This window comes from Rhinoderma darwinii, chromosome 1, assembly GCF_050947455.1.
Source record: "Rhinoderma darwinii isolate aRhiDar2 chromosome 1, aRhiDar2.hap1, whole genome shotgun sequence".
In the NCBI taxonomy this organism is placed as follows: Eukaryota; Metazoa; Chordata; class Amphibia; order Anura; family Rhinodermatidae; genus Rhinoderma; species Rhinoderma darwinii.
Window position 1 is genome coordinate 310,654,706 of NC_134687.1, and position 72,089 is coordinate 310,726,794.

At 42.0% G+C, this 72,089-nt stretch overlaps 1 protein-coding gene across 1 annotated transcript; it reads right to left on the reverse strand.

The window, feature by feature from the left end:
• Positions 1-19,778: 19,778 nt before the first annotated feature.
• On the reverse strand, positions 19,779-52,363 carry SRP72 (signal recognition particle 72). The gene is made up of 19 exons (XM_075825527.1): positions 52,134-52,363; positions 46,477-46,597; positions 41,453-41,576; positions 39,482-39,625; positions 39,215-39,326; positions 32,943-32,974; positions 32,685-32,809; positions 32,546-32,603; positions 32,287-32,418; positions 32,027-32,155; positions 29,476-29,548; positions 29,310-29,374; positions 28,084-28,179; positions 26,675-26,778; positions 26,515-26,592; positions 26,235-26,369; positions 22,115-22,152; positions 21,228-21,387; positions 19,779-20,309 (listed from the first exon to the last, which is right to left on the reverse strand). The coding sequence occupies exons 1-19, from the start codon at positions 52,246-52,248 to the stop codon at positions 20,129-20,131; spliced, it is 2,022 nt and encodes a 673-aa protein (XP_075681642.1). The 5' UTR covers positions 52,249-52,363; the 3' UTR covers positions 19,779-20,128.
• Between the last annotated feature and the right edge of the window lie 19,726 nt (positions 52,364-72,089).

Below are 72,089 nucleotides of genomic sequence, written 5' to 3' on the forward strand. Positions count from 1 at the left end.
TGACACGTGTCCCGAATAATCAGAGCTCTGTATGAAAGAGTGTTTTAGAATTTATCATACATCCCTTGGTTTATAATTTACCCCAATTTTACTTACCCTGATATACTCCACACAGCTTATCCCCCCTCGTCTTTCCCCTCTGGGCCCTGCTGTGTGCCCAGGCAGCTGATAACAGCCACACGTAGGGTATTGCCATACCCGGGAGAACCCACATTACAGTTTATGGGGTGTAGGTCTCTGGTCAAAAAGCTCACTACACCTCTAGATGAATGCCTTAAAGGAACAGTGTCATCACAATTTTTTTTTTAATATGTTAAAGATGTTAGTGCTTTATTAAAAACGTTTATATTTATTTGTGTGTTTGTGTTTTACTATTTCTTATTTTTACACTTTTTCTTCCCTATGGGGGCTGCCATTTTTTGTTCCATTTCTGTATGTGTCGATTAACGACACATACAGACATGGAATACGGCAGCCACAGTCCCATAGGGACTGCGAACGGGTCCCGTCCCATCCACTTCTGTGTACGCCGTCTGTGTGGGAACTGCGCATGCGCCGCTCCCACACAGTCCAATTTGAAATTGGCGCCGTCCGGCGCCATTTTCCTGTGGACCGGAAGTCGCGCCCGGACAGTAAGATTACTGCTTCCGGTCGCGGCTTCCGGACTTGTGCACTTGGACCAGCGGCAGCAGACGGAGCGGACGGGCCGGAGGGAGCCGCGGCGGCAGGAGCAGGTAAGAGATTTCAATGTATGTTCGTGTTTGTGTACGTTTACTACTGTATGTAAACCTACTACACTGTGTGTTAGCTCAAAAAATGGCGACACACAGTGTAGGAGGTTAGACCGTTCAAACCCCTCGTTTATCCCGGCACTAGCCAGGATAAAGGAGGGGGGGATGCTGAGAGCTCACTAGAGCGAGGGCTTTTTACCCAATTTTGCAATGCTGCAATTTTGGGAATAGCTCCATCTAGTGACCAGCAATGGGAAATATTATAAATTTGAATCTAATTTATAATATTTCCTGACTCGTGAAAAAAATAAAAAAAATTTGAACAATGTTTAATCACCTACACACTAAATGTTTAATTAAAAAAAAACAAACATGTTTTTCTGGCAACACATTCCCTTTAAGGGTGTAGTTTTTAAAACGGGGTCACTTCTTGCGGGTTTCAACTGTACTGGTACCTCAGGGGCTTCTGCACACATCCCCAGTAGGCCAAATGGTGGTCCTTTCCTTCTGAGCCCTCCCATGGGCCCAAACGGCAGTTTATCACCACAAATGGGGTATTGCGGCACTCAGAACAAATTGCGCAACAGAATGGGGTATTTTGTTTCTTGTGAAAATAAGACATTTTCAGCCAAAACTACATATTATTTGAAAAAAATAATTTTGTTTTAATTCCCAGCCCAATTCAAATAAGTTCTGTGAAAAAACTATGGGAGCAAAATGGTCACAACACCCATAAATGAATTCCTTGAGGGGTGTAGTTTCCAAAATGGGCTCATTTGTGGTTGGTTTCTATTGCTTTGATACCTCTGGGGCTCTGCAAATGCGACATGGCACCCGAAAACCAATCCAGCAAAATCTGGACTCCAAAGAAGAAATAGCGCTCCTTTCCTTCTGAGCCCTCCCATGGGCCCAAACGGCAGTTTATCACCACAAATGGGGTATTGCTCAGGACAAATTGGGCAACAAAATGGAGTATTTTATTTCTTGTGAAAATAAGAATTTTTGAGCTAAAACGACATATTATTGGAAAAAATATTTTTTTTGTTCTGTGAAGAAACTATGGGGTCTAAATGGTCACATTACCCATAAATGAATTCCTTGAGGGGTGTAGTTTCCAAAATGGGGTCACTTCTGGTGGGTTTCCATTGCTTTGATACCTCTGGGGCTCGGCACCTGAAAACCAAACCAGCAAAATCTGCACGCCAAAGAACACACAGCGCTCCTTCCCTTCTGAGGCCTCCCATGGGCCCAAACTGCAGTTTATTGCCACAAATGGGGTATTGCTGCACTCAGGAGAAATTGGGCAACAAAATGGGGTATTTCGTTCCCTGTGAAAATAAGAAATTTTGATCACAAATGACATTTTATTGGAAAAAATTTAATTTTTTTTCATTTCACAGCCCAATTCAAATACGTCCTGTGAAAAAACTGTGCGGTCAAAATGGTAACAACAACCATAAATGAATTCCTTGAGGGGTGTAGTTTACAAAATTGGGTCACTATTGGGGGATTCCTAATGTTTTGGCACCTCAACACCTTTTCAAACCTGGCATGCTGCCTAAAATATATTCTAATAAAAAAGAGGCCTCTAAATGCACTAGGTGCTTCTTTGCTTCTAGGGCTTGTGTTTTATTCCACGAGCACACTAGAGCCACATGTGGGACATTTCTAAAAACTGCAGAATCTGGACAATACATATTTAGTAGTGTTTCTCTGGTAAAACCTTCTGTGTTACAGAAAAAAATTGAATAAAATTGAAATTCAGCAAGAAAAATAAAATTTGCAAATTTCACCTCCACTTTGCTTTAATTCCTGTGAAATGCCTGAAGGGTTAAAAAACTTTCTAAATGCTGTTTTGAATACTTTGAGGGGTTTAGTTTTTAAAATGGGGTGTTTATCAGGGTTTCTAATACATAGGCCCCTCAAAGCCACTTCAGAACTCAAGAGGTACCTTAAAAAAAAGGCTTTTGAAATTTTCTTAAAAATATGAGAAATTGCTGTTTATGTTCTAAGCCTTGTAACGTCCAAGAAAAATAAAAGAATGTTCAAAAAATGATGCCAATCTAAAGTAGACATATGGGAAATGTGAACTAGTAACTATTTTGGGTGGTATAACCATCTGTTTTACAAGCAGATGCATGTAAATTCAGAAAAATGCTATTTTTTCAAAATTTTCTCAAAATTTTGCAATTTTTCACCAATAAACACTGAATATATCGACCAAATTTTACCACGAACATGAAGCCCAATGTGTCACGAGAAAACAATCTCAGAATCGCTTGGATAGGTTTAAGCATTCCGACGTTATTATCACATAAAGTGAAATATGTCAGATTTGAAAAACGGGCTATGAGCCTTAAGGCCAAAACTAGGCTGCGTCCTGAAAGGACCAGTGTCACGAAAAAAAAAATTTCTATCAATTTGCTTTTAGTGTTTTATTAAAAAATGTTGTATTTATTTGTGTGTTTGTGTTTTACTTTTTTTTATTTTTTCACTTTTTCTTGTCCATGGGGGCTGCCATTTTTTTTTCCATCTCTGTATGTGTCGATTTACGACACATACAGTCCCATAGTGAATGCGAACGGGGCCCGTTCCATCCACTATGCTGTACGCCGTCTGTGTGTAAACGGCGCATGCGCCGCTCCCACACAGTCCAAATTGAACTGTGCGACGTCTGGCGCCATTTTCTTGTGGACCGGAAGTCGCGTCCGGACAGTAAGACTACTACTTCCGGTCGCGGCTTCCAGACTTGTGCACTTGGAGCGGAGGTAGCAGACGGAGCGGACGGACCGGAGGGAGCGGCGGCGGCAGGAGCAGGTAAGTTAGGTCTGTGTATGTACGTGTTTTACTGTGTGTTTACTACTGTATGTTAACCTACTACACTGTGTGTTAGCACAAAAAATGGCGACACACAGTGTAGGAGGTTTGACCGTTCAATCCCCTCGTTTCTCCCGGCACTAGCCAGGATAAAGGAGGGGGGATTCTGAGAGCTCACTAGAGCGAGTGAGTTTTCTCAAATTTTGCAGCATAAAACAATCTGGTTGCTTTACCACATGCAATGCTGCAATTTTGGGAATTGCTCCATCTAGTGACCAGCGCTGGGAAATGTTATAAATTAGAATCTAATTTATAATATTTCATGACTCGTGAAAAAATGAAACAAATTAGAACAATGTTTAATCACCTATACACTAAGTGTTTAACAAAAAAAAATATATATATTTTTTTCTAGCGACACATTCCCTTTAAGGAGTTAATGTTGATGATTATGGTAACAGTTAATGAAAATCCAAAATTTAGTGTCTCAGAAAATGTGAATATTAAATAAGCCCAATTTCAAAAATGATTTTTAATACAGAAATGTTGGCCTACTGAGAAGTATGTACAGTATATGCACTCAATACTTGGTCGGGGCTCCTTTTGCATGAATTACTGCATCAATGTGGCGTGGCATGGAGGCGATAAGCCTGTGGCACTGCTGAGGTGTTATAAATGCGGCGTGGCATGGAGGCGATCAGCCCGTGGCACTGCTGAGGTGTTTTGGAAGCCCCGGTTGCTTTGATAGCGGCCTTCAGCTCGTCTGCAGTGTTGGGTCTGGTGTCTCTCATTTTCCTCTATGTGGTTTAGGTCTGGCGAGCTTGATTTCCAATCAAGCACAGTGATACTGTGGTTATTAACCCGTTAGTGACCACCAGTACGTCCTTTTCATGGTAGCCACTAATGGGCTTTATTCCGATGCAATAGCGTTTTTACGGCGCTGCATCAGAATAAGTAAACAGAGCAGGGAGCCGTTACACCTCCCTGTTCTCAGCTACCAGAGGTAGCTGAGGGCTGGGAGCAGCCCTGCTCGAACGGGTGAGATCGATATCAGTATCGATCTTACCAGTTTAACCCCTCAGATGCGGCGCTCAATAGCGATCACCGCATCTTAGTGGTTTTGGATAGTGGGAAGGAGCTCCCTCTCTTACCCCACCGGCAACCTGAGTAAGATCGCAGGGTGTCGGTGGTTTCTATGGCAGCCGGGGGGCCTAATAAAGGCTCCCATGTCTGCCACTAGTTATGCCTGCCAGAGGCATGGCCAAGTAGATGCCTATCCGTTTTACACAGACAGGCACTAATACACTGCAATACAAAATTATTGCAGTGTATTATAAAAGCAATCAGACGATCGCATATTGAAGTCTCCTAGGGGGACTAGTAAAAAAACGTAAACATTTTTTTAAATAAAGTAAACATTTTTTATTAAAAAAACAATAAGTGAATTTAAAAAAAAAACAAAAAAAAACACCTTTTCCCCTTATAAAACCAACACTGTTGCTCAATGGTCCAAAGTCCTGTTTCCAGATGAAAGTAAATTTTGCATTTTATTTGAAAATCAAGGTCCCAGAGACTGGAGGAAGAGTGGAGAGGCATCATCCAAGTTGCTTGCGGTCCAGCGTGGAGTTTACAGTCAGTGATGGTTTTGTGGCCATGTCATCTGCTGGTGTTGGTCCACTGTGATATATCAAGTCCAGAGTCAACGCAGCGTCTAGCAGGAAATTTTAGAGCACTTCGTGCTTCCCTCTAGCTTTATGGAGATGCTGATTTCATTTTCCAGCAGGACTTGGCACCTGCCCACACTGCCAAAAGTACCAATACCTGGTTTATTAACCACAGTATCACTGTGCTTGATTGGCAAGCAAACTCGCCTGACCTAAACCCCATAGAGAATCTATGGGGTATTGTCAAGAGGAAGATGAGACACCAGACCCAACAATGCAGACGAGCTGAAGGCCGCTATCAAAGCAACCTAGGCTTCCATAACACCTCAGCAGTGCCACAGGGAGATCGCCTCCATGCTACACCGCATTGATGCAGTAATTCATGCAAAAGGAGCACCGACCAAGTATTGAGGGCATATACTGTACATACTTTTCAGTACGCCAATATTTCGGTATTAAAAATAATTTTTTAAATTGTTCTTATATAATATTCACATTTTCTGGGACACCAAATTTTGGGTTTTCATTAACCGTTATCCATAATCACCAACATTGAAAGAAAAATGCTGGAAATAGATCACTCTGTGTGTAATTAATCTATATAATATAGGAGTTTCACTTTTTGAATTGAATTACTGAGATAAATTAACTTTTTGATGATATTCTAATTCATTGAGAAGGACTTATATATATATATATATACACTACCATTCAAAAGTTTGGGGTCACCCAGACAATTTTGTGTTTTCCATGAAAACTCACACTTAAATTTATCAAATGAGTTGCGAAATGACTAGAAAATATAGTCAAGACATTGACAAGGTTAGAAATAATGATTTTTATTTGAAATAATAATTTTCTCCTTCAAACTTTGCTTTTGTCAAAGAATGCTCCATTTGCAGTAATTACAGCATTGCAGACCTTTGGCATTCTAGCTGTTAATTTGCTGAGGTAATCGGGAGAAATTTCCCCCCATGCTTTCAGAAGGCCCTCCCACAAGTTGGATTGGCTTGATGGGCACTTCTTGCGTACCATACGGTCAAGATGCTCCCACAACAGCTCTATGGGGTTGAGATCTGGTGACTGCGCTGGCCACTCCATTACAGATAGAATACCAGCTGCCTGCTTCTTCCCTAAATAGTTCTTGCATAATTTGGAGGTGTGCTTTGGGTCATTGTCCTGTTGTAGGATGAAATTGGCTCCAATCAAGCACTGTCCACAGGGTATGGCATGGCGTTGCAAAATGGAGTGATAGCCTTCCTTATTCAAAATCCCTTTTACATTGTACAAATCTCCCACTTTACCAGCACCAAAGCAACCCCAGACCATCACATTACCTCCGCCATGCTTGACAGATGGCGTCAGGCACTCTTCCAGCATCTTTTCAGTTGTTCTGCGTCTCACAAATGTTCTTCTGTGTGATCCTGTCAGGGATCATTACTATGTATATTGTTTGAAAAATATTATCCTCACACATATGTATATACATTTCAGTTCTTTGTGTAATATACTGATATATATAATAAGTTCTTTGTTCATGTCGGACACACCTATGGAAGACACCGCCCCCTGGAATGCAAGAAGAGTGAGTCTGAGAACTTACAGCTGTGAAACCGGTGGGGGCTTGGGCACTCCCACATCTCTGGGGAGGAGGCATGTGTCTCTTCCTGTGTTTCTTTGTTGTGAATAAAAAGTTTTCAGTCTTCCTCCTGGCTGAGGGAGGGGATGTCTACCAACATTACTCTGTGTGGTGTACTTCTTTCCAGGCATGCCTTCAGCTTTCAATTTACAGAGGTGGTTATTTGGTGTGAAATACGGACCTGACATTTTTGGCGCCCGACGGGGACCTCACTCGAGGAAATATCGAAATCCAGATAATCGACAATCACAGGGTGAAACAGAGGACCCGAGATTGCCCACTGATAAGGAATTTGATCACCTCCGCAATAACACGGTAAGCGAATTGATTTTATAAATCTTCGACTTATCTGTGTTAGTGGACAGTCTTGTGGCGATCTGTAGAACCCTTTTGTTGATTTCCTGGATTATCTCAGGCAACAGAGGTGATATTTTCCGCTGTGAGGCCGCAAACCTGTGAGACCTTAGTCGCGCCCGACTAACCATCCTCTGGGTAATTAGGGACTAGATAGAAAATATAACAGACCGGAGAGCTATAGACTGTGAGATTTTAATATTTCCAGCAAGGCCGGAGAATCTAAATAAACATTATATAACAGACCGGAGAGCTACAGACTGTGAGATTTTAATATTTCCAGCGAGGCCGGAGAGTCTAGATAAAAATTGTTATATCCTAGCGACATGTAATAATAAATACATTGCAGACTAGGAATTTTAATATTTCGGCGGACCGGAGGCTGTAGACTGAGGAATTTTAATATTTCCGGCGAGGCCTGGGAGTCGTTGACCGAAAATTGTTATATAAATTACGTGTATAATATAGACTGTTAGGCATATTATTTAGTGAAGCGAAGAGAAGGGAAGCAGTATGTGAGTAAAATGAAGAAATTGATGGAAGTGTGTGGAATCCATAGAGGAGGGCGGCTGCAAGCCGGAGATTGGGCAAAAGGTATTCTGGAGAAGAAAGGGAAGTTGGAAGGTAGTAAGTTGATGGAAAGTGCTTTAGAGGGATTTGCAGAAGAGGAAGTTAGCAATAAGAAAGGTATTGTATGTATTAGAAAACACAGGACCAGCCGACGCCCGGTAATGGCGTCCGTACCTCATGTTGAGTGTGTCCTCATTGTGGGTGGGAAACCCCCCCCCCTCACAGCTGCGCACTGTGTTTCATATGGGAGAGGCTGCCCCTGATGTGGCCACGCCCGGCCCAACCAAATTAGCATGAAATAATCGCCTTGTTAATTTTGGCATTTGTAGTGTCTTTTCTATTTTTAGATTCAATTCTAGTGTGCAGGACGCTGTTCACTGATGAAGCAACACGTCATCATAATATAGAGATGGTGGCCGACAGATTGGACTGTTCCAGATTATGTGTTTGATGTTTTGAACGTAGATAATTCCTATACAATGGTGTGATGAATGATTGCAGATACGTATGTTGTTTTGCCGGCATTGAAAGTGTTAAGATTGTGAGACTAGACGCTGTGAGAAGTGTGTGACCTCCCCCCTCCCCCCTGTAGTATGCTGTGTTTGGGAGGAGGAGGGGGGGCTGACTGGTTGCAGTCTGCAGGGCTGATGGGACAAAGGGATTTCAATATGCACTGCTTTTAGAGATATATATATATCTATCAGTGATGTCTACAAACCTAAGTAAATTTCTTCTCTTTGCGCATGCGCTGTTGTTTATAAAAGTTACGATATTTATGTGTTATGATGTGATCAGATTTAATGTGTTTTGATGTTAATTCAGATGTATTAAACTACAGATACTGTGAGACACAGGGTTTTGAAAATGTATGTGCCCCCCACCGTTCCCTATTTTTATATACAGTTTATTGGTTTGCAGTAATTAATGTTATCAGATATAATATTTTCGGTTTTATTGAATAACTAACTACAATTGTTTTGTTTTTTATTTCACACATGTATTTTCGTCAGGAAAAAGTCATTTTTGTTCCAGGCTGTTGTGTATTACAGGGGGTTAAACTAGTGCCCGACTTTGTTATGTTGAGATTTAGTTTTTAACTCTGCTACATTACTTTCACAGAGTCCACAAAGGGGGGAATGGTGAAGGGACTGATCAGGTACAATTTTGGTTTGTTTGGAATTAATTAATTTGGTTTCAGGAGATCTACAAAATGTGCATGAGACCCCAATGACTAATCCAGATTAAATGTGTATGAGAGTAACCTAAATGTTGAGGTTTTTCTGTGTAGATGGTTCCAGATCTTTCCAGAACAGTAAATATGGCACTGGGTAAGCTGTGCTGTAGTCTCCACCCAATATGAGGTATTGTGTAAAAGACCATCCCCCTCCAGCAAAGTTACACAGGAGGTGATGTCACTCACAGATGGGTCTTTACAGATTTAGATGGGGGAGAAGGCAAAAAAAATAAAAAAAAAATTGGCTGGACATTGTTAATTTGATGTAAAGTTTTTAGGAATTTCTTTTATTTTTTATTTGTTTTTGTATTAATCAAGTATTTGCAGAACCTGATAAAAGTGAGATTCTCAAAGTGTTCTGGATTATCAGATGAGTGTGGAGAAGTGTATAACATTTAGTTTTATTTTAGAGGATGAAGACGCAACCCCTTTGAAATGTTCTATCTATATGTGACATGGGTTTTTAATGTAAATTTGTAATGTAGAAATACTTCATACAGTATGTACAAGACAGGATACGAGGCACCAGGTAAATTACCCAGAAACCACTCTCACCTTCTTGTTCGTCTCAAGGAGCGGAGCTGAAGGTGCTCGCTGAGACTTGTAACCTGGCAAAAGGTAAGACTGCCGACATTTACACTGACTCCAGGTACGCTTTTGGCATCGCCCACAATTATGGGCCTATTGGTAGTAGGAACTTTATTGGATCATCGGGTAAGCCAATTGAGAGAGAGAGCGAGAGAAGACAGACCTGACAACAAGGGAATGTGCAGCCAGGTGTCAGTAAATTGGCTTGTCCCTGGATACAATAATGCCACCGCTAGGTTTGTAGCAGCCGGCATGATGTGCGCACTGCATGACATAGGTAAAACAGCAAAGGTACCTGTGAAAAGTGCAGCCCGGCCAGATTACCCGTCCCAGCGACTGCAGAACATACAACTACCCGAGGTAGAAGTGTATGACAAAGTGCTCGTGTGTGTAGACCTGTTCTCAGGGGGGGCTGAAGCCCGGCCGGTATCTTCCCCACTGCAGACCTTGTGTGTAAGTGACAGGGGAACAGTGTTATCCCAAGTATTGACCTGGTGTTTGTACAATGATAAGATGTCAGCCGTTCTCTAGACGTTGTCCCAAGGTTAGTTTGTTTAATAACTGTATTTAAGAAGGGTTGTGGGAATATTAAAAACTGAGGTTAAGTTTTATGTAAAGTTCTGGATGAGCCTCAGTATTGGACTGTTGGATGTGTCAGATAAAAGGTACAGAAGCGGAATATTCCCATTCGAAAACATTTCTATTTGTTTATTTTTGTTGTTATTGTGAAAGGGAAATTTAGAGCAGAGAATTCTGTGCAGTGTATATATATATATATATATATATATATATAAAGAAGAAGAATCAGTTTGTAGGTATCAGCTTTAGTTACTGACCAGTGTGAACGTTTAACATAAATCTCTCATTGTTAATGTTTTTCTTCAAGTTAATTATCTGATTAAGATCAATTACTGATTAGGCTATGAAAAGCTTGTTCTTCACAGGAAGAGTCCAACTGGGAGCGGAAGGCGTGAGAACCAGATTCTAACAGAATGTGGACGGATAAAGGAAGGTAAACCGGTAGCGACCAAGGCATTCTTGATAGCACTTGTATTGATGGTGTATGACCTCACATATGCCCCAAGACTGCAAGGATCGACGTGGTAAGATCTAATTGGTATGCCCCAGGTTTTACAGCTATTGCTGCTAAATTCTGTTAGAGCTGTTTGATTTGCCTACAGAACAGTCCTGGCAGACCGGTGCCAACCTTATCATACCCGCCTCCCACGGAGAGAACCGACCTTGAGAGGCCTTCCCAGGTAGAACGAACCAGATTAGAGTAAGAAAATTTTTTTTGAGACACTTGTCAGATAAACATGTGGAATCTGTGTATATTTCTGTGAGGTGGAGATGTTCTAGGCAATCAGCGGAGATCAAGGTACAAATCCTCCTGAAAGAGTATCACCAAGTGCAAATGAAATGTACCCAGTAATCACACATATTCTAGGTGCCCTGTCCATTGGTTCCAGTTCTGGGTGTATGTGCAGCGTAGGTTCCCACCTTACAGAGGTCGCCTTGTCGTGGCAGGTGGGCTAACACTTTTTGATCTAAATGTGCACTAAGAACCTCCCTATTTGTAAGTAGATTTAGCTTTAGTGCATATTTATTTATATTTAGTGGTTTAGGTGGCATTAGTGTTGCAGGGTGCTGTCGCCATTTTTTGTCTGCTGTATTTCTGCAGTCACAGGTGTTCTTGCACCTGCATACATTTTCTATCATTTAGTTGGAATGTGCTGTTCAACTTTTTGTTGTGTTTATGTGATCCATATATGTGGGGTTAGTGACTGCCTCCACTTGTTGTTCTTGCACTCCTCCCATTCTGCCCTGGGTGATTTTAATCAGTTCAATGCTGGATCCTACCATCCCCAGGTATATATGTAGGCTTAGTCCCAGTTCTGGGTGTATGTGCAGCGTAGGTTCCCACCTTACAGAGGTCGCCTTGTCGTGGCAGGTGGGCTAACACTTTTTGATCTAAATGTGCACTTAGAGCCTCCCTATTTGTAAGTAGATTTAGCTTTAGTGCATATTTATTTATATTTAGTGGTTTAGGTGGCATTAGTGTTGCAGGGTGCTGTCGCCATTTTTTGTCTGCTGTATTTCTGCAGTCACAGGTGTTCTTGCACCTGCATACATTTTGTATCATTTAGTTGGAATGTGCTGTTCAACTTTTTGTTGTGTTTATGTGATCCATATATGTGGGGTTAGTGACTGCCTCCACTTGTTGTTCTTGCACTCCTCCCATTCTGCCCTGGGTGATTTTAATCAGTTCAATGCTGGATCCTACCATCCCCAGGTATATATGTAGGCTTAGTCCCAGTTCTGGGTGTATGTGCAGCGTAGGTTCCCACCTTACAGAGGTCGCCTTGTCGTGGCAGGTGGGCTAACACTTTTTGATCAAAATGTGCACTAAGAACCTCCCTATTTGTAAGTAGATTTAGCTTTAGTGCATATTTATTTATATTTAGTGGTTTAGGTGGCATTAGTGTTGCAGGGTGCTGTCGCCATTTTTTGTCTGCTATATATATATATATATATATATATATATATATATATATATATATATATATATATATATATATATATATATATATATATATATATAAAGAAGAAGAATCAGTTTGTAGGTATCAGCTTTAGTTACTGACCAGTGTGAACGTTTAACATAAATCTGTCATTGTTAATGTTTTTCTTCAAGTTAATTATCTGATAAGATCAATTACTGATTAGGCTATGAAAAGCTTGTTCTTCACAGGAAGAGTCCAACTGGGAGCGGAAGGCGTGAGAACCAGATTCTAACAGAATGTGGACGGATAAAGGAAGGTAAACCGGTAGCGCCCAATGCATTCTTGATAGCACTTGTATTGATGGTGTATGACCTCACATATGCACCAAGACTGCAAGGATCGACGTGGTAAGATCTAATTGGTATGCCCCAGGTTTTACAGCTATTGCTGCTAAATTCTGTTAGAGCTGTTTGATTTGCCTACAGAACAGTCCTGGCAGACCGGTGCCAACCTTATCATACCCGCCTCCCACGGAGAGAACTGACCTTGAGAGGCCTTCCCAGGTAGAACGAACCAGATTAGAGTAAGAAAAATTGGTTTGAGACACTTGTCAGATAAACATGTGGAATCTGTGTATATTTCTGTGAGGTGGAGATGTTCTAGGCAATCAGCGGAGATCAAGGTACAAATCCTCCTGAAAGAGTATCACCAAGTGCAAATGAAATGTAGCCAGTAATCACACATATTCTAGGTGCCCTGTCCATTGGAACAGAGAAGTTTTTTCCTTATATATATATATATATATATATATATATATATATATATATATATATAAAAAGGTGTTTGATGTCATTTAAGGGCCTGACATTATTGTATGTACTTAGAACAACGTTTATAATGTATGCGGATGATGTTATCACCAGATTAGTATTTATTTTAACAATTGACAAGGGTTGGGGGTCCCCAGCAAGTGCCAGTAAACATGAACTAAAAGACTTTTAACACGATGAACTCCATCACTGAGATGCGGCAGGCACAGCCTGAGGCTGGGTTCACACGACCACATTAACGTCCGTAATTGACGGACGTATTTCGGCCGCAAGTCCCGGACGAACTCAGTGCAGGGAGCTGGGCTCCTAGCATCATAGTTATGTACGACGCTAGGAGTCCCTGCCTCTCCGTGGAACTACTGTCCCGTACTGAAAACATGATTACAGTACGGGACAGTTGTCCTGCAGAGAGGCAGGGACTCCTAGCATCGTACATCACTATGATGCTAGGAGCCCGGCTCCCTGCAGTGTGTGCGGTCCGGTACTTGCGGCCGAAATACGTCCGATTTTTTCACAGCATTAAAGGACCTACATTTGTTTTCCCGCAAATTGATTCTTAAAAAATTACACAGCAAGGGTGAAACAAATCTGGGATTGAACAGCGATGTGGAACGTGAAACTTTGTTAGCCCTTGAGGACCTGTTACGGGAACAGACCTTAGATCAAGGCACGTTCCCACGATCAGTGTTACCCCGGTCGACGAGGTTTCCCCCCTTGTCTATCTGCCCACAAGTGGAGATTTTTACAAAATTGGTGATAAATGACTTCAAACTCATCTCAACCAATAGATATCACGACAATTTAACAGCCTCCCAACGGACTGCCCTAAAAGAACTACAGTCATACGATGATGTCGTGTATAAGGCAGCAGACAAGGGGGGAAATATTGTAATCTGGCCTGTCATACTATATGAGAAAGAGGTATTCAGACAACTTAGAGATAAACACACATACTCTAAATTGACATTTAACCCAGTGGGGTCCTTTTCTGCGGAACTGAAACATATTTTGAGTTTAGCGTTTGAAAAAGGGATAATCTCTAAAAAGATTCTGGAAGGTCTGACCGTGATCTACCCAAAAATCCCGACTTTTTATTTACTGCCCAAGGTTCATAAAAATTTGAAAAATCCCCCTGGAATCCCTGTGTCGGGAATTGGAGGACTATGCGAACCCATCTGTAAATTTGTCGACTACTACCTGAAACCCCTGGTAGAATGTCTTCCCTGAAACCCCTGGTAGAATGTCTTCCCTCATACGTGAGAGATACGACAGATGTGCTTACTCATTTGGATGAGATCACTTTAGAATCTGACATGATTTTGGTGACGGCCGACGTCGAATCCCTCTATACCTCTATTAGACACGAGGATGGAATTGAGGCGGTCCGCCTCTTCCTGGGAATGAGCAACTGGGACAGCCAAACATGTGACCTTATAGTGGAACTACTGGAGTACATCCTAACACATAATCTATTTGTGTTTAGGGATGTATTCTACTTACAGAAACAGGGCACTGCCATGGGGGCGGCGTGCGCGCCGTCATATGCCAACCTGTTTCTCGGTGCTTGGGAGAGGCGGGTTCTGCATGGTGACGGCGCCCACGCCGTGGACCATGTGCAGTGCTGGTTGCGGTACATTGACGACATACTATTCATCTGGCAAGGGACAGAGACATCACTTCTCCAGTTCATGCAGGAATTGAATGTCAATGACCGCAACATAAAACTGACGTATGTGGCCGATACAAAAAAAGTCAATTTTCTGGACATATCCATCGAGGCGGATACCCAGGGGGTGCTGCGGACGGATGTGTTCAGAAAAGAGACGTCTACCAACTCATTATTACACGCTACATCGGCACACATACATTCCACGGTTAAGGCTGTCCCGGTTGGTCAATTTCTCAGGATGAGGCGGATCTGCTCATCAGAGGTCAGTTTTGAGAATCAGGCCAAAGACTTAAAATCACGATTCCAGGAAAGAGGATACAGTAACAGATGTATCAAAAATGGTTATAGACGGGCAAAAAATACCGACAGACGGACGTTATTACATCCTGCTAAGGTCAGGATGAAGGATAATTATGTGGTCAGGTTTATCTCAACCTTCAACAACCAATGGGAACTGATGCGGTCAATTCTAAAGAAACACTGGCCTGTACTGCAAACTGAACAGGCCTTTGTGTCCTCTCTACCAAAAAATCCCCAGATGACGGCAAGGAGGTCTAAGAACCTCAAGGATATCCTTATTAAAAGCCACTACGTGCCCAAACAATTACAGCCCTTTTCGACCAGAGGCCCTATTCAGGGGTGCTACCCATGTGGTGATTGTGTGGCTTGTGTGAATGTGGTACGATCAACCACATTTACATCCACAAGTGGTGAACGTACCTTCAAAATTCTTGAGTACATATCCTGCAACACTAATCATGTGGTTTATTATGCCACGTGTGGTTGTCCCAAAATCTATGTGGGCCTCACCACTAGACAACTTAAAATCCGAGTTAGAGAGCATGTTAGGGACATAGTGGCGGCAAAAGAAATTGAAGATTTAACCATACTTAAAACCATCCCTAAACATTTTAAGCTCTGTCATGGAGGAGACCCCAAAAGCTTTAAGGTTAGGGGGATCGACCGGGTACACTGTGGTGTCAGAGGTGGAGATGCGAAGACCTTGTTGGCCCAAAAAGAATGCAGATGGATTGCAGTCCTTGATACCATGACCCCTTTGGGTTTAAATGAAAGTTTGAGTTTTGCAGCCTTTCTGTGATATCTCTACCTAGGCTTTTAATCTTTTTGATGTTTTAAAATGATATTAAAGTGCTTTTTTGTTGTTTCTTCGATAGTGCTCAGATTCGTACTTCTATTTAAATCTGATATTTTCATCTCTGCGACCAATACGGATTCCAAGATTTGCCGTGGAAAAGAAAAAAGAATGCTCGATTAAAATTTCTCTCTTTTTTATTCTCTTTTTTATTCTCTTTTTTATTCTCTATCACTGTTTTTACATTTATATGGGATTTTCTGTCCTTTTGTGATTACATGTGATTTGTATTTTATATACTGGATTATCTATTTCCTTATTACTTATTATATATATACTTTTTTGTGATTTAATATGCACCTCAACATTTGTTTACATTGTTGTGTTGTTTGTTTCTTACTTTCTGCCCTAATCACTTTTGTTTCATTAATTATATCACGTGTATTCCTCTGATTACAGTGTTTTATGTATATATTAATTTATCTGAGGATTATAACCTTTTATACTCACTGTTACATATATATGTAATGTATTTGTATTTCGTAACGATTTACATTTATTTATATTTGCACTTAATTTTTCTGTCCACATTGACACTATGTTCACAACATACCACACATTTATATTTCATTCATTAATTCTTTTTTACATAAACTGCCCATTTGTAAATATAACCACTAGATGGTGCTAACATACAGGGATTTAACCTATTAACAAATTTGATACTTTACAAAGAGATTAAATGGCTATGCTCAGCGAGCGTAGGTCGAGCATCCCACAGAATTAAAATCTTGGTAATATATACTCACACTTCTTGGCCCCTTAGATGGGACCTATAAGAAATGGGTAGGACTTGGTGTTCGTCTGCCGGTCTTTCAATATGGCTCTCTGCGCCTGCGCTGTTTCCCTGGTGACGCGTCCCGGGATTCGCGCATGCGCAGTGGGTCACTGATGTCCGGCGGCGATATCCAAGTTCCGTCACAGTCAGGCGCCGCTTAGATCGGCTCCTGATTGGCAGAGGGGAGATCAGATGACTATCGATCCACATATAAACAGGGCACCAATATAACATCTGCACCCCTTGAGAAAGCTACGGGCGAAACGCGCGTCGGGGCGCTATCCTATACTGCTGGGTCACACTCCACCTCCCATACATGGGTAAGTGCATACTCTGGATCTACATCTGGCTTTTTTTGCCATTCTTTTAGGCAATAATTACTTACTTTCTAGTCACCACAGACCTTTTCAGAGTTAGGCATATTGCCTTTTTTCATACAATTCATACTTTGATACCATCCCTATGGTAATGCACCCCATGTGGGAGTCACATTGAGTCATAGTAACTGTGTATACCATCAGTGTTTTCTAATATATATATATATATATATATAGACTCAATGTACACATCTGTGATCCATTTAAGGACTATTTTTGGATTCTCTGTCTATGTCATTTTATGTATTTTATTCCTGTTTTTCAATAAAGATATTTAGTTGTTTCATACATTGATATATATGGACTCTGTTTCTCCGGTTTATCATATATTGTTAGAGTCCTTATCTCTAATTTTCCATATGGGTGGATGAGTGTTTTTCCCACCTTTATATGCATTTGTCCTGTGAGACATCTTGTCTAATCACTATGATGCTAGGAGCCCGGCTCCCTGCAGTGTGTGCGGTCCGGTACTTGCGGCCGAAATACGTCCGTCAATTACGGACGTAATTAGTGTGTGTGCACATACCCTGAGCCAGTACAACGCGTTTATCATGAACTGACGGCAGTGTCACAATTCTAAGCGCCCGCCCAGACAAGTAACTTGCCAGAGGAAGAGTACAGATGCGGAGGGTTCGTGATAGTCACAATACAACTCCACTAATCCACCTACGTGGGATCTCACCCCAGGCTCACAGCATGAGGTGCTATGTACAGCCCGGTGACATAAACTAAAGGAGACGGTGTCGGACAGATGAGAAGGACCAAACCAAGTCCTAATGACATCAGCAAAGATCAAAGTAAAGACCAAAGACCTGAGTGAATCCGTCAGCAGGATCAAGTGTTTTGATAAGTGGCTAGGAGGGGGTAATAATAACTCCCCCACTGGACAGCAACGTAGTCTGACTCCACAATTGTGTGGGTTACCCTGAGGGTGACAGTCAGTGAAGAGCAGAAGACAGGAGAAGAAGGGGACGATGGTGTACAGGACTGGCAATGAACTGATGGGACCCGAAACCTGAGGGTGATAGCATGAGATTGGTGATAGCATTATGATTATTAGTTGAGGCCCTATTGTTTATAATGTCTGAGGTTTATAATAATGTGTGTAAATATGCCACGGTGCTGCAAATTACAATATGAGTTTTATGTGAAGGTGTGAGGTGAAAGTCAATGTGCTGCCCATGACCTGTCATATCTGCAGGGGTAAAGTCCCATTAGGACAGTAAGTGACAGTGCGACAATTATTACCGTTAATAAAATGTAGACCGGATTAATTATATATATTACAACCAGCAGCGGTTTGTAGATTATATCAAGACAACCATCCTGTATCCAGAGGAGAATAGGGAAAGTTAGGACCACTCCGACACCTTGGAAGTCCAGGTACAAAGGGGGATTACTCATCAGGAGTTGCTCGTCTCAAGCTGGTGAAGAAATCCAAAACCCCTACCCGCCTGGTTCAAGTGGTCAGTGGTAGGTTGCTAGGCAAGACTCAGAGATAGAGTAATAATATTTTTAGGGGGGACTGTCAGGGATCATTACTATGTATATTGTTTGAAAAATATTATCCTCACACATATGTATATACATTTCAGTTCTTTGTGTAATATACTGATATATATAATAAGTTCTTTGTTCATGTCGGACACACCTATGGAAGACACCGCCCCCTGGAATGCAAGAAGAGTGAGGGTATGTGCGCACACACTAATTACGTCCGTAATTGACGGACGTATTTCGGCCGCAAGTACCGGACCGAACACAGTGCAGGGAGCCGGGCTCCTAGCATCATACTTATGTACGATGCTAGGAGTCCCTGCCTCGCTGCAGGACAACTGTCCCGTACTGTAATCATGTTTTCAGTACGGGACAGTTGTCTTGCAGCGAGGCAGGGACTCCTAGCATCGTACATAAGTATGATGCTAGGAGCCCGGCTCCCTGCACTGTGTTCGGTCCGGTACTTACGGCCGAAATACGTCCGTCATTTACGGACGTAATTAGTGTGTGTGAACATACCCAAAGTCTGAGAACTTACAGCTGTGAAACCGGTGGGGGCTTGGGCACTCCCACATCTCTGGGGAGGAGGCATGTGTCTCTTTCTGTGTTTCTTTGTTCTGAATAAAAAGTTTTCAGTCTTCCTCCTGGCTGAGAGAGGGGATGTCTACCAACATTACTCTGTGTGGTGTACTTCTTTCCAGGCATGCCTTCAGCCTTCAATTTACAGAGGTGGTTATTTGGTGTGAAATACGGACCTGACAATCCAAACACCCCAAACTTCGATTCGTCTGTACATAACACTTTTTTCCAATCTTCCTCTGTCCAATGTCTGTGTGCTTTTGCACATATTAATCTTTTCCTTTTATTAGCCAGTCTCAGATATGGCTTTTTCTTTGCCACTCTGCCCTGAAAGCCAGCATCCTGGAGTCGCCTCTTCACTGTAGACGTTGACACTGGTGTTTTATGGGTACTATTTAATGAAGCTGCCAGTTGAGGACCTGTGAGGCGTCTATTTCTCAAACTAGAGACGCTAATGTACTTGTCTTGTTGCTTAGTTTTGCAGACTAATTGACACTAGTGTGTATATGTATGCAGCCTAAATGAATGTGATCTCTAAAGGTAGGTACTCTGCAAAGTAGACTTAGAACACGTCTCCAATTATAACTGGTTTCAAGCTAAACTCAGAACGTATAAATACAACTAAGCATAAAAGAAAGATTGAAACGTTTCTCGGTTGTATCCACTCCTGTGTTTGGCTAAAAAAACTGCATGTGTGTGCTTTCAGCCTTAGAGATAATGATTGGTGTGGCCTAAATGTGAAAAATTTGAGGGAAGTGATGTAAACGATGGGTTGAAATAAATAAGCTACAGGATTAAATGTTGCAGGTATTGGTTTAATGCACAATTAAATTAAAGACCATAGTTTTATACTACTAAAAAGACTTCCGGATGGAAGGTGGTCCTAAAAAAAACGTCATGATGTGAGGAATAATACAGAGGTAAAACAAAAAAAAACAAAAAAAACATTGTGGTTGTATTTAGGAAAATAAAAAGGGAGCAGGAATTGCAATTGTTAGCCACAAACGCAAAATTAAATTAAACAAAAAAATAAACCTTTTAAATTTCCTAAAAAATGCAAGTGCATCAAACAGCACGTGGTAACATATGGACTACAGTTGGTTGATCAAACTTGCTGTAGAGACCACACTCCGAAGGGCTGTCATCACCAACTGCTCTTTCCTCCTTTCTTTTTCTTTTGTTGCTGTTTTTTCTTTGTGCCAGCGGCACCCACTGGTTTTTGATGTCTTGGCGGTACAACATTGCTGTTTGCTGATGGAGCATTTATTGCTGCCACTCCAGGCCTTGGAGATGTCGGCGGACTGCTGGCTGTTTTGCTTGCATCCCTATTAAACAGATAAAGGACACCAAAAAAAAAATTTACATTTTCTCACTGTGCCCGCTAATTAGAAAATGTGCACATATTTTATACTTCTGACTTGGTGGTAATGACGGATCTGGTAATTCTATGTATAAAACAATAAATCACAGAAAAGAAAAAAATTGTGTTGTCTATACCAACCAGTCAAATCTTAGCTTGTGTTTTTTATTGCAGCTGCTTATGCACAGCCCATGTTTTGAACATAACTATATATGTGCACTGTTGCATGAAGCAAACCTCTCATCATCATGTGACTCACTGAGGATGTATGCAAGATCGTTCTAAATAACAAAAAAAAAGGTGAAGAGCAACCTGTACAGCTGTAGAATATATAGCTATACGAAATTGCGGACTATCAATTTTTCAGCACAGAACATCTATGCAGGTCCTCTTAGGCTGTGTTCACATCAGCGTTGGGCTTCCTGTTAGACCTTTCCGTCAGAAAGCCAAACAAAAATGGAATTCAACTGAAACATTACCATTGAAACCAATGGTAATGCAAACAGAAGCTATCCAAAGTAGAGAGAGAAAAAAAAAAAAAAAAAAGCCACTCACCGACTTGGCAATACATTTATTTTATTCAGTATCTTAGTCTAAATGATACGGCATAAGCCTACTGCCGTTTCGCACGCAAACACGCTTTGTCAAGGCCCTGGCCTCACTTCCTTTTCCTGCCCATTAAGCTATGGTTTCTGTTTGGCTTTCCATTCATGGGTTCCTCCGACAGAAAGGTTTAACGGAACCCATGAACAGAAGGCAGACGCGGATGTGAACAGACCCTCAGTACAAAACAATAGTAACCAGTCAACATTGTTAATTATTTGACTTGTCCATCACATACGTATAGAAGACAACATTGTTGCCGGAGGTAAATCTCACTTACAATTCTGCGGTCGCAGCGGATGTGGCCCCCTGAGTTCCCTTTCCAATCTGGTCCTTCTTTTTCCCCTTCTTCTTCCCACGATAATACGATCTCTCTCGCATAGGTAACCATCGCTCTAGATCTGGGGTAGCCTTGGCATCATAATTCTTGGGTAACTTGCCTATTTTATGGAGGGCAAGAGAATTCACAGATAAAATAGAATACTAGGAACAGTTATACCATATTTGCATTGTCTGTTTAAAATTTTATATAGTATCATTGCTTATTGAACTGCGTGTTTTGGGGTTTATAACAGAGATGGTTGCAACAGTCCATTTGCATTTCTAAATGTAGTTCTATTTAGTCACCTAGACTGTAGTACAAGAGTACGGTCTCAGGATTTTTTTTAATATAGAAGTTATAAAGAACTTTATAGTGGCTCATTTTAAGATTTTCAAGCTGTGTGGCCTTTGGGTGAATTTTTTTCAGCCTACTTTTGCTCAAATGACCTTTACATTGCAAATGAACCTATTTGACAATAACACAGAAAATATGCAACTGTGCAGCGAGGATATACTTTAAGTTTAAATTAAAAAAAGGGGCGAGAGAAGCATGTAAAATACTGAAGAGATTCCCCACAAGAAACTTCGAGTTGTGCCAGTCACTGTCAAGTGAGCATTGTGAAGAGAATGGAAAGGGATAGATCAGTAGACAGGCATGCGCACCGGTGCCCCATTCCCATCGAGCACTTCGAAGGACTTTGTCCCCCGTTCTTATCGCTGGGGGGTACCAGCGGTCGGTCCCCCAGTGATCACACATATATCCCCTATTCTGTGGATAGGGGATACATGTGTTCTGTGGGACAACCCCTTTAATGCTTTTTCGAATGGAGTTTCATTATAAAATACCTTTCTTTTTCTTCTTCTTTTTCTTCATTTCCACCTGCCTGTTTGACACAGAAGGAAGAAAAATATTTTAGTGGTCGATTGCTTTACAACTGTACATTATAAATTTTGTCCAGCGAGTCCAATGGCTAATGACAAAACCCAGCCCAATACTAAACACAAGATTCGGAAAAATAGCACATGGATTTGTGCCTTATACGGAACAATAGGAACCACTTTCTATTACATTATGGGGGGGAATCTAAAGAAAGTTGTAGTAAGATGCCGCTTTTTTATTAATAAGCACATGCCTCTAAATAAATTAGGCGCCTCTCAGGCACTGTGCCCCTAGCTGGTGTGGATGTGCACAATAATTGACAGTAGCTATAGTAAATAGATCGAACGGTGAAGGCCCCACCCCTTTTGCTAAACCCAGACCACTATTTTTGTAAAGAGACAGAGGCAACGTAAAAATAGAAAAGTCGCAACATTTTTGCAACTTTTCTGCTTAACCCTTTTAGGACCGAGCTAATTTTGGCCTTCAGGACCAACCCCATTTTTTCAAGTCTGACATGTGTCACTTTATGTGGTAATAACTTGAGAATGCTTTAACCTATCCAAGTGATTCTGAGAATGTTCTCTCGTGACATATTGTACCTTATGTTAGTGGAAAAATGGTCGATAAATTCATAATTTGTAAAAAACACCACCATTTTAAGAACGTTTGCAAAAATTATGAGTTCTCATTTTCAACCTTTCTGCTTGTAAAACAGATCGTAACTATTTTGTGCGTTATTACTATTTCACATATTTAATATGTCTACTTTATGTTGGCATCGTTTTTTGAACGTGATTTTATTTTTCTAGGAAGTTACAAGGCTTAGAACTTTAGCAGCGATTTCTCACAAGGGGCGAGTTCAGTTCTGAAACGGCTTTGAGGAGCCCATATATTAGAAACCCCCATAAAACACCCCATTTTGAAAACTGCACCCCTCAAAGTATTTTTTCTGGAAAAACAGAGAATTTTCTAACTTTTGCAAGGAATAAAGGAGAAAAAGCACCCCAACATTTGTAAAGCAATTTCTCCCGATTACGGCACTACCCCAAATGTGGTAAAAAAACGACTGTTTGGACCCTCGGCAGGGCTCAGAGTGGAAGGAGCGCCATTTGGATTTTGCTGAATTGGTTTCCGGGGGCCACGTCGCATTTTTCAGAGCCCCTGAACTACCAGTACAGTAGAAATTCCCCAGGTGTGATGCCATTTTGGAGACTATACCCTTCTAATAATTAAATTAGAGGTGTAGTGAGCATTTTGATCCCTCAGGTGCTTTATAGATTTTATTAGAATTGGGCCATGAAAATTAAAATCTATTTTTTTTCCCAATAACATGTAGATTTAGCTCATAATTTTTTATTCCCACAAGGAATACAGGAGAAAAAAAACACCCCAAAATGTGTGTTACACAATTTCACCTGAGTAAGGAAATCCCCTATGTGGTGGTAAACTGCTATTTGGACACACGGCAAGGGTCTAAAGGGAAAAAGCGCAATTTTGTTTTTGAAGTGGAGATATTACAAAATAGTTTGACGCCATGAATTTCCCTGGGGTACCAGTACAGTGAAAACACCCGAGAAGTGACCCCCATTTGGGAAACTGCACCCCTTTATGGAGGTGTAGTGAGCATTCTAACCCCACAGGTTTTTCAAAAATAAGTACACAATAGATGTTGCATATTGAAAACTGACATTTTTTGCACAGATATGCCATTTCAGTGCCCAATATGTTGTGCCCAGCTTGTGCCACTTTAGACACACACTCTATAAATAGTTAAGCGGGTTCTCCAGAGTACAGTAATACCCCATATGTGGTCATAACCCGCTGTTTGGGAACACTGCCAGGCTCAGAAGGAGCGCCATTTGGCTTTTGGAGAGCAGATTTTGCTTGGTAGTGGTTTTGTCTAGTGTTTTACAGTTTATAATGTGGGGGCATATGTAATAATGGGGTAAATTAATAATAAAATTGATTATCCATGGATAGTGACGTACACTTTGAACCAATCCTTTATGCACAGGCTAGATTTTTGGGTTCAGGAGTCTCACTTCTAAAGTTCTGTCCGTGGTATTCTACAAAATATCCAAACTCCAGCATTGCCTAATCTTTGGCTTCTTCACTAGCCCCATATGTAGCACAGACCCCAACATGTCATAGTTTCCGCTGCATTTACAGGGTCTGCCAGTGGGGGCTGCAAATGATGACGTGGGGTTTTAGGTGAAGAACTGCTGCACATATATATTAGTCTGGGCCTTCATTTTGAATTGTTGCATCCCGAGAGTCATAACTTTTTATTTTTCTGTAGGTGAGCTGTGTGAGTGCTTGATTTTCATGGGACGAGCTGTAGTTTTTATTAGTATCATTTTGGGGTACATGCGATTTTTTAGCAGCGTTCTTCTGTGCAGTATAAACAACATGTTTACTTTATTTTGCGGTTCGATACATTTATGGCAATACCAAATTTATATTGTTTTTACGTGTTTTACTACTTTTACACAATAAAAACACTTTTCTCTAAATAAAATAATGTTTTAGTGTCACCATATCCTGAGAGCCATAACTTTTTTTTTTCATCAACGGAGCTGATAAAAAAAAAAAGCTGAAGGAAATTGTCTTTTTTTTTTTTTACGGTGTCCATTGTGCGGGATAAATATTATATTTTTTATAGTAAAACACGTATTTATTTTGCTAAAACTTTTTTTTTTTTTTACACTTCCTAGGGGACTTGAAGATCTTATCTTCTGATCCCCTGTACAATACACTGCACTACCTATGTAGTGCAGTGTATTGCAACTGTGATTTTACAATAGACAGTCAATCTATTACAGTAGGTCCTGCCTTTGGCAGGATCTAATAGGCTTCCGTACCCGTTACTAGGCTTCTTGGTTGACGTAGCAACCATCGGCACACCGCGATTTTTCGCAGGGGGCCAACGGAGTACAGAGGGAGTCCCCTCTGTTAATTACTTAAATGCCATGGTCGCTATTGACAGTCTAAGGGTATGTGCACACGTAGTGACCAAAAACGTCTGAAAATCCAGAGCTGTTTTCAAGGGAAAACAGACCCTGCTTTTCAGACGTTTTTTTACCAACTCGCATTTTTCGCGGCGTTTTCACGCTGTTTTCGCGGCGTTTTTTATGTCCGTTTTTGGAGCTGTTTTCATTGGAGTCTATGAGAAAACAGCTCCAAAAACGTCCAAAGAAGTGTCCTGCACTTCTTTTGACGAGGCTGTATTTTTACGCGTCGTCGTTTGACAGCTGTCAAACGACGACGCGTCAATAACAGGTCGTCTGCACAGTACGTCGGCAAACCCATTCAAATGAATGGGCAGATGTTTGCCGACGTATTGGAGCCGTATTTTCAGACGTAAAACGAGGCATAATATGCCTCGTATACGTCTGAAATTTGGCCGTGTGAACATACCCTAACACTTAAAAAGAGCGTACATGTAGTATTTAGTATATGATCTTTCGGAATAAAGCCTGCCCTGTATACCTATATAAAAAAGCTACTTTATCAGTAATTAATTGGCATCCGTACTTTCAAAATAAAAATCTCATGGGAACCTATCATCTCCGTTATGACCGTTAAAGCGGCATATAGTAGTGACAGACTTGCTGATTTTTTCGATCGGCCACGAATGTGAAGCCGTTTTGGGTAAGTTAGTCTTTAATCTTCACAATGCGCTGCTTGGGAGGAGTCCGATGTAGTTATGAGCTGCCGCTGATTAGCATCTCACTATGAACAGTAGTAGGTAGAAATCTGTCATTCAGGGGCGGCTCGGCAGGAGTGGCAAGTCATGATGAATGTGTTAGACTCAGCAGCTGCCCTCTGTAAAGATCAAAGAGTGAATTCTCCAAAACACCTTCACATTAGCACTTAAGTGACAGACCGCTGAATCAGCATGTCGGTCTCTACTTTAAGCATCACTCAGTGCAGGCAGAATAAAGGAGGCGACAGGATCCCTTTAATTCAGAACTGTGAGGATGTGCGGTTTCATTTTACAAACTGGGGCATACGGTTATAAAGTACTGTGATTTATCAAACACATGAAAGTTAATAACCCAATTCTAACATATACAAAGAACATACCCTTGTACTTTAGCCTGCTCCCCAGCCACCTTAGCAGCCTTTTTCCGGATGAATGTAGCTCCAGTGGAATTTTCTAAGGCATCAACATCTACTTTCAAGTGCATAGTGTCAGATGAAGGCAAATGCTCGCTAAGACTGAATTTCTGATGTAAGGCCACAAAGTTTAACATATCAGCATGTCAATAATTACAATGTAAGCTACCAAGTAACAAAAAAAAAAAAAAAAAGGTAAATGTCACCCCACTTTAGAATGGAAAAAAAACATTATAAAAAAAGATACACTTTTGCTTTATTAGCATCCACAAGGGAGTATGCAGAGATTAACTGCGCCAACGTATGAATATCTTTGGGGTTTTGTCTGTAATAAAATAAGAATGGATTAGTGCATCGCTCATTCAACTGGTAACAGCCTAGAAAGGTGATGGTCAATAGGAACTCACTTCCATAGTTGTTGCAGGTCATCGATAGCCTCCTTCTTTCGGCCATGCTTTAATTTGAAGTTCGAAGCTTCTCTTATCAGCGATAAGTGAGCTGGAGAGTTTGGCTGATGGAATAAATAAATACTTTCTTTAAAAACTGATGCCACACGGAAAGAACACGGATGCCACATGGAACTGAAATGCATGAAATACGGTCCGTTTATTGCGGCCACAAAATGAACACACCCGTCTGAATAAAGTCTTAGAATACCACAAATCTAAAATACTGAGGATCAGGTTGTAACCGATTATTTGGGATCAGCAACTTGGCAGCTTAAATAAGGTGCGTAAAGAGGCGCTGTCACCACATTATAAGTGCCCTATCTCCTACATAAGGAGATCGGCGCTATAATGTAGAGGACAGTAATGCTTTTTATTTAGAAAAACTATCTATTTTAAACCACTTTATGAGCGATTTTTAGCTAGCTTTATGCTGATGAGTTTCTTAATGCCCAAGTGGGCGTGTTTTTACTTTCGACCAAGAGGACGTTGTAACAGAGGAGTGCATGACTGACCAATCATCGTCATACACTTCTCTCCATTCATTTACACAGCAGCATCGCGTTCTTACTAGAACACGATGTGCAGCCACATACACAGACATTAACGTTAATCAAGTGTCCTGATAATGAATATACATGACCTCCAGCCAGGACGTGATGTGTATTCAATCCTGACACTTCTGAATCTTTTCTGTGAGATTTCCAGCAAGGGAAACGAAATCTTGTTTACATCGTAATCTTGGGAGATTACGCGTGGCTTGCTGGAATCTCACAGAAAAGATTCAGAAGTGTCAGGATTCTGAATACACATGACGTCCAGGCTGGAGGTCATGTATATTCATTATCAGGACACTTGATTAACATTATTGTCTGTGTATGTGGCTGCACATTGTGTTCTAGTAAGAACGCGATGCTGCTGTGTAAATGAATGGAGAGGAGTGCATAACGCTGATTGGTCACTGATTGGTCAGCGTCATGCACTCCTCTGTACAACGCCCACTTGGTCTAAAGGAAAAACACGCCCACTTGGGCATTAAGAAACTCATTAGCATAAAGCTAAAAATCACTAATAAAGTGGTTTAAAATAGATCGTTTTTCTAAATAAAAAGCATTACTGTCACCTACATTATAGCGCCGATCTCCTTATGTAGGAGATAGGGCACTTATAATGTGGTGACAGAGCCTCTTTAACCAGGGTGTGATGTTTTAATGGCATTTTTTTTCCCCCCACAGAGTTTAGTGAAAAATAAACACAATGGGTTTCTGGTCAGGGTACGTGTAACTAGCTTAGGTTTATATTGCGCTTCAGTACTAATTCTCATGACTAAAAACCCATTTTAGAGAGATTTCACTGAACAAACAACTTACTTGCTTTTCATGGTACCAACCGATTGCCTGGTTAAACACTTCTATAGCACTGTCAATATCTTCATCATGGCTGTGCATAGTAACTAGTGCTGATACCTGAAGGAGGAAAAATTTTACAATATGAAAAGTTTAGAAAACAAAAAAATAAAATAAAATAAAAACGGTATAAAAACTAGAATACAGTAAAACTGAAAATCTAGAATACTAGATTCATGTATTCTAAAGATAGCTATGTTTTTAACATCTAGTCTAAAAGGTAGCAATGTATAACTTTTAGGGGGTTTTAACATCCTTGGAAAATCTCTATTGGTTATTGCCAGCCCCTCCAAAAGAATATATAGGGGCGTTTTGCTACTAAAGTAATCGCATATTGCTAAGCTATGGCATGAATTACGGATTGTGGTGGTGTGTTGTCACATCTTTGGGACACCTACCAATCACTAGAACATCGTGGTTGTAGCTCTTTCTGAAAATTCTCTGCAAGTATTGCAACTCACTTGAATGATGCTGAATTGGCAGATCAAGTATGAGAATTTTTTTTTTTCTAGTGATCACATTGGTTGAACACCGATAGGTAAGTAGCACATTTTAGCAATTTGGGGAAACCCCTTTTAACACAGCTCCCACAATTTTACTTTTGAATCAAAGGCTATGGAGTAATTCTGGATTTTGTGGACATTTGATCAGAAGTTATCATGCACCAAGACACTCTGCGAATATAGAGAGATATTACTACTTAAAATATAAACAGTTTAAAGGCTATAAATTACATCTCCCACAGCCATCACTAAATACTGCACAAACATTAGGGAACATTTGTCATTTACCACCTAGATGGATACAATGAAGAGATGTTAAAAGGGGTTGTCCACTACCGGACAACTGAAAATGATATACGATTGGTGGGGGACAGACACCCAGACCCCGCACCGACTACCTGCTACAGCTGCCTCCTGGCACCAGACATCCATGCCGGAAGCAGATGACTCCGGTCACGGAATAGAGGCCGAGTCACAGTTCTGCAGCACGGCCACTATGCAATGACATCGGGTGCCTGCGGGCAGACGAAGCAGCTGATCGGTGCAGGGTCCTGGCGTATACGGTTGACCTCTCTGGTGGATAGGTCATCAGCTGTCCGATATAGGACAAACCCTTTAACCTTGGTTGCAGACTGTATTCATCAATGAATTTTGATGTTTGAAGAATTATAAATTATTGTAACTCACCATGCCAGGCCTGTGCTCCAGTTCCTTAAGGGTTTTCATGATCATGCATGCTTTGGTTACATTTCCTGAAAACAAATTAGTAACTTAGCTGATACAGAGGCTCTATTCATGTAAAAAGAGACATTTAAATTTTTATTGGGGGGGGGACGGGACCACGACGGCAAACCTTGTGCGAGTTTCAACTGTGCCATTGTTAATTTGATTTGGGGTGCATGGTCTGGATGCTGATCAGCAAATTCCTATGAAAATATAAAAAAAAAACATAATATAATAAGACTTCAAAATTGATTGATTCAGTTAGATACAGTTTTGAGTCTACAGCTTCTATGCAGACCTATAGATTGCCATGGTCACAGACTATAAGCAAACCCTATTTTTTTTTTTATACTCCCTTATCTGCTCGCTATTTCTTGTTCACCTACTGAATGTACAGTGTGTTACACATGAAATACATAATAGCTAGATCCTGTGTGTTATTCGCACAAAGGACAACAGCAGCATTTCATAATCTTGCATACCTTTTCTGCAATGGGTCTGGACTAAGGCTAGCTGCAGAAAAGCAAAATTATTAGCGTCAGCCTGAAAGGGGTTTGATGGTTTCCAGAAAATTAGCAAGAACTACTTAAAATACAACGTTAGGCAAGATTTAATATTCCTTTCTAAATAACGAATGGGAAAAGATAAGAAAGGGTGTTGCACCCAATGCAAAAAATGTAAAACCGTATCCTGCTTGTCCACATGATGCAACAGCACTGCAGTCACATGACATACACAAACCCGCACTTTCTCCACCACCACTGGTTTGTGCATCTACAACTCATCACATCTGGTGCATGTGCAGATACGGACGTCTCTGTGCTGTGACTAAGCACCTTTATTTGCACACGTGCAAGAATTTGTGGTTCAGCAGTGAGTTTATCACTTGACTAAAGGGCCCTCATCCCCAGGGGCCCACCCCCCCGGATCCAGACTGTTGGCCTGTGCCCCAGATCAGCACCACTTTCAACTGTATCTGCGCCCTACGCACTTTTTGGAGGGAACTGATATTTTCAGGGCTGCTGTCTATCTGGCACTTTTTTTTTTTGGGAGAGGGGGGGGGGGGGTGTAACTAGTTATGACACCATTATTCCTGAAATACAGTATTAGGGGCAGATAAAGCAGTGACAGACACAAAATTTAGGGTAGCAAGAAGATAGGGAGTCTGTGTAGGTTAGGAAAAGGTAGGGAGGGTTCTGGAATAGCAAGAAATCAAAAGTGAATGGGCAGCAAACTCTGCAGACACAAGTCGTTGCTGGAGGAAGTCTTCATGGTGGTTTGGACTAGATGGAAAAGTGAACATCTCCAATAAGAGAAGGCGTCAACTGTGAGTCATTGGAATAAACTGTACTGTATTTACTTCACAGCATCTGACCACTATATGGTCACTGTATTGTGGTCATATTGGTCTTTGTATAGATATTGCTATACAGTAACAGTATTGTGGTATTATGGTCGTGGTCAGGTAGTTTTATTTGGGCTGTGTATAATTATACTATTGGTAATACTGGTCTTTGTATGGGTCGTTGGTACAATAATTTTAACATTTGGGACCCTATTTTGCCCAGGCCACACTAGATCGGGCCCTGACATGACTACAGGGAAATGGGAGCATTAAAAGCAGCATGTAAAAAACACAACTGCAGGTTTTACATGCTATAGTGAAACACCCTTTTCTGTTTGTTTTACATGACCACGGCAAAAATGCAATTAGTCATCTGCACATTTTTTACAGCTTTCTGCCACTCACTGCTGCGTGTGAATGTACCCTCTCTATATGTATGCATGCCTGTATATTATGCCTTGCCCAATTACTGTGTTTCTGCACTGACCTTTCTTGGACATCCTATTGTACTGTGCTATGAGATCGTTTCTCGATCTCATTTCTGCACTGTTTCCCTAATACTGGATCTGTTGATCCATATTTTGTATGACCATGGCCATTGATACACTACTTTGTTGGATTGTGTGCACTATATTGCTCACTAGATCCCTTGTTTTGCATACATGGCGCTTATTCCAGCCTTGGTATCGGCGCTGTATGTTCTGGCCACCTTTAGCTCCCCCTCGTTACCATTGATGCTTTATGCATCTCTTTCATTGGCTGCGTTGTTACTATGGAGCCGCCCCCTGTAGGGGCGTGTGTTTTCACACGCCTTACTCCTTCATTGGACGGCCCGATACTACGCAACGCCTCTATGGGTGGGGCTTGGGTTGATAAAACTTCCGAGTTTCCCCGGCGCGCGTCAGACCACCATCAGATGTCTCATGTGCGCCGTTACACTAAAACGAACAGCTGAATATCAGCTGACAGGCTTTTTCTAAAACTGTACGTTAATAATTCAGGCAACTCGTACCCCTGAGGACGCTCCCCTACAAGGTGCAGAAACGCGTTGGGAGTGTGCCTGTTAACTAATCTGTGGCAATCAGATCTCATCAATATTTGCCAAGCACTCTGAGCTGGTTGATGTGACAATTCACCTCTGATACAATCAGGCATCCATGAATGGGTGCGTGCTGATTGTCTCTCCCTTTGTTTCACATACAATTCAGTCTGCGCTCTTGATCTGGTTGCCAACGCCTGTACCTGGATCTTTTGGCACTCCGTGCCCTACTAATTTTAATAATTTTGATAATAAATAAATATTTTAAACGTTTATACAGGCAGAATATTTACATACCTGTAGAAGGTCTATAGCTTTCGAATGCTGTTTCTCGCGACAAAGCTGGGCAGCCTGAATGAGAACAGGAAGAAGATTCTCAGGATTCTGAGCCTGTAAACTGCTGGACAGCTTTCGACACTGCTCTGCCTAATAAAGAACAAAAAGGAATTTCAGTTAATGACGTGTCTGTAGTAAGACATTGAAAACACATACTGAAAAATAGAAATTAAACGTTGTAAAGAAAAGCTCATGAGTTGTATTTAATAAAAGCTACATGCCTGGTTTGTATACATGGAAAGCAAAGCCTTGTTAAATTCTATGGCCTGAAGTTGTCCCTTCGCCAGCTTATGTTCAACTCCCTCAGCGTTTGAAAGCTTCACTTTCTTCTTTGAATCAAACACATTTTGGTCCTTAACATAGGGTGAAAGACAACTGACAGTTAATAGGTATGAAAAAGGTGTTTGAAATAGAATATATATTCTTATAATAATAATAATAAAAAAAATAAATAAATAAAAAAAAAAAAGTTAGACAAACCTTGTTAACAGTTATGATGTTATTTGCCACAACAGCCAACAAACCAACATCAGTGGGCCTGTAAGAAAGGGGACCTTTAAGCAGACTGTTGGCACAAGTACAAGTGGGAGAAGACTCATAGCTTCTATCTAATCCTTACTTTAATTTGATGATTTGATTGTAAAGCTGGAGCGCATCATCTATGGAGCCTTGGAGCTGCATGACATAAGCCATCTGACCATGAATTATGGCCAATTCAGCATCAATATCTTCTTCTGTCAAGTCCTGGAATCATAATAATAATTTATTTTCTCATTTAGAAAACTTTAAACTGAAAGAACATCTTGTGCCCCATTATCTTGTCTAAAATTGTAATATAAGTTCCAGAACGCTTAGCATGTTAGAAGATTATACTCACAGTGTCTTCGGAAATGGATTGTCTGCAGAGATCTTAAAAACACAAACGACAATGGTCAGCGAATACAGAATTGTGTAGGGACATTGGTCAACAAAGACTAATTAAAAATAAACCTTCATTTGAAATTGGGACAGGTCACTGGAACATGTGCAGACTTCTTTTAATCCCCCACTCCCTCCAATAAATCAATGAATGCATTTATTTAAACAAAAGGGGATTGTTAAGTTTCTTGCAAGTAAAGCATAAACAATGTATATTGGAAAGTTAGGCTTCGTTCAGATCTGTGTCGGGGTTCCGTCGGACCTTTCCGTTCGGGGAACCCATGAACGGAACCCAACCTGAAAAACGGAAACCATAGCTTTCCGTTTGCATTGCCATGGATTTCAATGGTAACGCATCCGATGCAAATGTTTTCCGTTTGTCTCCGTTCTGTAAGGCTTCCGCTGTTTTGATAGACTGCGCCATTGATTTCATCAAAAGAACGAAAACCTTACATAACTGTGACAAACGGAAACCATTTGCAACGGATGCGTTACCATTGAAGTCAACGGTAATGCAAACGGAAAGCTTGGGTTTCCGTTCATGGGTTCCCCTGACGGAAAGGTCAGACGGAACCCATGAACGAAAACCTGACGCAGAACGTGAATGAAGCTTTATGCAACCAAAAGACAGTTTCAATTCTTAGCCATTTTCAAGAACTCTGCTTGCTGTCTGTAAATGGAAACAGGTTAGCAAGAAGCCAGGATTTGGTCCTACTTTTTCTGTTGCTGGTAAGGTCACAATGTATCCGTGTAGGCAACAGCTATAAGCCTGGGATCCAAGACAAAAGTTGAGCTTCTGATCTTACTCTACTACATTACCACAAACCCATTGGATATATATTTAACAAAGAAAAAAGTATTCTTTTCAACAACAGGCAAAGATGATTTAGTGGCAAAACAGGACAGTCTTCAATCTTATTTCTAAAAAGAAGTTGCAATAAGATAATTTTTTTATAGTAAGGAAAAATTAGATTTTTGTACTGAACGTAAAATCTCTCTCGTACTTATTGGGAGACACTGCACCATGGTATATGGCTGAAACAAGGTAGTGAGAAGTTCTGGCAGCGCCCAAGCAGGCCATGCCCTTCCCAAAGACACTGGTTAAATTAGTTTGGAAAGAGAATAGGAGAAGATAAAACACCACCACGTGCACGGTCCTGGAAAACAAAACAAAAACACACACGGAAAAACAACGGGTTCCAGGTGTGGCATAAAAAAAAAAAAAAGAACAAAGGGCGGTATTTACATCCTCAATGAATACGAGAAAAAGATTTTACGGTACTTTGAAAAATCTGATTTTCTCGTTTATTTAATTGGGTGACACATCACCACGGGGTGTTCTGAATCAGTCGCAGGGGGTAGGAGGGAAAAGTTGAGAAAAAGTACAGCTATGCGACCCGCCTTACGTACAGCTGCCTGCAACACCTTGCGACCCAGACTGGCATCAGAGAAGGCCAAAGAATGGATCTGGTCAAAGTTGGTGAAGGTGTGAACCGAAGCCCAGGTATCAGCCTTGCATATCTAAGTTTGATGCCTGACCGCCGACGAAGCACCAACAGCCCTAGTAGAATGGGCAGTGACCCGAACGGGAGGAACTTTGACCTTGGACCGATAAGCTCCCGAGATCACAGACCTTATCCAATGCGCAATGGTGGCCTTGGACGACGCGGAGCCCTTGCGTGGCCCCTCAGTAACAAAAAAAAGTAGTCAGAGCGCCGAAACCACTCCGTTGTAGCCAAATAGATGCAGACTGTTCTCGTCACTTTAAAGGGGTTGTCCAGTCCCTAAACATTGATGGCATATCCTCAGGATAAGCCATCCATATCGGATTGATCAGGGTCCGACTCCCGGGACCCTGCTGATCAGCTCTTTTGAAGGGGCTGCACACTTCTCCCATTCATTGAAGGGGATGCAGCCTTCTCCCATTCATTAAACTGAATAGGAGAAGGCTGTAATACTGTGAACCGCTGCTACAAATGTGTTTGCGATGCACAATACAAACAGATAAGTAATGGAGAAGCAGCGCTCGTACGAGCGCTGCGGCCTCTTTAAAACAGCTGATCGGCCGGGGTCCCGGTAGTGTAACCCCGACCGATCAGATATTGACTGCCTATCCTTAGGAATGGCTATCAATTATTAGGACCTGGACAACCCCTTTAAAAAGGCAATATAGAGCCCTTTTCAGAGGATGAGAAGGGATAGCGCAGAAAAAAAACGGAGGACAACCTTTGGGAGGAAAGAAGGGAGAGGTCGGAAATCCACTTTATCCTTGTGGATTACTAAGAAGGGGGACCGACAGGACAGCGAGTTTTGTAACCCTTCTAATGGATGTGACAGCTACAAGGAAGGCTACTTTACAGGAGAGTAACCGCAGTGAAGCATTCCGCAACTGTTCAAACGGCGCATCCTGAAGAGCCTTTAAAACCAACTTGAGATCCCACTGCTTGGTGGGTTGTTCACATGGAAGGACAGCATGGAAGAGACCTCCTGCTGAAAAGTCCGTGCTTGGAGAGCAAAGATTAACTCATGAAGAAAACTCCTGTTCAGCAGAGCCAAGAATGAGACATAGGATATGAAAAGAGGGCGTGGTGAAATGGCCGCGGGGACTAAAATTAGAGTAACAGGCCTGTAGAGGCTGCCTAAAAAAAGCCTGCTCCAGGCCCATGCAGAAAAGGGAGCCCCAGGTGCAGCCCTTAAAGGGAACCCATCACCAGCATTTCACCTATTAAGCCAACAATACCTGGTAGAAGTGAGTGAAAAATCATTTTTATGTAACCTATAATTATCTTCTAAGTCGGCTCTGTACCTTTAGTATTCAGTTTTTTTTGTGTTCCTGTGCCCTATGCTAATGAACATAAGAGTCATATCTTGGTTTGGAAAGTCATATCTTCATTTCCTCAAGCCTTTTCGAATTAACCCCGCCTCCTTACTTTTGATTGACAGCTCCTTGCCTCCCCCAGCAAACACAAGTTCCCATGCTTGCGCATAGATGTTTTTGTGCGTGCGCACAACTAGACACCGTAGCGGCACATGCGCAGTAACTAGATTTGAGGCTGGACGAAGCAGGGAAGGGTGTTGGACCATACATGACAGGCGCATGCGTGCTCTCTCAGACAAGGCATTCAGGGCGGTCCAGTTTTCAGTGGGGAGGCATAACAAGAGGAACGAACGAGACTGCCAGATTACTAGCATAAAAAGTGCAAGATGTTCGCAGACCGTTTTACAGTCGGAGGAGGAGTTCAGAGTTCAACAGGTGAAATGCTGATGACAATTTCCCTTTAACTCCTTCCTGACCGCCTACGGTCTTTTGACGTCAGGCGGTGCAGGTGCTTAATCTACAAAGACGTCTTTTGGCGTCGCTGCAGATGAGGCTGATGAGCACTCGTGAGAGCGCTCATCCTCTAAGCAGGAGCTGTAACGAACAGCTCCTGATCTTAGAGCAGCCTCCTGAACACAGCTGGGGTCGGAAAACATTCGGACCCCAGCTGTTTAACCCCTTGATTACCGCGGTCCGTGACCGCGGCATGATCAAAGGGAATTCCCCTCTTTGATTGCATCACCGGGATTCCGGTGATGCGATCAAACACTGGGGAATCCCTCTGCAGTCAGCCCTGGGGATCTACAAAGGACCCCAGGGCTGTCTGTTCCGTGTGCCTGCTGTTCGGGCACACTATGTGCTGCCCAAACAGCAGCCTGTGTCATAGTGACACAGTGTAATGTATTAGCATACAGGAGTATGCGAATACATTACAAGTAAAAAAAAAAAGTTACAGATAAAGTTATCCCTTGATGGGATTAAAAATAAAATAAAAAAAAAGTCTCAAAGAGTCCCCTACACTAAATAAAAACAAAAAACCTACACATATTAGGTATCTACACGACCGTAATAACCTGAAGAATTAATCTAATGGGTTATTTAGCATGAAACGTGAACGGGATAAAAAAAACAAACAAGAAAATCTATGCCGAGAATCGCTTTTTCCTATATTCACGCCGTAAAAAAATAAATTTTCTAGCATAAAACAAGGCCTCATACAGCCACGTCAATGAAAAAATAAAAAAGTTATGGCTGCTGAAAGGCAGAGAGGCAAAAACAGAAAAATTGAGCTGGTCATTAAGGTATTTTTAGGCCCGGTCATTAAGGGGTTAAGCGCCTATTAGACAGGGATCAGAGTGCAATTAAATATATATATCTCCCCTATATAAAGGCAGGGTCCACAGAATAAACTACATAGGAATTTAGGGACCCCTAAGCAGCGCTGTGGGGAGGCATGATTGGAAGCTATTTGTACTCACACTCCGTATTCTTCGGGTGTTCGCAGGGTCACCTCATCAGTAACCTCACATGGATAGTGGGTTTACTGGCACTCAAACTGCAGAACATAAGGTTAGGTGACCAGGTGGTTGACTAGGCTGTGAACAGGCTGACAACCCACCTGCAGCTAAAGGGAGAGAAGAAATAAATAAAACTAGAAATAGCAGCTGACCTGAGAGATCAGGTCACGTCTGCCGCCTATGGACACTAGGCTAAAACGGATTTACCCAGTATCTGTGGGAGGGGTATGGGTACATGTTGCAGCCTCAAAAATAGCAGTGTGTCATCGGTGTAGTATAGGGGAAATGGAATTCCCTCATTAGTATAGTATCATTACTTTTTAAGCCTCTCCATGGACATTAGAGCACTACTTTAGTTTCTCCAGCAATATCAGTATCCAGTTAAACATTTCCAGGAATTTCAATACCCTAATTCAGCATGGGCGAAGCAAGAACTTCTTCCTACCTAGCGTTAGCCTCCTAATGGCAAGATCCTATACCAAGGTACTGTGTACCCCAATAAAATAAACGAGAAATATATATTTATAAGTATATGTTTATAAACTGGGCTGAGAACGAATCAGTCTAAATAACAAATCAAAGCAATCTGCTCATGTAGCCCATTAGGGACAAGCCTATTCCAGTTTCATAGGAAGTCAAATGAGCTATTCACTAGTCTGGACGGAAACCTGTAAAAACCCAAAGAACATACAAATGCCATGCAGATGTAGTCCTTGGTTAGAATTGAACCCAGGACTCCAGTGCTGCAAAGTAACAGTACTAAACAATGAGCAGCCATACTGCCCATATCAAGCAGATTTAAAGAGGCTCTGTCACCAGATTCTGAAACCCCTATCTCCTATTGCATGTGATCGGCGCTGCAATGTAGATAACAGTAACGTGTTTTTTTGGTTTTTTTTTTAAACGTTCATTTTTGGCCAAGTTATGAGCTATTTTATATATATATATATATATATATGCAAATGAGGTTTGAAATGGACAATTGGGCGTTTTTTTTCCCGTTATGTCCAACTGGGCGTGTATTGTGTTTTTAACTGGGCGTGTTTACGTGTATGACGCTGACCAATCAGTGACCAGTCAGCATCATACACTCCTCTCCATTCATTTACACAGCAGCGATGTGCAGCCACATACACAGAGATTAACGTTACTACAGTGTCCTGATAATGAATACACATGAAATCCAGCCTGGACGTCATGTGTACTCAGAATCCTGACACTTCTGACTCTTTTCTTTGAGATTTCTAGGAAGGGAAACGAAATTTCGCGAGATTACGGAGGTAAACGAGATTTTATATATATATATATATATAAATAAAATAGCTCATAACTTGGCCAAAAATGAACGTCTTTAAAAAAAAAACCACACGTTACTGTTATCTAAATTGCAGCGCCGATCACATGCAATAGGAGATAGGGATTTGAGAATCTGGTGACAGAGCCTCTTTAAAGAGGCTCATATCAGCCTCATACTCTCCTCCGTACAACACCCAGTTGTCCATTGAGAAACTCCTTAGCATAAATCTAAACTAGCTCATAACTTGCTCAAAAATGATAATTTTTCAAAATAAAAACCACTGCTGTTATCTACATTACAGCGCCGATTAGATTATGTAGGAGACAGGGCACTTATAGTATGGTGACAGAGCCTCTTTAACTACAATGACGGTACCTCTCAGATGCCCTAACAACACTAAGATAGTAAGTGCAGGATTAGCAACGGAAAATCCCATTGACTTCCAAACAGAGATTAGAGAAAAACGATTTAAAAATATCATGATCAAATGTATTTGGTTACAGTCACAACTGTATTCAGACACCTTCACTGTATTAAAGGCAACGAAATATAACGTAAGGAGCAAGACCATGATGGGTAATGTTCTTCAGAGTACTCACTTTCAGCTTCTTGCAGCTTTTTCATTGCCTCACTCAGCCTTCCTTGCCCAATTAAGTTACACGCAGCATTGTAGCAATGTTCATAAGTTGTCTCCTGCAAACCAAGGTCTTCCTATAAATCAATACATGAGATTATTAATGGATGTTACCTGTTCACTTATAATGATCCATTATCCATAATAAAGCGCATTAGAATAACGCGCCCACAAGACATTTCCGACAGACCTGTAATAAAAGATTGTCACCTGTAAAAAGCATGACACTTACAGGCTTGGTCTTCGACCAAAGACTCATAGCAGCCACCACTGCAGACAGGTTTGTTTGTCGTTCTTCATCGTAATCATCTTGAGAGTTTCTAATGAGATCACGATAAACAGATAAACATTCTTCATATCGTTCCAACCTATAAAGCTGAAGAATAGAAAAGTTATTTACTGGAATCAACAAGGAAGATAAAATCTGCTGGTTTGCTTCCCTTTATAAAAACATATTTTACTGAGGGGTATAGAGGGAAGGAGCAGTACTTGTGGTCCTGCGTTTTTATGTCCTCTTTGTGAACGCACATTGGGTATTTGGGAGCTACTCATGAATAGTTACCATTTTAATTCTTTCACGTGGAGAGAATTGTAGCCCCCAAAATAATAGTGGTCAATAGTGTAGAATAGGGGAAAATAGAATTCCTGCATTTGGGATTATCACGGCTTTTTAGCATCTCCATGGATATAACTGCCCAACTTAAAGGCTATGTACCTCTTTGAATCCAATTTTTTTTTTTAAATAAACACTTTAAAATATTGATTTGATCAAAAAAATCTAATTGACTTGTATTTAAAAATAAATAAATTAAGATACAGCTTCTATGTATCCTGTATACATGGAACCAGCTTTGACGGAATGATCCAGCTTCTGTCAGGTAAGCTGAACTGACGGCTCGGGTTAAAGCTGGTCCAAGGTGTCTGACACGCAAGATCCAGCTAATAATGATCACATCTAAGTTGATAACTTACATATCATTATTAGATGGATCCTGTGTGTCAGACACCTTGGACCAGCTTTAACCCGAGCCGTCAGTTCAGCTTACCTGACAGAACCAGCTTTGATGGAACCATACAGCCTCTATGTGTGTATATATATATATATATATATATATATATATATATATACAGTCCAGGGTGGATGAACACAGCACTCCAATGATGCAACAAATCAGGCCATGTGCTCGTTACCTGGGGGTGAATCAATTCCCCAATATCCAATAGAGAAAAGTGTAGAGCGCAGTAGCGGCACCAGTACTTCAAGGTAGATGAAAGCAAAAGTGGATTTATTTCACCTCAACACAGCAACGTTTCGGTTCAACAGGCTTGAGAAAGGTTCCTGTTGAACCGAAACGTTGCTGTGTTGAGGTGAAATAAATCCACTTTTGCTTTCATCTACCTTGAAGTCCTGGTGCCGTTACTGCGCTCTACACTTTATATATATATATATATATGTTACACTTCTGTTGTTGCAAATCACTTAAAACATGGATTAAAAAAAATATTGTTTCAAAAAGATGTGCATAGCCTTCAAGCCTCTACATAGACATTAGAGCCCTCCTTTAGTTTATCCAGCACTATCAGTACCCAGTTTAACATCTCCAGGAATATCAATACCCTAATACAGCATCTTCGTGTATACAAGTGCCCTTCTTTAGCAGCCACTAGTGGTGTCTCCCTTAAGTAGTGCCTGTAACGTTCACTAAAGATGCACAACTGATGTTTAACGTCTTATATGCTCCAATTCACCATCCACACGACTACTCACTAATATAGAATAACAATACAGCCTCTATGCCCCATTTATCAAAAACCTTGTTCTCTAGGTAAAGCAGAAGCATTGCTAGAACACCAATACACCGAGCAATGGGGGGGGGGGGGGGGGGGACTGTCATGCATGTACAATAAAGGGATGGATACCCACACAAATCGTCCATCAGCCACAAACTATTTTTTTCTTTACAAGCTGAATTGCTGACTTTAGATTTTTACGTCTTACTTATTAGACAAATGCAGTTGTATATCATTTATATACTATAACAGGTTATATGCATGTTAAAATGTAGAGGAGTCAAGTGGGCTCAGCTACATACACTAGGTGGACTATCTTTGCTATTATGGAGACGTTTGTCGATATTGAAGAAAAAGCAAAACAGATTTTAATAAGAAATGCGGTCTTCTTTCATAGATTTTAAGGACTTACCACTTGTCCCTGAAGCTCGCATAGTTTTTCTGTCTTCTGAGGCGCGTTTTCTATTGTTTTCAATGCATTTTCAATTTTATTTAGCCTGTATTCACAGTATGCCTTTTCAAAAGCAATGACATCACTAGAAGAAAAAAAAAAAAATTATCTAAAATATTATATTTCTATATATACATATTTATATATATACAAATATAAAATATTATATTTCTATATATATATTTCTATATATACAAACAAAACAAAACAAACAAAACATGCATTTGTTCTCAAGTGTGCTTATAGTATTGGTAAAGTCTATGTGAGTTATAGAAAAAGTCCAGCAAGCAGCTACACAAAATTGATGACCAGGGGTCATGGGACCCACTTTCTCCTGGTAGTGGAGGGTCTCCGAAGTGAGACCAGCAACTTTCACGCATTTATGGCATATAAAGTGGATATGCCAGAAATGGGCAAAAGATGAAAATACCCCTTTAAGAATACATTACAAATTATATAAAAAGATGCCCATCACCTGGGTCAAACGATAACGGCTGCATAAACGCTATATACAGCAATGTTTTTTATGGAGATCCACAAGATCTCACGTTTTGACACTGTATGCTGCTGAAGATTATGGAAAGGCGCCAGGAGCATAAAAGAAGCTGCTTAACCCTTTCAGGACCAAGGGTCATCGATGCCTCAATGACCAGGCCTAAATTTAACGTTTTGGCATACATTCTTTTAAACGGTCATAACTTCTGAACTACTTCGGATAACAACCATTTTTTTAGCGTTTTTTTCCACGCAACAAATCACACTTTCAAAAAATATATATTTTTACTACATATGCAACATATTTTATGTTACAACGAAACAATTGATCAAAAAAAATGCCAGACTCAGTGTAATTTATTCAATTACACTAAATAGTTAATGTATGACTTGACTAACAATTTATGATCACGCTAACTAACCTACTATTCCTGCCTGCCTATTCTAACACTAAGGGGCATATTGAATACAAAGTATATACTTTATATATATTTATTTATTTTTTTAATTTATTCTTTTCGGCTGTGAGAGAACCGGTTACTGGGAAGCCAGGGACACGGACACCGCCGGCGTCAGAGCGATCTCCCCAGCGCTATGCCGGCAGATGCAGAAGTCTGTAGGTTCACACCCTGGCAATCTACAGATTGTCAGCATGAAAGGGTTAAACGGAAGTTCGGACTCATCTCCTGCAGTGAGTGGGGTCATTTTCATACAGTGCACGCGCCGTATTAACCATTATTTCTGCAACATGGTTTTTAATTACTTACATTTGCATAATTATTTATTTTTGTGCTACAAATTTTTTCCCCAAGTAAAACCCATATCCTTATCCAGGTGATAGGTACTCTTCAAACCAATTTATTTTTTATTGTTTCAATGCATTATTACCCTAGAGGTTTTTTTAGGCTTACGTAGGGAAAGCTTAAAGAGAACCGGTCATCAACCGGTTATCCAGGACGGTAATAGGTTGACAATGAGGCCTTCGTGTAATCTGGTCGATGCAGCATAATGTAGAGAAAGAACTTTGAAAAGCATGCGCTCTGTATGTAAATGACGTGTTAGGGTCCTTTCACATGGAAATAAAGATAGCTAAAATGAGCGCCTATATTGGCAAGTCGCTAACATTCCCAAGTCTTACATTCATACATTACAATAATAGGGTGTTTTTTTCTTAACTGCGATCGTCTGCAATCACTGGACTTTCCTCCTGTCATGCTATTTCCATTACAAATGAAAGGCAGATGCCTGTTTACACGAGTGGATGCACTGCCCACAAACAATCCTCGCCCGCTGCACAGGTTTACACTGGACAACGATTGGGAAAGTTTGTTTGGTCTGACGATTATCTCCTCGTATTAAAGGCCCTTAAAGAGTCATGTGGGTGGTGACTCTCCTCTGAAGAGTCACACTTGCTGGTCCTCTGCCTGGATGTGATTACAAGCCCGCTCTGACATTATCCGGCACACGAACAGTTGAAGCCGAGGCGAACACAACTGGCTTCACTGCACGCGCGCTGGATCTGGCTTGTGATGACGTATCCTAGCCTGAAGGACTGGCAACACTCACATGACTCTTTGCATATAGCGGTTTTTAAAGTTATTTTTCTATGTTATGCTGTTTCGGCCAGAATATAAAAGGGCATCATTGTCAAACTATAAGGGTATGTTCACACGCTGAGAGGCATTTACGTGTGAAAAGACAGACTGTTTACAGCTGCCTCGTTTCACACGTAAATGCTCCTCCTCGTAATTTACGAGGCGTCTGTGACGCTCGTAAATCTTGAGCTGTGCTTCATTGAGTTCAATGAAGAACAGCTCAAATTACGTGGCAAAGGTTGTCTGCACAGTACGTCGGCAAACCCATTCAAATGAATGGGCAGATGTTTGCCGACGTATTGGAGCCGTATTTTCAGACGTAAAACGAGGCATAATACGCCTCGTTTACGTCTGAAAATAGGTCGTGTGAACCCAGCCTAACTGTCCTGGATAGCAGGTTGGTGGCGCTTCGCGGGTCTAAATTCTCCAGAGAGGTTCTCTTTAATAGTTTAAAAAAAACTAAAAAAAAAAAGTTAGCTTATCATCAGTGAATAAAAACATTTTTGTTTACATTCAAAGGCTGAAAACCCATCCTGCTTATGACCTGTCCACTTAATAAAATTAGTGTTCAAAAGTCCTGATCCCTGTGCCGCCACTGCCAGATGGACCTCTGTGTTTACAACTCAATGTGACGTCTAGTCACTTGTCCATGGGGGAAAGTCCCTAGGAACATGACCTGACACCATAGCCACGTTTTTTTTGTTTTGATCTTTCATTACTCTATTCTTTGACATATGAACACTATATAAACTCGAAAACCTCAGTAACAATATTTTCAGGCAGAAGAGTCATCGGAGCGGTCATAAAAGAAGAAATTTTTTTTTTCCCGAAAATATAGTTGAACATTATCCCTTCACTGTCGCAGTCAGTTTTCATTTATTTATTTTTTCCTCCCAATCTTCCAAGACCCATAACTTTATTTTTCTGTTGACATTGCCGTATGAGGGCATGTTTTTTGAAGATTACTATTTTTTAATTGCACCACATAATGTAGTGAAGTTTTTTTTTTTTAATTCTTTGTGGAGTGGAATGGAAAAAAAAATGCAATTCCATCGTAGTTTTTTTGGGCTTTGTTTTACAGCGTTCACCGTGAAGTAAAATCGACACGTTAACTTTATTTTGCAAGTCAGTACGATTACGGTGATAGCAAATTTATAGATATTTTTTTTTACGTATTAATACTGTCGCAAAACAAAAACAATTTGTTTAAAAAAAAATAAAAAAATAAATGTGTTGTGTCGCTGCATTCGGAGACCCATAACTTATTTTTCTATCGACGGAGCTGTGTGGGGGCTCGATTTTTGGGGGACTAGCTGTAGTTTTTATTGGCGTCATTGAACTTTAGTCCATTTTTTTGTGGAGTTAAGATGATCAAAAAACAGCAAATTCTGTGTTGTTTTTTTTTTTACTGGTTTCACAGTGTGGTATAACGTTCAATTTTAATAGTTCAGATTGCTACGGACACGGCGATAACTATGTTTATTTTTTTTATTGTTTACATAGCATGAAAAAATTTCCAGCAGGACTTGGCACATGCCCACACTGCCAAAAGTACCAATACCTGGTTTAATAACCACAGTATATCTGCGCTTGATTGGCCAGCAAACTCGCCTCACCTAAACCCCATAGAGAATCTATAGGGTATTGTCAAGAGGAAGATGAGACACCAGACCCAACAATGCAGACGAGCTGAAGGCCGCTATCAAAGCAACCGGGGCTTCCATAACACCTCAGCAGTGCCACATGCGGAACTCCTCCATGCCACGCCGCATTGATGCAGTAATTCATGCAAAAGGAGCACCGACCAAGTATTGAGGGCATATACTGTACATACTTTTCAGTAGGCCTACGTTTCAGTATTAAAAATCATTTTTGAAATTGTTCTTATATAATATTCTAATTTTCTGAGAGACTAAATTTTGGGGTTTCATTAACTGTTCGCCATAATCATCAACATTAAAAGAAAAAAATGCTGGAAATAAATCACTTTTTGAATTGAATTACTGAAATAAAATTAACTTTTTGATATTTTAATTCATTGAGAAGGACCAATATATATATATATATATATATATTTTCATATTCTTGAAAATTGGATTATACTTCTTTTTCTTTAGGGAGACTTCAACATGCAATTTCTTGATTGCTTGTATTGCAGTGCATTGTCCTTTCAGGGCTTAAAAGGAAATCCGTCAGCAGTTTTGAGGTCTCAAAAGTGCTGGCAGAGCAATATAGGGGAGTGGGAAGTGCATTGCAAACATACGTTTTTCCTCTGTCATGCAAGTTGCATGATCGAGAAAAAGACGTTTAATTCCCCAGGCGCGGCGGTCGCAAGTGACACTCTCTGCCCTAAATGACTACTCTAGTGGTCTCCTGATTGTTTGCTAGAGCCGGTACTCAGAGCAGCGGGGCGGAGCTGGCAGTGTGAAGTGCAGGAGCACTTGCGCATCAAGTGCCCGCATTAGTGATTTTGGCAACTTGAATGAACAAGATATAAAGTATTTTTACAGTGCCCTCTCCTTTATTGCTTGGTCAGCTTTTTTGAGACCTCAAAACCGCTAACAGACTATGTTTTTTAGGAGTAGTAAGATAGCAGACCTAGGGGATGTCATCAGACCCCCAGCTGCCATGACAACCCATTGATTGGTTGACAGAGAAGATCTAAGGGGTTAAACTGCCGGGATCGGAGTTATCCTGGCCATTTGAGCAGGGTGTCAACTGTAATATACTGCTCACAGCCGCTGCGTATGGACTGGACTCAGCTTCTGAGCCCACTCCATACTTTGCCCCCTTCTAAACCATAACATACTTGTACGTCAAAAAGCGGATAAATGGCAGACTTTCTGTATTTGTTATACAAACGAACACCTGTAATTGTAAGGACGTTTTACTTGCCTTGTTAGCAATTTAGAATGGTTGTTAATTAAAGTCAGGGCTTCCTTAAAGCTTCCATTCTGAATAAGACAAACCACTTTACAATGCAACGCTTTCCCTTCATCCTTCGCCACCTGCAATACTAAAAAGATAATGTATATATGTGTGAAACATGACCGCCAAAATCAAAATACAACAATATATATTTAGATTAAGAAAGAGCAAAAAAAAAAAAAAGAGAAAGCTTTTGTAAAGGAGCCTGTGTCTACAGAACAGCTGTAGGGAATATGAATTCCCATGAGTTTCCTTTTATGATGAGAATCATTCCTACTCAAATAGAGCGATGCTGAAAACAGAATTGACTGCTGCTTAAAGTGCAACGGTCAAGAGAATTTCAGAAGAACCTGAGTTTAGGGGGATGTAGTGCAGACAAGATGCAAACTGCATGGGTACAACCAACCATATTAAAGAGGCTCTGTCACCAGATTTTGCAACCCCTATCTGCTATTGCAGCAGATAGGCGCTGCAATGTAGATTACAGTAACGTTTTTATTTTTGGCATTTTTGGCCAAGTTATGACCATTTTTGTATTTATGCAAATGAGGCTTGCAAAAGTACAACTGGGCGTGTTGAAAAGTAAAAGTACAACTGGGCGTGTATTATGTGCGTACATCGGGGCGTGTTTACTACTATTACTAGCTGGGCGTTCTGATGAGAAGTATCATCCACTTCTCTTCAGAACGCCCAGCTTCTGGCAGTGCAGACACAGCCGTGTTCTCGAGAGATCACGCTGTGACGTCACTCACAGGTCCTGCATCGTGTCAGACGAGCGAGGACACATCGGCACCAGAGGCTACAGATGATTCTGCAGCAGCATCAGCGTTTGCAGGTAAGTCGATGTAGCTACTTACCTGCAAACGCTGATGCTGCAGAATCAACTGTAGCCTCTGGTGCCGATGTGGCCGACACGATGCAGGACCTGTGAGTGACGTCACAGCGTGATCTCTCGAGAACACGCTGTCTGCACTGCCAGAAGCTGGGCGTTCTGAAGAGAAGTGGATGATACTTCTCATCAGAACGCCCAGCTAGTAAAAGTAGTAAACACGCCCAGATGTAACACACATAATACACGCCCAGTTGTACTTTTACTTTTCAACACGCCCAGTTGTACTTTTGCAAGCCTCATTTGCATAAATACGAAAATGGTCATAACTTGGCCAAAAATGCTCGTTTTAAAAAAAATAAAAAAGTTACTGTTACTGTTATCTACATTGCAGCGCCGATCTGCTGCAATAGCAGATAGGGGTTGGAAAATCTGGTGACAGAGCCTCTTTAACAAATGTTCGTCCCTATATAACCACGATCATTCATTGCTCCATGTAAATGTAGCAAAAAAAAAAAAGAGTGCTGATTCAGAGGTCATTGTCAATTGGCGCTAGTTACCGGGCAGTAATCTGCCTGTGTAAAACTGCCCTAGAGCTGGCAAAACACTTTAGATAGCGGTCGTTTGGCTAACAGCCATTCATAGCTACTCCCCCACCGTTGCAGAAACGAAGGTGCAGAAAGAAGCGCTCAGCTGAGCACTTTCGGCTGTGATCGGCGCTCCCTGTCCAGCTGAAGACGATTTGTGTAAGCCGTCTCCAGCTCGACAGGGAGCGCTGATCACAGCTGAAGGAGCAAAGCTCTCAGCTGAGCACTTCTGCACCTTCGTTTGAGCAACGGTGAGTGTCTCAGCACCCAGACCCCCACTGACCCAAACTTTTATATGTCTCTATGACATATCAAAAGTTTGAGTAAAGTGTAGTTCCTATTTAAAGGGCAGCTAAACTTCCAGAAAACCTAAGTTTTGATCAATATGGGTCCGAGCACTGAGACTCCCACCAATTACTAAAACGAAGCGGCAGAAGCACTCGGGTGAGCACTGAGCCACTTGGTTTCGGATGGGCTTTTCTTGGAAAGTCGATGTAACGGTGTACGGACTCAGACTTTCTATTGAGTCCGTACACCGTTACATGAGCTTTCCGAGAATGGTTGATCAGAAACCAAGAGGCTAAGCGTTCACCCGAGCGCTTCTGCTGCTTCGTTTTAGCGATCGGTGGGGGTCTCAGTGCTCAGACCCCGCTGATCAAAACTTCTGACATGTCACTATGTTACCCATTAAATCTAATAAATTAAACTAAAATTAAATACATGACACATTCCTTGTAAACAGGAAGCATAGTAAGATGACAGATCCACTTTAATCAAGAGAATGTGTCCATGCATGTACACCTTATCAAATACGGCCGATAGGACACCCGTTCTCAGGATGGGTGGAGATCCTAGCAGTCAGGCCCCCTTCCCCCAGGATTGGGCATTGAATGGCATTAAATATTTATGTTGGTAAAAGCCCCTTTAACACCTTCCCGACCGCCCACTGTCTTTTGACGTCAGGCGGTGCAGTGCTTAGTCTACAGAGACGTCTTTTGGCGTCGCTGTAGATTAGGCTGATGAGCGCTCGTGTGAGCGCTCATCCTCTAAGCAGGAGCTGTTACTAACAGCTCCTGATCTTAGAGCAGCCTCCTGAACATAGTTGGGGTCGGCACACATTCGGACCCCAGCTGTTTAACCCTTTGATTACCGCGGTCCGTGACCGCGGCAAGATCAAAGGGAATTCCCCTCTTTGATCGCATCACCGGGATTCCAGTGATGCGATCAAACAATGGGGAATACCTCTGCAGTCAGCCCTGGGGACCTACAAAGGACCCCAGGGCTGTCTGTTCCATGTGCCTGCTGTTCGGGCACACTATGTGCTGCCCGGTCAGCAGCCTGTGTCATAGTGACACAGTGTAATGTATTAGCGTACAGAAGTATGCTAATACATTACAAGTAAAAAATAAAGTTACAAATAAAGTTATCCCTTGATGGGATTAAAAAAAAAAAAAAAAAAAAAAGTAACAAAACAAATAAATAAATAAAAAAAGTCCCAAAAAGAGTCTTTATTTTGCATTAAATACATTTGATTGCCCCTACACTAAATAAAAACAAAAAACCTACGCATATTAGGTATCTACACGACAGTAATAACCTGAAGAATTAATCGAATGGGTTATTTAGCGTGAACAGGATAAAAAACTATTCCGAGAATCGCTTTTTCCTATATTCACGTCGTAAAAAAAATTTTTTTTACCCCCAAACTGTGGGAAAAAAAAATACTATTTCTCTCGCATAAAACAAGGCCTCATACAGCCACGTCAATAAAAAAATAAAAACGTTATGGCTGCTGAAACGCAGAGGCAAAACCAGAAAAATTGAGCTGGTCATTAAGGTCTTTTCAGGCCCGGTCATTAAGGGATTAACCTCTTAAGGACATGGCCAATTTTGGCCTTGAGGACAGAACTATTTTTTTTAGATGTCCATCTTTCATCCCGATGCTCAAAACTTTTTCATTTTGTTGTCCAACGTAGCCGTATGAGACGGTTTTTGACGAGATGAGTTATAGTTCATGTAGGTGACACTTTTTGGTACATTTACATTATGATTTCATTTATCTAAAAATTTTATTTGGCAAAAAAAAAAAAAAAAAAAAAAAAAGGAGTTCCGCAGCAGTTCTTTTTTACACCATACACCGATCATCATAAATAATAATATACATTTATCGTACAGGTTGTTACGGACGTGGCGATACCACATATGCATATATTATTTCATGTTTTGGGACTTATATTTAAAAAGTTTATTTAAAAAAAAATGTGTATTTGTTTGGTTTTTTTTTTGCACATTTTTTTATTTAACATTACTTTTTTTTTTTTTAAATCCCATAGAGGGATTTTTTAACTGTAATGTTCTGGTATAGATCTATATGCCAGTATATTAGCCTGTGTACTGATTGTACACAGACAGTTGTTAGGGTATACCTCAGTACGATACCGAATGTGTATATTTTATGTATTGAGACTTATTTTAATGTTTATTGTAAAAAAAAAATAAAAATATATATATATATTTATTTTTTAATTTAACATTACTTTATTTCTTACTTTTTTCTTTTTAAACTTTGACGTACTGGCATATCTATATGCCAGTACATTAGGCTGTGTACGGATAGGCATGTCCTAACAACTGCCTGTGTACTAAGTATGCCCTAACAGGAAATATCGTCAGACAGCCCTGGGGTCCTTCAATGGACCCTGGGCTGCCTGCCCATATATGGTATGTCCCTCGATCACGTCACAGGGATTCCCTGTGACGCATCCAAAGGGCATCCCCCTTCTCATTTACCCCTTGAATGCTGTGGTCAGCTTTGATCGCAGCATTCACGGGGAAAAGCGGCCGAGATGAGGGGTTTTTGTGAGCTCCGCCGTTAGAGCGGGGCTGCGGCTGTGTAATACAGCCATTGCCCCGCTCCTGACAATAAGCGTGCGTGGTCAGCATGAAATTATGCAACCGGCGCTGGACTAATGAGCGCAGGCACGGTAGACAGAAAATGGGCATGTTTTGCAGTGTGCCCGCCATGTTCTGTCTACAGTGCCGGCACTCATTAGTGCAACGCCGGCTGCATCACCTCATGCTGACCGCGCGCGCACTTGTCAGGACTCAGGAGCGAGGCAATGGCTGTATTACACATGTATCACACAGCCGCAGCCCCACTCTCATACATTCATGTGTTAGAATACTGAGCTGTGCGGCCGCACAGCTTAGTATCGAAATACATGAATTAACTGTATTTAACCGTTTGACGGTGCACGGTATCGAAACAGTATCTACGTTTCGATACATCGTGCAAACCCAAAGGTCAATACCTTCTTGGAACAAAGTTGGCCTGGTGATTAGTGAATCACTAGACATGGCACCCGATACCCACAGCGACCAACCGTTATTACTGGGGTAAGTTGCAGATAGTGATACATTTTACCCTGTAGCAGCAAAGGCATGACCACCCATGTAATACATGGACGGGCCGGGTCACCAGAGCAGGAGACGCTGATCCGTATGGAAAGGGTAGGAGACAACCTAGGACATCTGTAAGCGGTTCATAGCATACCTGCTTAGTGCTGCATGTCATAAACATGTGTTTAAACTCTACAAGCCTTTTGCTAAGGATACATTCAGAGCGGAATACTCGTCCGTTGAAATAACGGACAGCACACGGACCCATTTATTTCAATGGGGTTATTCAGACATGTATGAGCTTTCACACAGCGTGTGTCCTTTACGTGAAAATCACTGCATGCGTTTTTGTGCCTTGAAGTCTATGGGTGCATGAAAAACACAGACATGTGCTGTCCGTGTTTCACGCATCAGTTACAAAGAAATGCAGAAAAAAAAAAAAGTGCTTGCACGGAAGTGAAAAACGCATGCCACGTGCAAAGCACAGAAGCCATACACAAAGCACACTGATGGAACGCGGGCAATACACTACGATTTTTATGCGTGCAAATCGGACACGCTCGTGTGACTGTAGCCTAAGGAAAAACACCTTCAGTAATACATTACACTTTATAGCTGATACATAATTGCTATTATACATGAGCTTTACAACTCCTTTGATAAATATTCTGACATTTCTAACAAATCAATTATTTAATTGGAAATCCAACAAAACGTAACCGAGCACTCATTGTCATACTACGAATAGGACCTGCAATCACTAATAGACGAGAATATATATTGACGTCCTAGCTCAGATCCGCACTTACTCTTGTTCACCGACTTCAGTGCCCTAGTAAAGTCTCCATTCTGTCCGGCTTTGTTGACCTCGTTCCAAAGAGAAGCCAAGGAAGACGTACCAGCTGTTCCCCCAGAACTCGCCATCTTTAGCCCCCAGAATACTTAGGGCAGACTCAATAAGGAAAAAATCAGCGGTAGGTATGGATGACGTAGTAATAACGCGACTCCGCGCTAGGCTCCATTTTTGTCACTGGCAAACGCTGCGCTGTGTTCATGGCTCATTTAAAATATAAAATGTTATACTCTCAGACTATGATACAAAAAAAAAAAAAGATAGTAAAAAAAAAGTTCAGGAATTCAAAACGGTATTCAAAGTTGTTTACATATATGGGATGTTGATATTGCCCTGAACAAAGATGGCCGCACTGCATGAAGAGCGCTGCGTAAACGATTAGTACTGACACGTCTCATGAGCTGTTTGCAGTTCCGCCCCGTTCTTACATGAAGCTCCTCCCTTTCCGGTAGCGGGATTTTGCTCGCGCTTCCTGCTCGACTTCATTTTGCAGTTGGCATAGCTCGTGTGTGTGTCGACAATTTCAACGGGGAAATGTAGTTATAAAACGATGGCGTCTATAGGGTTAGGAAGCAAATCCATGCATTGATATCGAGATACAGGTTCTCTAGTGCTACGTACTGGAGCTTCAGCGTTTAGTATGAGGAGAGATCTTGAGACGATAACTTGATGCCGCATAATAATGGACAATTACTAATGCAGACCCACCGCCTTGGCATTGAGCCGGGTTATCACACAAGTGTACCATGTGCCGAGGAGTATGGCTCAGGCCTAAAACAAGCCACGTCTGACCTAGCTTTATTATCACTTCTAATTAGAATAGTGTCGGAATACCATGATGAATGTGTCACGTGGTATGACTGAGGCCTTGGATAATATTCCAACGGTGTTGAAAATGTCATAAAAAAAATGCCCACGAGTATCAAGCTCAATGCATCACTTTTAAGTAATTATAGGTGAACTTATGTTTTAGCCGTATTTATGGAAAAGGCCACAAAACTAATCCACACATCAAGGCTGCGTGCACACCCGTCGGCTGTTGTACGGCCACTAATAACGGATCCGTGAAACACGGATGGCTTCTGTGTGCAGTCCGTTTCACAGACCAAATCAATGAAAAGGCTGAGCCTGTTCTGTCAAACTGCTATGTTTTACCCCTTTTTTTTTAAAAAAAAAACAATTTGAGAAAAAATATATATTTTGTTTTGAGAGCTATAACTTTTTTTTATTTTTCCGTCAATTTAGTGATGTGAAGGCTTAATTTTTGCGAGGAAAACTAGTTTTCACCGATATTATTTTGGGGTATATGCGACTTTTTGATCACTATTTAATTTTTTTTTTAGAGCGCTAAGGTGACCAAAAACAGCAATTAGCGTGTTTTATCATTTATTTTTTTTACGGCGTTCATCGAGCGGGTTAAACAACGCCATATTGTGATAGTTCTGACTTTTACGGACGCGGCGATACCAGTTATGTTAACCTCACAACACCCCCGAGTATAGTGCGAAATGAATAATTCTTATTCTGATAAAAAGAAGGGCCAAGTGGCCCATAAAACTCCATGCAAAAAGTGCAAACCATGTACAATACCATCAACAAACCCTAGGCCAATATTACCCGGAGCAGTAAATAAAACATTTATGTGAACAATATCCACACGGGTACTAAGGTACTAGCAGACTGCCAACTTCCCTCTATAAAGCTTCAATAGCACCAACATAAAGCATTTCCCATGATGCCGTGCATCCTCTAAGCGTGCATTATTCTCCGTCAGCGATCTGCTTCTGCTCGTCATCGCTCGAGATCCTGCCCCATTAAATAAAATCAATAAATTGTATTCCTTCTCTTTCATTCTCTATTAACCAGCGGGTCAAGTTTGCTGCAACAACCACGCATGCCTGGTACATAGAGATTGCAGCGGGGATCGCGCATGCACATTCCTCGCTGTGAAAATACACGCCCCAAAAAAAGGGCCACTAGTGATATACTGTATACTGGGCTAGGGCTATCTGTACCTAGCCCATTTAATGGGTATACGTCATGTCACTAGAGGTTGAAGAAAACGTGATGTCACAGGGCTCACAAAGAGAGCTGAGAACGGGGGCACCCAGGAATTAGTAGGATAATTAGAAATTGAGTGTGGAGGAGACCAGAATTACGGACAAAAATTTAACTTTCAAAACTGCTTTAACAGCAGTTTAGTGAATATATACTATATTCCTTGATTATGACCACCGAGTCTATCACAGTCTATGTGCTTATGGAAACCCATGAAATCCTTCTTATTCTGCTTGGTATCAATCAACATTTTATCTCAGTAAATTCCAATGGTAACAGGATAATTAGTATACGGTTTAATATTGAAAAATATGAAGTCCTGCCTAAATAAACGTTTAAAATGTCTTTATTAATTAGTATTTAACCCCTTCCCTCTTTAGCCACTTTTGACCTTCCTGACAGAGCCTCATTTTTCAAATCTGACATGTGTCACTTTATGTGGTAATAACTCCGGAATGCTTTTACCTATCCAAGCGATTCTGAGATTGTTTTTTCGTGACACATTGCACTTTAAGTTACTAGCAAAATTTGCTCGATATGTTCAGTATTTAATTGTGAAAAACACCAAAAATTAGCGAAAAATTGCAAAAATTAGCATTTTTCTCAATTTAAATGTATCTGCTTGTAAGACAGGCAGTTATACCACACAAAATTGTTGCTAATTAACATCACCCATATGTCTACTTTAGATTGGCATCGTTTTTTGAACATCCTTTTATTTTTCTATGACATCACAAGGCTTAGAACTTTAGCAGCAATTTCTCACATTTTCAAGAAAATTTCAAAAGGCCATTTTTACAGGGGCCAGTTCAGTTGTGAAGTGGCTTTGAGGGCCTTATATATTAGAAACCCCCAAAAAGTCACCCCATTTTAAAAACTTCACCCCTCAAAGTATTCAAAACAGCATTTAGAAAATGTCCTTAACCCTTTACACATTTCACAGGAATTAAAGCAAAGTAGAGGTGAAATTTACAAATGTCATATTTTTTTGCAGAAATAAATTTTTAATACAATTTTTTTTATAACACAGAAGGTTTTACCAGAGAAATGCAACTCAATATTTGTTGCCCAGTTTCTGCAGTTTTAGGAAATATCCCACATGTGGTCGTAGCGTGCTACTGGAATGAAGCACCGGCCTCAGAAGCAAAGGAACACCTAGTGGATTTTGGGGCCTTATTTTTGTTAGAATATATTTTAGGCACCATGTCAGGTTTGAAGGGCTCTTGCAGTGACAAAACAGTAAAAATACCCCAAAAGTGACCCCATCTGGGAAACTAGACACCTCAAGGAAATTATCTAGGGGTGTAGTGAGCATTTTGACCGCACAGGTTTTTTACAGAAATTATTGGAAGTAGGCCGTGAAAATTAAAATCAACATTTCTTCAAAGAAAATGTAGGTTTAGCGATTTTTTTTCTCATTTCCACAAGGACTAAAGGAGAAAAAGCACCGCAAAATTTGTAAAGCAATTTCTCCCGAGTAAAACAATACCCCACATGTGGTAATAAACGGATATTTGGACACACGGCAGGGCTTAGAAGGGATGGAGTGCCATTTGGCTTTCGGAGTCCACATTTAGCAGGAATGGTTTGCGGAGGCCATGTCACATTTACGAAGCCCCTGAGGGGACAAAACAGTGGAAACCCCCCACAAGTGACCCCATTTTGGAGACTACACCCATTGAGGAAATTATCTAGGGGTATAGTGAGCGATTTGACCCCACAGTTTTTTTGCAGAAATTATTGGAAGTAGGCCCTGAAAATAATAATCGACATTTAAAAAAAAAAAAAAAAAATCTAGGTTTAGCTAATTTTTTTCTCATTTCCACAAGGACTGAAGGAGAAAAAGCACCACAAAATTTGTAAAGCAATTTCTCCCGAGTAAAACAATACCCCACATGTGGTAATAAACAACTGTTTGGACACACGGCAGGGCTTAGAAGGGAAAGAGCACTATTTGGCTTTTTGAGATCACATTTAGCAGGAATGGTTTGCGGAGGCCAGGTCACATTTGCAAAGCCCCTGAGGGGACAAAACAATGAAAACGCCCAAAAAGGGACTCCATTTAGGAAACTACACCTCTTGAGGAATTCATCTAGGGGTGTAGTAAGCATTTTGACCCCACAGATGTTTCATAGAATTTATTAGAATTAGGCAGTGAAAATAAAAACAGTCCTTTTTCTTCTATAAGACGTAGCTTTAGCGCAAATTTTTTCATTTTCTCAACAAATAAAGGAAAAAAAGAACCCAACATTTGTAAAGCAATTTCTCCCGAGTACGGCAATACCCCATATGTGGTCATAAACTGCTGTTTGGGCAAACGGCAGGGCTCAGAAGGGAAGGACCGCCATTTGGAGTGCAGATGTTGCTGGATTGGTTTCTGGGCGCCTGTGGGCCCAAAACAGTGGAAACCCCCCAGAAGTGACCCCATTTTGGAAACTACACCCCTCAATGCATTTACCAAGGGGTGTAGTAAGCATTTTAACCCTACAAATGTTTTGTAGAAATTAGTGTTCACTCGATGTTGCAGAGTGAAAATGGGATTTTTTTCCATAGATATGCCAATATGTGGTGCCTGGCTTGTGCCACCATAACAAGACAGCCCTCTAATTATTATGCGGTGTTTCCCGGTTTTAGAAACACCCTACATGTGACCCTAATCTTTTGCCTGGACATATGACAGGGCTCAGGAGTGAAGAGTACCATGCGGAGTGGAGGCCTAATTTGGCGATTTACAAAGTATTGGTTCACAACTGCAGCGGCTCAGATGTGAAATAATAAAAAGAAACCCCTGAGAAGTGACCCCATTATGGAAACTGCACCCCTCAAGGCGTTTATTAAGGGGTGTAGTGAGCATTTTCACCCCACAGGTCTTTTCCATAAATGAATGCACTGCGGATGGTGCAAATTAAAAATTTATATTTTTCCCTAGATATGCCATTCAGTGGCAAATATGTCATGCCAAGCTTATGACGCTGGAGACAAACCCCAAAAATTGTTAAAAGGGTTCTCCCGGGTATGACGATGCCATATATGTTGAAGGAAACTGCTGTTTGGGCACGCTGTAGGGTTCAGAGCCGAGGGAGCACCATTTGGCTTTTGGAGAGCGGATTTTGCTTGGTACTATATTTGTTTGAGTATTGCTGGTGTTTTATAATGTGGGGGTACATGTAAGCGGGGCGGAGTATATAAGGGGCATAGTCAGGTGGTATAAAAAAAATAAAATAATCCTTAGATGTGTGTTACGCTGTGAAGCAATCCTTTCCGCACAGGCCAGTGTCGCACTGATAAATGGTGTCATTTCTTATCCCCCTTTTGGTCCACACTCCGCACCTTTTGTAGTTTGGGGAATTTTGCTGGGAAAGTGTTGTCCTGGTATAATACGGGCACCGTCGCTTCCAGCGGATATGTTTGGGCTCTCCCCTTCCTGGTTCCCTAATTTTAGGTCCTTGATAAATCGCCTCTTGAAACAGAAGAAATGTTCCCCTCGGGCACAACTGCATATTTTTTTATTTCCTGACTTATTGGAGCCATAACTAATTTTATTTTTCATAGACGTAGCGGTATGAGGGCTGGTTTGTTGCGGGACGAGCGGTAGTTATTATTGGTACCATTTTGGGGTACATGTGACTTTTTGATCACCGTTTATCCTATTTTTTGGTATGCCAGGTAAACAAAAAAACGCAATTCTGGCACAGCTTTTTTCGTTTTTTTTATACAGCGTTCACCATGCGTTATTGTGAGAACCATAACTTTTTAATTTTTTTGTCGACGGAGGTTTATGAGGGCTTGTTTTTTGCGGGACGAGCTATAGTTTTTATAGGTACCATTTTTGGATACGTGCAACTTTTTGATCACTTTTTATTCTAATATTTGGTTTCAACTGTGTTTTTATTGAAATTTTTTCTAAAATATACATATAACTTAGAGCAGCATGAAGGGCCATGCAATTCACATAGTAAGACAGTAACTTTCAATAGACAGACAAAACATCTGGGAAAAAACACAGGGGTTTAAGGGGGTGAGGGGGGGGATAGTCGGAGCTCCACCTACAACCTAATCTTGAGATCCCTGTATCCAATACTTGTCCCACGGATCCCACACCACTTTGAACCTGTCCAGTTCATTGTCAATAGAGGCCGTCATATGTTCCATTGTACGTATTTCCCTAATTCTAGTTACTAAGTCGATGTGGGAGGGAGGGGCTGTCTGTCTCCATTTCCACGCTATCAACGTCTTAGCGGCTGTGAGAAAGTGTCGAAACAGTCGAGCTGGTGATTTCCCCAAAGACCTAGGGGGAACATTCAGGAGGTAATGAAGAGGATCTAAGTGAATATCCTGCTGCAACACCGCCAATGCCAAGTTCTTAACTTCCAACCAATACTGTTGTACCAGTGAACAGCTCCAGAAAATATGGAACAGATCTCCTCTCTGACTTCTACAACGCCAGCAATCCGACGGAATACCCGGATTGAAGCTATGCAGAAAGGCAGGGGTGTGGTATCAAAACATAAGGATTTTATATTGGTTTTCCTTATATGCAGTGCAGATGGAGGTTTTAGCTGCTTGCGACCAAATAATCTGCCACAATGAGAGAGGGATGGATTTATTCAGTAAGGCCTCCCACTTCAACATGTATCTATGCCCAGGCGGAGGGGAACCCTCCGGGGATAGCAATAATGCATAAATGGCTGAGATAAGCCCCCTAGTGGTGGTAGCATACCGACATAACCTTTCGAAGCTTGTAGGTGCAGTAACCCGCGTGGATCTAAAAGTTTGCTGCATGTAATGTCTGACCTGAAGATAGTGAAAGAACGCAGCGGAGGGAGCCCACTTGGTCTTTGTGAATCAAAGAAGGGAGCCAAACATTGAGTCTATTAGCTAGAAGACGGGTGAAAATTTTTAGATCCGAATTCAGAAGGGCTATGGGTCTGTAATTGGAGCACTCTGCGTGGTCTTTACCCGGTTTAGGGATCAGCGTGATATGAGAAAGCAGGAATGTTTGAGGGATGGGAGAACCCTGTAGGAATTCATTAAATAAGGAAGCCATCCGTGGAACCAAGATCTCCGCAAAGGTCTTATAATACCCATATGTAAAGCCATCTGGTCCAGGGGCCTTACCACTAGGGAGGTCCTTCAATATATCAAACAATTCCTCCGCAGAGATCGGGGCATTCAGGGATGAAAGCTCCTCATCTTTCAGTCTAGGGAGAGCACAGGAAGAGAGATATGCTTGCAGCGTTTCCCTCCGACGAGCCGGATCAGGTGGTAAGGTATTCGGCAGGTGGTATAAGGATTTATAATAGTCATGAAAAAGTGTGGCTATCGTGTCTGGGTGATGCTGGAGTATGCCCGCCTTATCCCGAACCGCCTGTGGAGTACGAACAGTCGCCTGATCCCGCAATAGTCTGGCCAGAAGCGAGTGCGCCTTATTACCTTTGTCGTAATATTTCCTTTTTGTGTATAGTAATGACTTTTCTACCCCCTTCATAGCTAAGTCCTTGAGTTGTGCTCTAGCCTCTATCAATTTCCGTAGTGTCGGGACCGCCGGTTTAATCCCCATTTCTCTCTCCAACTTAGTAATTGTCCGATGGAGAGCCACCCGCTTGGCCCTAGAGTCTCTTTTCAATCTAGATCCCATTACTATGCATTGCCCCCTCATCACCGCCTTATGCGCCTCCCAAAGAGTGGATACAGAAGGAACCGATCCCTCATTAAGTGCATAAAATTCCCGTATATGTCCGGCCAGGCTGTCCCTAAGAGCAGGGGACTTAATCAAAGTTTCGTTTAAGCGCCAATGACATACTCTCGTATTTGGTTTCCCTATTTGCAGGGACACAGAAACTGGTGCGTGATCTGACCAAGAGATGGGGTCTATATTCGCCCCCTGGAGCGCACGGAGGGCAGGGACATTACCAAAAAAGTAATCTAAGCGCGTATGAGTGCTGTGCGTATGGGAGAAGAAGGTATAGGACCTATCACCTGGGTGATCCACTCGCCACAAATCATAGAGCTGGTGCTCTCTAATTAGTTGCCTAAAACGTGTAGAAAGTCCTGTAAGGGTGGGCGTCGGAGTAGCGTGTGTAAGAGAGACCCTATCCATGGACGTGGAGAACGGGACATTAAAATCACCTCCAACCAGCCATGCCCCCCTAGGAAGCTTCTGGAGTTTAGAGAGGAGTCTACGTAGGAATGGAATCTGTGCGGTATTAGGGGAGTAAACGTTACATAAAACAATGGGCTGTCCAAGCAAAGTCCCCTCTATTATAACATATCTGCCTTTCGGATCTAGATGTGAGGTGTGAACTTGTATGGGGTAGGAAGCTGCTATCAAAATGGCCACCCCCTCCCTTTTGCGACCTGACGAGGCAGAGTACACAGCAGGATACGCCCCTCGGGCAAATTGGAAAGTTCCGGATGAATCTAAGTGTGTTTCCTGCAGAAAAGCGACTTCCGCTCCAAGCGATTTCAACTCCCTGAGAAGCAAGCATCTCTTCACATTGGAGTTGAGACTCTTGACATTAAGTGTGACAAATTTAACCATGGTCAAAGATGTATGAAAGAGCAAAGAAGGATGTGGAAAGTGCGGATGTGTACAGCTCACAGTTATGTCGGGGCCAGTCCCATGTCGGTTTCAAAGCAAGCAGTGTTCTATAGCGTCCTTCTACCTTGGAGGTTCTTGGAGGATTCACTGTCGTCTCAGGTGTTATTTCGGATGAAAGTAGGAGGGAAGGGAAAGACACTGGGGTAAAGACGTACCAGGGAGACAATACACATATCTGCAGTGAGAACAAAGAGAAATGCATGAGATCAATGAATTTCAAACACACTCAGAAAATACTACCAGGGAGAATACTATACCCTGGGGCGGGTGATATTAAAGCAAAAGAAAACTGGTAATACAATATTACCCTTTGCAACTCTCTCTAAAAAACAGAGGGAGAACTGCAAAACAAATTACCCCTATCAAAAAAAGAGGTCGGGTCTCAACAGTCGAGGTACCTAGTACAAAAGTACGTATAAATACGTACAGGCCGAAAAAAAAAACAAAAAGGGGGTGAAAGAGCCAAGTGTATACCGGCCAATCGCGCCCTGCCACAATTTACGTTAACGAATTAAAGAGAAGCAACATAAAATCAGAAATATAATCCTAAGTGCATTTTTAGCCTAGGATAGTGCAACTGGCGAAGGGAGCAGCTGGTATGGGTGACCAGGCTCCTTCACATATATTACGGAGGTGCCGTGTATCTGCGCAGCGTCCATCAATTCAAATCCGGTCTCGGTGAACTTCGGTTAGACTGTCGTCTTGGAGAGGTCCTCCGCTTATTTCGGACCGACTGCCAGACTGGAGGTGGAGACGAAGGCGGCAAAGGAGTCTCCCAATTCTGCATCTTGGGCGTTGGGATACCAAGGGAGTCACAGAAATGAGGCAAATCCCCTGGGTACCTCAGGGTTGCAGAAACACCATCTCTTCGGGCTGTAAGGGAGAACGGAAACCCCCATCGATAAATAATATTGTGGTCCCGCAGGGCTGCGAGAAGCGGACGAAGCAGACGTCTTTTCTGTAACGTAATCCAGGAGAGATCCCGGAATAACTGAATCGGCACACCGGCATACTCCATGTCTTTACGCTGACGGGCTTTAAGCATAATGTCCTCCTTAGTGCGGAAATCCTGGACACAGCAGATGATATCTCTGGGCTGAGATGTAATGGATTTTGGTTTCAGTGCTCTATGCGCTCTGTCAAGCGGTATCCGATTAGACGGGGGTGCACCCAAAAGGTCGTTAAAGATAGTCTCTAACACGATGGGAAGATCTTCAGACCCCGAGGGCTCCGGTATGCCCCTTATCCTTATATTATGACGGCGACCTCTGTTATCCAAATCCTCTAGATGCAGTTGCATATCTCTAATGGACGCCAGCTGGGAGGACACTGAAGACTGTATCACAGAGCATGGCGCCTAGTGGCATCGTGGTCATCTTCTAGAGCCTCCACCCTCGTAGCAATCTGCTGTATATGCTGCGACACTCCCGCCAATTCTGAGCGGAAAGCTGCCTTCACTTCTTATATCATACTCTTAAAGTCCTCTTTAGTGGGCAACTGTGAGAAACATTCCCTCCACATAGGGGGCACATCTGAAGGGAGTGAGGCTGAATCCTCCAGGTCAGAATCTGAGGCATACACAGGGGCCTGAGCATAGGGGGTCAAAGATGGCGTATCCCCCAGATCGTCTCCCCTCCCCGGCTGTTGGATCGTGGGCCGTTGAGGTTTAGGTGCAGGCCAAATCTGCAGGGCCATTTGTGCTGAGGGCTGTGACATTGGTGGTTCAAGCAGGTGTACTGGGGCCTCTGACTGAGCTGATGCTCCTCGTGGCCTGGCCTCCATTGCTCCTGGGATAGGGGATCCCCTTCCCTGCTGTTCACAGGACGAGGGCAGCTTAGGGGAGCCGGGAGGGTCAACTTTAGCCATCCGGCTATTCAGCTTACCCTGTACGTGGGGCACTGTCTCCTCTCCTTGCTCGGACATCTCCCCTTCCTTCCGACACGAGGCTGTCCAAGATGGCCGCGGCTGAGGGAGCGGCGTGGCTTGCCGCCGAAGAAAGTAGCCGTCGATCATTGGTGGAGCGGCGGCGACCTGGTGCTGTGCTGCAGGGGTGAGTCTAGACCCTTGGGGTCTTTTTTTCCCCATATGAGGCACCTTTCCCCGCTGTAGGCTGCTGGATCTGCGTGGCAGGGCGCGGAGCTCTCAGCTTATGCGTCCGGCGCCATCGACTGCTGGCCACACCCCCTTATTCTAATATTTGTAGGGCAAAGTGACCAAAAAACAGAAACTCTGGTAAAGTTTTTTACGTTTTTTTTTACGCTGTTCACCGCGTGCAATAAATAATATAATATTTTGATACCTCAGGTCGTTACGGTCGTGGCGATACCAAATACATATGGTTTATTATTATTTTTCAATAATAAAGGACTTGATAAGTGTAAAAGGGGGATTGTGTTTTATTTGATTACTTGAAACTTTTATTGTTTTCAAACTTTTATTATTTGCACTTTTTTTTACACTTTTCTTCAAGTCCCACTAGGGGACTTGAAGGTCCAACGGTCAGATTTTGTTTTTTCCAATACATTGCACTACCTATGTAGTGCAATGTATTAGATCTGTCAGTCATTCACTGACAGCAAGCCGATTAGGCTTCGCCTCCCGGCGTGGCCTAAATCGGCTTCCGTAATGGCAGCGCAGGAGACCATTGTGTCTCCTGTTGCCATAACAGCAGTCGCCAGTCCCGATTGCCTCTCAGGGCTGGCGATCTGCTAGTAACCGCTACGATGCAGCAATCGCTTTCGATTGCTGCATCGAAGGGGTTAATGGCAGGGATCGGAGCTAGCTCCGGTTCCTGCCGTTACAGGTGGATGTCAGCTGTACAGTACAGCTGACTTCCACCGCTGATGACGCCGGATCAGCTCCTGACCCGGCGCCATCTTGCCGGCAGCTACGGAAGCCGATTAGGCTCCGCCGCCGGGCGGATCTTGACCGGCTTCGGTGCTAGGCAGACCGGGAGGCCAGTATTAGGCCTCCGGTTGCCATTGCAGCCACCGGAACCCCGGCAATTTCATTGCTGGGGCTCCGATGAGCTGCAAACACCTTAAGTGCAGCGATCGCGTTTGAGCGCTGCACTTAAGGGGTTAATGGCGGGGATCGAAGCTAATTTCGGTCCCCGCCGTTACAGTCGGATGTCAGCTGTAAGATACAGCTGAGATCCGACGATGATGGCACCGACTCAGCTTCTGAGCCGGTGCCAAACATTTGACGTAAATGTACGGCATTTTGCTGGAAGTCAATGCTTTCCATGACGTACATGTACGTCAAATGTCGGGAAGGGGTTAAAATAGGGCACTCATGCCAATTAATACTGTGAATAGGCCTTTGGCAAAACAGAGACACAGTTCCCTGATCAGGTGTAAAAATAAGATGATGATTGGTACACCTTAGTGTCGATACAACACCCGACAGGAGTAGTGATACACACCACTCGTCCGTTTGCCGCAACGATACAAAGTAGCTCAGTCCAATATGAATGTTCCACAGGCACCGATGCTAGGTGCACCAATTGAAACATGAACAGAGAACTTAGCAAAAATAAATGTGGTCTGTTTGCCACAAGTTAGCAATTTTGAGCAATCTCCCAACGCGTTTCTGAAACCCTCTGAACCAGAGGGGAACGTCCTCAGGGGTATTTGTAAATTGCGTATATTAGTTTGAGCAGCTACCATACAGCACATATTATGCTGCTGAATTCGTGTATTCTCAGGAGCGCAATGAGACACTAATGCCTGGTCTGACTCGCGCCAGAGACTCTCACAAGATTTATACAGCTAGCCCCGCCTAGCAGATGGGCGGAATGGAACGGACATAGCCAATCGGTGTATCACAGCGTATAAGTAACGCCCACCGATCGGGCCTGCCCATGGTAACATAGACGCCAATCAGGTAGATGCATAAAGCATCAGTAGTTACTAGGGGAATACAGGCGGTTTATGCGTACGTCTGATAAATAAACGGGTAGGTGTGAATATGTGCCAAGCATAGAGCAGACTGACTATGTAAATGTGGCGGTAGTCACCTACAATTTGAAGCTGATGACCATTTCTTATATACACAATAAAGGAAGGGTGCACGTGGGATGGGTAAATGGAAAAAAATAAAAATAAATCCCCCAAAAAAAATACAAAAAAAAAATAATTTTTACATTTCTTTTTTTTAATTATTATTATTGGGAGTATACATCGCTCGCAAAAGACCAAGCTGTATTTAATCCATTGTTGTAGATGAGCGACTAACGATGTTATTGTTGGCATAGACGAGTAAGAGAACTAAAGGAAGGAAAGAAAGGACAGATATTCATTAAGTCCAGATGGACTAAGGCCTCATGCACACGACCGTAAAAACTCCCGTTATTACGGGTCGTAATCACGACCCGTAATAACGGGCTCATAAACTTCTATTGGCGACGGGTGCCTTCCCGTTTTCTCACGGGAAGGTGCCCGTGCCGTTGAAAAAGATAGAACATGTCCTATTTCAGGCCGTAATAACGGCACGGACAGTCCATAGAAGTCTATGGAGCTCTCGTAATGACGGGTGGCTACATGTGTGCACCCGTCATTACGGCAGCGTTGCTAAGCGACGTCAGTAAATAGTCACTGTCCAGGGAGCTGAAAGAGTTAACTGATCGGCAGTAACTCTTTCAGCACCCTGGACAGTGACTACCGATCAGTATAAACCTGTAAAAAATAAAAATAAAAGACGTTCATACTTACCGACAACTTCCTGCTTCCTCCAGTCCGGTCTCCCGCCCGTTGCCTTGGTGACGCGTCCCTCTCGACATCCGGGCCGACGTCCTGGATGACGTTTCAGGCCATGTGACCGCTGCAGCCAATCACAGGTCAATCACAGGCTGCAGCGGTCACATGGACTGCCGCGTCATCCAGGGATGTCGGGCTGGATGTGAAGAGAGGGACGCGTCGCCAAGACAACGGCCGGGTAAGTATGAATTTCTTTAACTTTTATTACAGAAAAGGCTGTCCCTTCTCTCTATCCTGCACTGATAGAGAGAAGGGGCTGCCGATTAGTGCAGTGCTATTTTGCCGCCAAAAACGTGCTCGTAAATACGGGTGGAATACGTGTGACACCGGACCCATATTTACGGGCACGGGTTCGTAAATACTGGTGCAAAACGGGTGGAATACGTGTGACACCGAACCCGTATTTACGCCAGTATTTACGGGTGGGAAAAAATACGGTCGTGTGCATGAGGCCTAACTGTTTTCATTCTGAATATCCATTGGGCTTCCTTCTGGAGGATTTTTTTATCCCAATCACCTCCTCTGGTTGGTGGCACAATGTGTTCCATCCCCTGGAATTTCAGGACAGTGGAATCACCAGAATGATGCTCCCATACATGTCTAGAGACAGAGGTATCTTCCTTCCTATTTATGTCACAGATGTGATCTCTAATCCTCCGTCTAAATTCGCGTATAGTCTTTCCAACATACTGGATACCACAGACACAGGTGATGAGATACACTACTCCCTTAGTCAAGCAATTGATAAAGGATCTCGTGTAAAAGTTTTCGCCTGTGGTTGTACTTGCAAATTTACGGGTACTAAGAATGGAGCAGCAGGCTTTGCATCTGCCACATTTAAACGTCCCTTTCGTGTTAGATGACAGCCAGGTAGTATTTTTTACTTCAAGATGGCTATGAACTAGCCTATCTTTAATATTCCGACCTCTTTTGAAGGTAATCAGTGGTCTGTCACCTACCAGGTTGCCTACATCTGGGTCCGATTTGAGGATATCCCAGTAGAGCGTAAGTATTCTCCTGACCTCATGATGTGCAGCATCATAGGTACCTATAACTCTAATTGTCTCCTCCTATATTGGACGTGTTTTGGGGTTTAACAAGCTGTCTCTGTTAGCACCCATAGCGTGTTGATATGCAGTTTTCAGTACATGATTCGGATACCCTCTCCGCACAAATCTGTCTCTCAGACCATTAGCTGAGGATTTGAAATCCGAAATTGTGGTACAGTTACGTCTTGCCCTAATGTATTGCCCCTTAGGTATGCCTTTCTTAAGTGGGACAGGATGCCAGCTATCCCATCTAAGCAGATTATTAGTTGCGGTGTCTTTTCTGTACATATTCGTTCACAGATAACCCATCTCTGTTTTTTCAATTTTAACATCCAGGAAAGTAATGTGTTGCTCCTGTATTTCTGACGTGAAGAAAAGACCTATGTCATTGATGTTTAACACAGACACAAACTCCTTAAATTCAGCAGCAGTTCCTGACCAAAGAATCAACACATCATCAATGAATCTTAGCCATAGTTCAATATGCGATGTGTATTTCTCCATCCCATCACTGAATACAAATTCCTTTTCCCACCAGCCCAGATATAGGTTAGCATAGGTAGGAGCACATGGGCTTCCCATTGCTACTCCTCTGAGCTGGTGGAAGATCCTATTCTCAAAAAGGAAAAAATTATGCTCCAGGACATACCACAATAATTTTATGACAAATTGATTGTGGGCATGGAATTGGGTTCCTCTGTCCTGAAGGAAGTACTCCACTGCTCGGCAGCCCATAGCATGAGGGATGGAGCTGTAAAGAGCCTCCACATCCAGACTTGCCAGGAAAACATTGGGTTCCACTTTAATGCCTTCAAGTTTTCTAAGCACCTCCATCGTATCACGTACATATGATGGAAGTGCCATAACAAATGGTCTGAGTATTTTGTCAACGTAAACGCTGGCATTTTGTGAAATACTCTCGATGCCAGAAACGATAGGACGACCTTTAAGGGGATGGAGTCCCTTATGTACCTTGGGAAGACTATAAAAAGTCGCCACTTGCGGGCAAGTCCCTAGTATAAAGGTAAATTCCGTATCATTAATAATCTTGGTCTGTTTGGCCTCAAGTAGAATACCTCTGAGCTCGACCAGAAATTTTTGTGTAGGGTTGTTAGTAAGAACCTGATAACAGCATTTGTCTTTCAGAATGTTGATACACATGGTGACATAGTGGCTACGATCAAGAATCACCACATTGCCACCTTTGTCTGAAGACTTGATAACTATCTCAGAGTCATTTTCAAGGGTCTGAAGGGCTGATACCTCCTCCAATGATAAATTGAAATCACAGTTCCCATTTGGCTTTAATTTCGCAAGTTGGTCCGTGACCACTTTCAAGAACACATCAAGTAACGTATTATCATTCATAGGGGGATTTTTTGTTGAGGGTAATTTAAGATCAGTGAATGGTCCCTCACCCAGCTCTCTCTGACCTTCATCCCAAAGTTCCCCCAATAATCTCACATGAGGAAGATCTTCCTCCAGGATCCCCAATTCTTCACACTTACGTTTGTCATGCGTCTTGAAAATTTTTTTCCATTTAAGTTTCCTAATGAATAGGTTCAGATCTTTAACCCAAGAAAATAAGTCAAAGCCATTGGTTGGGACAAACGATAGTCCTTTGCTTAGTATGGCAGTCTCTTCAGTAGTTAGTTGTCTGGCAGACAGATTAATAATTTGCATATCATCATCCTGTCTCATACTGGCATTGGTTAGACCTCTCTCTGATCCCTCACAAGGTAGTCTGAGATAGGATGACTTCGGCCTAAAAAACTCTCCCTGTTGGCAGCACGCCCTCTATTTCTCCCTCTTTGGACGGTAAGTGATTGAGTTCTACCCTGAGGTCTATTGTTGCGCGCTGTTCTCAGGGGGTATCTCTGTGTATCGGAGTCTGACACATCCGGTTCAGAGGATGATAACTCTGTGTCAATCTCCTGAAACACAGTAGGTTTGGGACCAAAATCAAAGATCCTACCCTCCTTAAAATCATTAGCGTCCCTAACATATTGGAAGTGTTTGCGTTCTTTGATGTGAGCTGTGAATTTGTCAATAGTCTGTTGCAAAGTGCTTTCTTTCTTCTCAAAGTCAGCACTGCCCATACATTTTTTAACGTGTTCAATGCCCTCCTTTAATTCTTTAGCACTACGTGCAAACAAAACTTTCTCCTCATTCAACAAGAGACCTATAAATCGCAGAGATGATTCGATTGATTCTTTTTCCCATTTTTTGAGAAGATCCCCCGATCGCAGCCTAGCTGCTGGTATAAGGGTAATTCTCAAACCTCTGGGTACTATGCGATTTTTGAGGTACGTCTCAATTGTTTGGACTTCCCACCAAGAACGAATATGGTCTTCGTAGGACTTGGTTAAATGTTTAAAGGCACCAGTAATGCTTACAGTATGTAGTTGAGATGCCAATTCACATTCTGAAAAGACCTCCCTAGCATCACACAACCACTTCTCCGTGTTTATGTCAGTTGTAAGAAAACCTGCCATCCCCTTTGTTGAAGTTAGGATAATGTTAAATTAGTAAATTCCAATGGTAACAGGATAATTAGTATACGTTTAATATTGAAAAATATGAAGTCCTGCCTAAATAAACGTTTAAAATGTCTTTATTAATTAGTATTTAAAATAGGGCACTCATGCCAATTAATACTGTGAATAGGCGTTTGGCAAAACAGAGACACAGTTCCCTGATCAGGTGTAAAAATAAGATGATGATTGGTACACCTTAGTGTCGATACAACACCCGACAGGAGTAGTGATACACACCACTCGTCCGTTTGCCGCAACGATACAAAGTAGCTCAGTCCAATATGAATGTTCCACAGGCACCGATGCTAGGTGCACCAATTGAAACATGAACAGAGAACTTAGCAAAAATAAATGTGGTCTGTTTGCCACAAGTTAGCAATTTTGAGCAATCTCCCAACGCGTTTCTGAAACCCTCTGAACCAGAGGGGAACGTCCTCAGGGGTATTTGTAAATTGCGTATATAAGGGTATGTTCACACGGCCAAATTTCAGACGTATACGAGGCGTATTTTGCCTCGTTTTACGTCTGGAAATACGTCTCAAATACGTCGTCAAACATCTGCCCATTACTTTCTATGGGTATAACGCTGTATTGTCCACACGACGCGTAATTTTACGCGTCGGACGGCAATTACGACGCGTAAAATTACGCCTCGTAAAAAGAAGTGCAGGGCAATTCTTGAGACGTATTTGCCGAAGCGTAATTCCATAGAAGTCAATGTAAAGTGTAAAATACAGTGTCGGTCCGTTTGAGTCGTATTTAGATGCGTATTATGCTGCGTTTACGCCTCAAAATACGCATCGAAATAGGGATGAGACCTGGGAAACACTCCCCCAAGGGGTGTTGCCTAATCGGCCATTTTGGAAGGCCAGTTCTGGGTGAAAGATAAAGTTTTGAATAAAAATATTAGCAGGAGGTTCACCATGCCACCCCGACCTTATAAGAGGATGAACATCGATGTGGATGCCCTAATTAATGAGGTAAGGAACAGTTTGAACCACCATTGATGTATGTTTTGGAGTTTCCATCTTGTTAGGTTTAAAATGTTTGGGCTAAAGGTGCAGACAGTCTTGCAGGACAAACATGTGTCTATACAGTTTGCATAATGTGAGGTAATGTGTTCCTTACATCTGCATGTATTGCAAGACGGTATTGCGTTTTACCTACAACTGTATCCTATTGTAGCAACGCATTGTACGCATACATGTTGTTTGCAAGATGTACAGGTGACATTTCACACCCTCACACCTCACGGCGTATGTGCAGCAGTTATTAACTTGACACTGTATGTTTTCATGAGGTAATTCTATGCATTGAAACACTCTATACGTGGCTTGCCTTTTGTGAACTGTGTATGGAACTTGTAGGTGGACTTTTGCCTGCATATTTGGGACTACTTCATGGTGTGCTAAAATGTGTGACAAATCTCCACTTGCTGTTATTGATTATTTAAAGTGACGACGTGCATTTGTTTGTTCTGTGTTTGGAGCACATCATCATGTACACCCCACACAATTCCCTGTGTTTCTTGTCATGTCCAACCCGTGCGGATACCATTACGCACTTAACACCACGAATTCACCTTAGGAGCCACATTTTCTTAAAGGGTTGGTGTTGTAAGGATTTAAAATATTGAGCTTAGCATGTTTGGAGTTCAGGTTTTTGTGAGTACACTGCAGTAATTTTTAGGTGGCAAACCGGGCCTTTGTCCACACTTGCTTGTGAAGCCTACATTTGAGTGTTAAGCGAATTTATAGTCTTATTTATGTGTTTGGTTTTCTTAAAGGTGCAGGCCCGCCCAAATATATGGGATAAAAGCAATGCGTCCTACTGCAATCGAGTCCGCCGGCAGGATGCATGGGAGGAGATCTGCACAGCCCTGTACCCCGATTGGTTGGCGCGATCCAGCAATGAGCAGGAAGTGATTGGTGAGTGTTCGGAATATCTCCACATAAGTTATTTCCCCATAATGAGGTAGTTGCGTTGTAACGTCCAAAGCTCAGTATGTGCAGAACAAAGCTTTACAGAGAACAGTCTGGGACGCCTCAGAGGAGCAACCAAAATTTTTCACCATACACACGCATTTTTGCTATGGTGCTGTTTCAAGCACAAATCGGTTTTGAAACAAACAACCAAAACAAGTGCCACTTTTAGCAAGCTATACTATAAGGATTGGAACGTATCTTTTTATTTGGGTTATTACTTTTCAGAGAAGGATCTGCAAAATCGCTGGAAAAGCGTGCGCGATCGATTCCAGCGTGAGATAAGAAAGGGTGAGAGGAGTGGGGCCTCTCCCTCCCAAGACTCCAACTGCCCATACCATCAGGAGCTGATGTTCCTCCTGCCCAACAGAGCACTACGCCCGTAAGTTGTGGTATATTCTATTCTGAAGGCGGGCAATTTTACTAACAACACATGCTGTTCATTTGTACGCATCCGTTTACAGCATACATCCAGTTATGATTTTGGTCCTGTAAATTCCTCCCAGACCATTTCACAATGTCGACGTTGTAACCCCAAACCTAAATGTTGCTTGTCATTTTTGGGTTTCTTTACGATTATGAGGTTTGAAATGCGTATCGCTAACATTCAATGTGTGGGTTTGTGGAGATGTGCAGTTAACAAGCAACATTATAGAGAGCATACATGCTCATGTGAGCCCCTAAGTGGCCTGCTCCCTGGACAAGAAACATTGTCCTGATTCCCCAAACCACCGTTTCCCCCTGTTTACGTAGTCCCACAGTGTCAAGAAGGAGGCAAGGATTTGTGTTTGCTCGGCATTGTACGCAATATTTCGAGGACCACTACATGCGTCATGCAAGTTGGGATGCTTGCAAAGGGCCCCAGGGGTTTGTTTAAGTAATGTGTTGGATGTCCTATTATTGGGTGTGAAATAGGTTCTTGTTTAAA

Coding starts and splice junctions, on each gene's coding strand:
- SRP72 (XM_075825527.1), bottom strand. CDS start 52,248: ATGGCGAGTTCTGGGGGAACAGCTGGTACGTCTTCCTTGGCTTCTCTT. Junction 41,577..46,476: donor CATTCTAAATTGCTAACAAG/GCAAGTAAAACG, acceptor TTTTTCTTCTAG/TGATGTCATTGCTTTTGAAA. Junction 39,626..41,452: donor GCGAGCTTCAGGGACAAGTG/GTAAGTCCTTAA, acceptor TCTATTCTTCAG/CTTTATAGGTTGGAACGATA.